The sequence below is a fragment of the Diabrotica undecimpunctata genome, chromosome 1, assembly GCF_040954645.1.
Source record: "Diabrotica undecimpunctata isolate CICGRU chromosome 1, icDiaUnde3, whole genome shotgun sequence".
In the NCBI taxonomy this organism is placed as follows: domain Eukaryota; kingdom Metazoa; phylum Arthropoda; class Insecta; order Coleoptera; family Chrysomelidae; genus Diabrotica; species Diabrotica undecimpunctata.
The window spans coordinates 50754321-50816315 of record NC_092803.1 but is presented as its reverse complement, the minus strand read 5'-3'; the positions used below and the strand labels follow the sequence as shown (position 1 = coordinate 50816315).

The window sequence follows — 61995 nt, the reverse complement described above, 5'->3', positions numbered from 1 at the left end:
ATAATCTAAGTTGGATATTTATTATGAATTTTAATTGTTTCAAAGAATTATACTAAAAAAAGAATATGAAAAGGTATTTCAGCATTCTACAAAAATACTAATGTGATGTTTTTAATTTTTGTATATTGTGTTTATTTATTTTTTATTGTTTTACCCCGCGAATGCCTGAAACTACCTTTATATTCGATCCCTTTATACACACACGCTTTTAGGCATCTGTCTTTTAGTTTTACGTATCATTTGCTAATATAATTCATTTTTAAAACTGGACATCTTGTATGTGTCCTTTAATACACTTTTTTTGAACGTTTCTATCCCTTTTATTGGTCTTTGTTTTATTTGTGTGTGGTTTAAATTGTGAGTTTCGTCATACAGTTTACAACCTGACCTTGAATACAGCAAATGTTCAACAAAGATGTAAAGTAGAATATTATTTTTCAAAAAATCTTTGGTAGATAACGTTTTATGGTAAAAATATCTAGTAAATGGGGAAAATAAAAACTTTATTAACAGAGTGTGGCAATTTGTTTACGAGTTTAGCTAACAAGAGAAGGACCAATCTAAGTTTGCAGACAGAACCATGTGGGTTTGCCATAAATATTCATCGTAGTTAATTTTCCTATCATTCAGTACCATTGTGCAAGTTCATTAGCCAGAAAGTTCTGCTTCAACGTGGGTCCCTTTTACCATCAGTCTTACTCGGTAGAATGAGCTGAAGCAATTGTATTTTATTTGTAAGATATTTTGTATAACAGAATGTGTCAAAGTATTATAATTTTCTTTTTTTTTTATGGTGTGTATGTTTTATGTTTGTTTAGTTAGTTTAATACTTCTGTGCTGAAGACCCTGTCGATCCATGAAGGAGGCAACAAACTCTGGTAGGTCCATACCTCGAAGGCTTGCAGTTTTTTACTTATGGCAGCTGTAAGTGTCTTCATTTTTTATTTATGCTTGTTTCTATTCCGGATCTTATCTCCTTATCTATATGCCATCCCAAGTGTGCTGTCCAAATATTCTGCTGAATGCATTCTGAGTTTTCTGTCACACTCTAGAACACATAATATGTTCATTTATTTGTGTACTACTAGATCTTTGGTCTTGGTGTTCAACTTGACCTCTATGTTTCTACTTTGATCTGCGATGAAGATTAAGAGTTCTTACAATTCATTCAGTGTACTCACTAGAAGTACGGTATTACTGGAGTGTATATTATTGATAACTGTGCCGTTAAGAGTAAGACCTTGTTGTCTTTCATATAACTCTTGCTGCAGATTTCTGCCAAAATAAACAAACGAGGTGACGACACGCAGTAAAGATTATTATTCCCATTTTTTTTGTACTTCTGTAAGTTTATCGGCTCATCTCTAAAGTCCTTATAAGTTCTATACTATAATTGCATCATTCCTTTAATGTTGCTCTTCTCTCCCAAGGATAACTTTCCCTTTTTGATCCAGTAATAATCCAGCAGACTTATTTTTGTAGCATCCGGCATTCGATTTCTTTTAATAGACAACCGCTTCTAATTTGCGTCTCTAATGTCTGTTTATAATTTCGCTTTGCAATTGGGATTACTTTTCTTGGTTTTTGGTTTTTTGAAAAGTCTCATTTGTTCTATAAGGTCCGTATCATCTATCTATATTTCAGACCGTGACAAGATCCTTGAACTGTGTCATATTTGGGACTTTTTGCCTTCGTTGTCACGCTTTCTAGGAATTTTTATCGATGTGGTGTCTAGAATTCCCTTGGTTCTGTTTGTGTTGTATCGTGTTGGTGATGTGCCATTTTTGGCATAATGATTTTACACTTTGTACCAGATCAAATGCCTGGTTTTAATGATCGAATGTTAAAAATACAAACATTTATTAGTGAATTTTGTTAATATTCCAAGGTCAGGTACATTTTTTCACACTTAAACCAGAGTTTAAACCACGAGCGATGTGGACTTTCTCCTTATTTTTATACTTTTTGTCATTACTACTAACAAAACAAGATTTAATTATTGAAAATGAAATATACTTCTGTTTCGATCCAATGCCGATTTTATTTTTCAACATTTCCAGGTCCTAGATTCGTTTTGCTTGTACAAAATTTTGTATCAAATAGAAAATGTATTTATTGCAACTGTGTATATTTCGTCATTTCAATGAAAATACTTGCTTAGATTTTAAAAGTACTGCAATAAAAAATAATGAAAATTATATTTTGAGTTTTCTTGTTAAACATGTGTAAGCAGATTAATAATATAAAATAAAAAGAATTGTATGTTGATTTGCGAGCTTTTAATTCATTTTTTGTTTCGTTATTCTTAACAGAAATTAAGACTGAGAAAGCTTCAGATCTTCGGAAAGGTTCAAAGCTTGATGGAAATTGAAAAAACTGGAGCATTGTGGAGCAATGTTTTCAAAACTAATTCAAATGCTGACATAAGGAAAACAATCCAGACCTAAAACATTAAACAAAATATATAAGATTCCCGAATACGAAGACGAGACAGAATAATTCAATGCTGAAAATCAAAAGATATATAAAACATATGTGTGGTCGAGCCACGCCCTCATTTTCCAAGGTTAGATATATGTTTTGATTATAACCAAACATGACTTCTTGTAAATTTATGTGGAATGTTCTGAAATTAACTAGAGAAAAATGTTTCCATATGTAAAATACTCAATTTTACTAGTAAAGGCTTCTTTGTTTACAACGTATGAACGTGTCCTCAAATGACCTTATCGTTCATTGACAACAAATCTGAAATATTTATGAGTTGATGTGTAAAAAGTTTTTTGTAATAAAGATTATCTTAACACCCAAAGATAAGTGACCAAAAGAATCGGACGAAAAAGGACCAATATACAAAAATTGCATTTAGCAGCTATCGACCCATGTGGACTAATCGGATTCTGCATTCTCATCTAACAAAAACTAATGTCTTAACACATTACAATACTTAATTATTTGAGCTATAAGATGGCTTAAGTTCATTGATCTTTGAAATACTTTTAAAATACTTGATAAACGGCCGATGTTAATTATTCTCGAGACAGAACCTCGAAAAAGTACCCAAAACCAGCTTTAATATACAAATTATATTGTGGACACTGTACCAAAAATAACATAAGATATGAGACGGATTATGAGTAAAGAAAAAAAATGTTTAATGAATCATTTAACTTGCGGTTTCACAGTTCAGCAAATTACACTTGGTTAGTGTGATGGATTGAAACTAGGATTGTAGATTTCCAAGGAGTTGGTATCGAAGACCTTTCCACACTGTGACTTTTAAGATCTTTTGTGTAAATCCTACATATATATTCAGTCCAACAGATCTTGGCTTCTATAGCCCAACAATCAATTGAAGAAGGTGACTCATTGGCAAGAACTAATCTTAAAACTATCAATTATTGCTTACTACCAACTGTCGTTATTTCATTATTTTTTCTTAGGATTGAATTATTTTGTTAAAAGTTTATTCCATCTTGATGTATCTGGTCTTGCCTTGTTATTATAGGAATATAGGCACGTGCGTTCCTACGAACAATGCTTTTCCCTGAATTAACTTCTTAAATCCACACATATCATTGAAAAATGATTCCTGTTATCTAAAAACTGTTATCGACAAGCAAATACGTGCTACGACGTCTGTGAAGATCTTAACAAATGGTGTACACGACATCCACGTCATAGATCCGTCTCACAAGAGGAAGAACAAATTATCTGGTGGTATATGATGGACTAAAAAAACACTACCTTCAACGGAAGCTGTTAGTCGATGTTCTTTTTTAACAGGAGTGTCAGTAGCAACAGTTATACAACTCCGTATACAAATCAACGTGGACGAAACCCTATTAAGTTGGATGAACTCTAAAAAAATGTTCTCCGGAGAATTATACATTCATTTTTCTTTATATCCAATTCTGAAATATTATTTCCATCATTTTCCTAAAATGAGCCGTCAATCATTACGATAAACATTATAAGATCTTAACTTTCGATATACAGATTTGGAATTTATTTTGCGGAACATAGGAATTTTATAAGAATACAATGATTAGCTGATTTGCTATTAACCAATGTACATTTCAATATAACGTCGCGATGTTTTATAATTATTTTATTTGTTCGACTGGACTCCCTCTCCAGTCGATATTTTTCGACCGCTGCGCACGTTACCAAACGCAAACGATCATCGTATAATAAAATCTCGCATCTCGCCAAGCCGCCAGTATAAAAACGGAACACATTTAGGGTACCTACATGTCAATTTGCCAAAAACCTACAATTTTAAGTAGATATGGAATTAAAATATTTTACTAAAAAAAATTGTTATATTTTATTGCCAAAATGGCATGAAAAAAAGTAGATTTCTAAAAATTAAAACAAAAACGAATTCCAAAAATAACAATAATAATATTAAAAAAAAAATCAACGTAATAGAGGTTCAAATATTCCACCTCTTTCTGTAGAGCAAAAACCAAATCTGTTGTACAAAGATACTCTCATATCTCTGAGCAGTTCCGGTCTAATGCTTCCACAAAGATGAATTATTTTGTCCCTCAATTCCGCTAAATTTCGGGCTCTTTTAAAACCACGTCGATAAACACTTGCTTTTACATATCTCCAAAGAAAAAAAAAAACATTTGGAGATCAGTCTGGTGATCTGGGAGGCCACTTGATCGTACCACGAGAAGAAATTAATTTATTTCCAAAACTGGTTTCTAAATATTGAACTGCTCGTGTATTGTGAGCAGGACAGCCGTCTTGCTGAAACAAAATATCGTCAAAGTTGACAGGAAGTAATTGAACTACTGGAATAATTTGATTTTGCATCAATTCTAAATATTTATTTCCTGTTTAATTACCATCAATAAAAAATGGACCGACGATATAGTCCCCCAAAATACATGTCCAAACATTAAGTTTTTGGGGATATTGTGTTCGTACTGGAATAATACTCAAGTGTTTATTATGCCGAGACCAATATCGTACGATAGAAGGGTTATGTTTCCGATGTAACGAAAATGTCGATTTATCGGTAAACAAAATGTTTTTTAAAAAATGTTCATTATCATTTTGTGTATTCATCATCAGTTGAAATTGTCCTCGGCTAATAACTCTTGAGTTGTTGAAACTTTAAAACAACAGTAACCATTCCGTTTCAAAATATTCCTGACAGTTCTATCATTCATGTCAACTTCTTCAGCAATAGTTTTGCTTGAACAAGGATTACTAGTTTCAGCAACACTACAAACATCAATTTCCCTATTTTGCCGAACTTCGTTGATTATTTTCTCTCGTGGTAGATCCGTACATTTTCGACAGTTTTGTACACAACCAAACGATTCAAATTTTTTAATAATACGACTAATAGTTGATTGTGTCGGTGTTGGCCTATCTTCATAGGCACAAGTAAATAAATTTATAATGTCACGGTACGAGTTGCCCCCAAAATACCATTTTAAAATTTGTACCTACTTTTTCTTCGTTTGTATACATGGTTTATGGTTAGAAACACTACTTTAATTTCAGCCTATGGCGTTATAATGAGAAGCAAAGGGCAAAGGTATTTGATTTGCTCGGCCAGTGATGTTCCTTGGGACTGTTGCCAAATCGGTAGATACCTTCGGCAAAAATCTGTAGATTTCGATATATCATATACCTACATCCTTTTAAATTTTAAATTATCAACAATATTTGGAATAATAAATGTATTAAACTATACATTAACCAATTCAAATAATACCTAATGAACACAAACAAAATTGTTATTAATAAAACATTATTATCTGCACAAAAACACAGAAAATCGGTAGACGATGATACAACACTGTCGGTCGACGTACGCCTGCCGAATACGCTACTACAAATCGCGAAAGAGCAGCAATCCAGGGGAACGAACATATTATTTATAAAACATCGCGACGTTTTATTGAAATTTACACTGGGTAATTGCAAATCAGGGGATCTCAGTAATTGTATTAAAAATCCCTATGTTCCGTTGAAAACTTTCCAAATGTGTATATAACAATGCTGGAATTCCATTTTAACAAATAAAGAAGAAATAATATGGCGACGCTCAATTCTGCGGCTTGGGTTAACGCCGGACATACAGTTGGCAAACTTTGGCAAGATAAAACAGTAACCAATGCACGGCAAGCATGTTTTAAAGGTTTATCGGCAGTTAGCGATGGAAAATTATAGAGAATAAAAAAAGTTACGAATATTGGATAATGAAAATTTTCAAGAACGACCTACCAAAAGTACCAAAACTAACGCAAAATTCGTAAGATTTTATTGAATATTAAATAAAATAAAATATAATAATTTATTTTACATCTTCAGCGACAAATAAAAAAAAACAAAATATTCTTATTTTCTCAAAAGAATAAAAAACAAAGATGTTTAGTAGAGATCACTATTTTCATTCTTCGGCCCATTGATACCTGGTCAAATAATTTTAAATTATGATCTATAAAAGTAACCTTATCGACTCACTCAGCTGTCAGTCGGTTTATTTTTGAAGAGTCTGTCAAACCGTATGTATTAAAAGTTCTTTCGGTAATTCACTTAGTTTTGGTTTTAAAACAGGTTACTTTCTACCAAATCTCGGGCCGTATTGATAGACCTCAGAACGTATGGTTTTGCAAAAAACTTCTTACTGATCTGTCATAGACCAATTCTACCATTAAACTTACTGAGTAATTTGGGCATTTTAAATTAAATGAGTCATATCAACCAACAATGGTTTTGCAAAAATCCTTTTATTTCTGCCATAGGTCAATTGTGCCATTAAACTTGCTGAATGATTTGGGTATTTTAAGCTAACTTAGCCATATTATCTATAAACTCAGTACCACGAATTTGCACTCATTGACCAAATGAACATCATTAAAACGCAGATCTAATTATATTAGCTGCCAAATGTATATGGTTTGCTTTTCCTTTCCTATAAATTCCTGGAAATTTTGCTCTTTTTGCTTTGTAAGAAGATTTAAAGGTAACACTGTTTAAAAATATTTTTCCATGCTATAGAAACATTCTACTACTTTACTTTAAGTTGGGTGTATGGACAGTGCATTTTTCATAAATATTATTTCTGGCTTTCACTATTTCACTGGTGTTGTCAGTCACTAAAGCACTAAATTTTTCTAGTTCTATTTCTGTTAGTACACTCATCATTCGTTTGCGACGTTCGCATATTATGACACGAAAATTTACTAATTAACGCCTGTGTAAACGCCCGCAGTCCATTTTGTTTTGTAAAAGTCGGTTTCCACTGGCAACGTGCAACCGGATATAAGCGCGTGTAAACCATACTGCTAAATGCATTTTGAGAAAATTACCGGTGAGAATTTTCTCCCCGAGAATATTCTCCCCTCACATCACTGTCGACAGTATTGCGAGCATCGCCAAGAAAGGGCCAGCGCCTAATTGTCGCTCATATTGGCAGCGATACTGGTTTTCTGCAAAATGGTACCCTTGCTTTTATATCGAAGAAAACCGAGGCTATTATGATGACTGGTGAACATCCAGCGTGTAAATACCATACGATTGGATAATGCACCTTATCACAGCCTTGTTGAACGTATTCCAACGATGACTAATAGAAAGTCCATCATGCAGAGCTGGTTACGAGAAAAATGCATTCCATTTACAGGGGATATGCTCAAAATAGAACTAATGACAATAATCAAGGAGCATCGTAGTAAATATCGTCAATATGCTGCTGATTCGATGACTAGACTTCATGATATTACTGTTTTTGAGACTTTCACCTTACGATTGCGAGTTTAATTCAATTGAATTAATTTGGGTTCAAATAAAAGAATATGTGGCCCGCGAGAACATAACATTTAAAATCGGCGATGTTCAGCGCCTATTACAAACCAAAATAGATTACATACATCCCACAAATTGGGAGAACGCTGTTGCCCATGTCTTTAAAATGAAAGAGAATATTTGAAAGTTTGATGGGATAATGAAAAATGTTATTGGAGTTGTAAGATTTCGACGATTTATAAACTAAGCTGTAAGTAAAAAGTTGAATGTGTGGTAAATATAGATATCTTTATCGTTTTAATATTTTTTATCCAAAATGGTTTCGAATGAACTTATAGCAGTCCACTTTTGTATTCTACTGTGTGTTTTCTTGCTTAATTTTTTATTTAACAAAATCTGAAAAAAATCGAAAATTTTTGCTTTTTGCGTCCACACTTTTGACTAAAACTCGAGATATATTGCGGCTAAAAAAATTATTATAAGGTAAAAGTCTCTTTTTTCAATTTTACATAATAGTTAACTAGCTATAAATTAAAAAAATAATGTTTATTGTTTAAAAAGTAGCAATAATTGGGAAAAAATATGGAGATTTTCCTTTAAATGTTTTCGACTCCTTCACCATAACTTACAGCCTTCTTATTCCGTCTAGAAAAACTTTATAACACGACTGAAACATGTGCTAAATTTTATTAGAATGAGTTTAGTAATTTTACAATCCAGGATCTGCAAAAAATTGCAAATTTGCAAATACACTTTTACACAATTAATAATCATTATAAAATTGCTTAAATAAATTAAGTTTAATATCTAAATTATTTAAAAAAAAAACATATAATCTATGATAGTCATCTCTACCGTCGTTAAATCCCTGAAACAAACATTCATCAACGGAAGTGTTTTGATATAACGTTTGACTTTTGTAAAGGTCCTCAGAACTTCGGAAGATCGGCTATATATAAGTTCTCCGCTAATGCCTAATAGATCTCTTCTTTGTGCGTCATCCAGTCCAATCCAGTGCTTTTTTTACCAAAGCTACATCGAACCTTATTTCGCAACAGAAATATCTGCCTTACTATGCTGGAGGTTCGTTTGCAGGAGTCTGATCGGAGCCATCGAGGCCTCTGATGGTTTTGAAGAATACCTTTTCAAGAATGTAGTAATATGCCTGGAAATGAGCAAATGAGCCCTCAATGCTTTGTACGAGACCTCATCGATCGTTTAGACTAGGATTTGTGCGACCTCCCCGATTTCCGTTTTTTTCAGCAACCCGTCTCCCGTCTTAGGGTCTTGATTTTGTTTGCTTTGACAGGTCCTGATAATTGGTTCATCATCTACTTTATCGGGTACAAAGGGAGAACCATAAGGAGCTTGGGCATGTGATTGAGATGGACTACATAACCATGGCGTGTCCGGTGTTAGTGTGCGATAGAAATGTTTTCGAAAATATCCAGCCTCGGTGCAATAGCATGTCTTTTTGTCGCTCAAGATTTACGCATACATATAGACTAAGTATGGTCAACCTGTTCACAATTGAGAACTCATTTTTACCCAAAACCAGACAATATTTTTTGAGCAATTAGGTGTTCTCGATATGGAATAGCTTTACAGCCGAGGTTATAGATGCTTCATCTGTTAATGTTTCCAAGAAAAGGCTGAATGACCACTTGTTCTATAACTGATCATTTAATTGAACATTAATTTCATGTATAGCTATTGTTTTGTTATATTTTTCGCATACTACCTAATATTGTAGATTAATGGATATATGTATTTTGCAACCCCTGCTTAAGATTAATATATAATACAAATAATAATATTAAAGGAAAACTTACGTTGAGATATATTACTTTTAATAAGAAAAAATTCATTTTTCTTGGCTAGATTGATAACTTGTACATTTCATGTTTGTAAAATTTGTTTAAAAATGGATCGAGTAATACTGAAATGAAATAAACATACACTTATCAACGACAAATATAGTTATAATCGTTTAAAAAAAGTTTCGAACGTAAATATTGATGTCATAGAGAAAGTAGAAAAATATTATTGCTTGTATAGAATATACAATTAAATAAATGATTCTGAATAATAAAGTAATTCCTGATGAATATATGAAAATTTTGAAAGATATGTATCTTAATGTAACAATTAGTATTATGATAAATGTGGGACAGTCTGTAAATTTCATGTGCCATGTGATAATAAGATTTCATCGGGGGTTAATCCTATGTGAATCTTTAATCATATATATATATTATATATATATATATATATATATATATATATATATATATATATATATATATATATATATATATATATATATATATTTATATATATATATATATATATATATATTTATATATATATATATATATATATATATATATATATATATATATATATATATATATATACAGTATAGGTAAAAGTTTATGGTCGGTATCGTAGAATTTAACAGGATATCTAATACAGATATAAAATCATATTTTCAGCGAATAGACAAAGAAAACAATCATATTTCCCCTTGGTCTCCCCTCCATATTCTTTATCCACGCCCATTAGGGAACGCCAGACGATTATTTCCGATCCAGCTTATACGTAAGAAACGGCAGCAAGGTTGCCTTATTACATATTTGAATTAAAACATTGAATTGATTTAAAAAATTGGCGATCAGTGGTGCGGTTATATTGCCATTCAAAACTGGATGATGATATTAAAAATGAAACATTAATTGACACAAATACTGGTACAAAATTTCTTGAATCCATGAAAAATTTACAGATTCATATTTTTATGTGACGAAATTGTAACCCAATTTTAAGTAAAACAAGATAATTTTAGCAACATCGCCATTCGTCTTTTCTCTTGAATGGTAAATTGCATACGAGGCAGGCCGAAAGCTATGCTATGTATTTCTTTTTGGAGGTAACTTTGTAAGTGTGAAGATAAGAATTAAATATGCCGACTGTTTATACAACAGAAGAATGGGTACAAATAATAAAATGGTACTTTGGGGGTAATTCAGTACAAGAAACTATCCATTTATTTATTATGGCTTTTGAAAATAGGCCAATACCTATAGAAAAAACTGTATTAGCCATTATTCATCAATTTGAAAACTTTGGCTGTACTAATGGCAGATGTAAAAAATGCTGCCCATCAGATCAACCTCGCGAAAAGAAAATTTCTCAAGAACGAGAAATTAGAGAAATACAAGTTTGTGCATTGGCTGAAGCGACGCCTTGTTCAAGTAAACAAATTACCGATGAAGTTGATTTGAATGCAAAAACAGTGAGGAATATTTTGAAAAGAAACAACTACCATTGTTATAAAGTGCAGACAACTCAAGAAATATTTCCTGATGATAAATTTAAACGGATGCAATTTTGTGAAATTATGATGGAGAGATGCCATGCAAATAATATTTTTTTTTTAAATATTTTGTCTATAGATGAGTCCTCCTTCACAATTCACAAAAAACATAATCTATCCCTTGTACGTTATTGGTCTCAGGAAAATAAGCATTTGAGTCTGTCTGTGCGTACGCAGTATCCACAAAAATTGAATGTTTGGACTGGAATTTTGGGAGACCATATTATTGGTCCTTTTTTCATCGAAGGCAATTTAAACGCAGTCAAATATCTCCAATTACTGAAAAATCAAATTATTCCTGCACTTCAACGTCTTCAAATTAACTTCAACGAAATTTGGTTTCAACAAGACGGCTGTCCTGCACATAATGGAAAAGCCGTTGGAGACTATTTAGTTAGAGCGTTAATTTTTGCTGAACGTGTCATTAGTACAGACGGTACAATAAAATGGCCCCCTCGGTCACCCGACTTAGCTCCTCAAGATTTTTATTTTTGGAGGATGCTAAAAACAAAATTGTACAGGCATGAGTTCGAGCGAGCCACCAACTTGGAGGAACTGAAGGAAAAGATAATCCAACTTAGCCAAAACATATCGGCAGATGAACTCAACGCCATGAGAAATGCTTTGTATAATAGATTTGGTTACTGTTCGTTGCAATTTGGTGGTCTGTTTGAACATTTAATTGCCTAAGAATTTGGTTTAGAATTTCTAGTTGTTTGGAATTATTTTTAATTTAAACAGTAGTGTTGGAAATATTTGCGCAATGATTGATTATTTTTAATTTGAAATATTAACACATGGGAGTCCCCGATTCATGTTTTGTATTATTCAGCAAACATAATTTTTATTTGGAGTTTGTGTTTTGCCTAACGTAAATGTGAATTTATTCTGTGAGTACTGAATATTTACTTTATTAACTGTTTTAACTGTTTGTGTGTTTAACATATCTGCGAGTATAAATGTTAGTATTTTATGGCATCACTTTGAGAAAGACATTAACAGTGAGAAGGCTGTATGCAATATTTGCAAAGAAAAACTAAGTTATAAATCAACTACAGCAAATTTGAAAAGCCATTTAAAGTATTTCAGTATTTTTTTCTTTGATTCAAGAAAGCATGTTTGTTTATGTACTCGCTTATTTGAAACTACTGTTAAACAATCAACTAGTTAAATAATTTTATTAGTAACGATAAAAACGTCAACGACTCACCTCTACTGTTTTTCTCGTTACTACAGTGTCCTTACTTTGACAACTCGACATTGCCAAATAATTTTGTAAGAAGCTTTTTTCACCCTTTTTTATTGTGGCGTCATAATGCAGTTTTTTATTTTTATTAGGAATAAGGCACAATGTGACTTTAAAATAAGTTTATTTTGATGTTTAGATTTCCAATTCGGAAATCGTACTTAAAATACGAAACATTAATAAATTTTATTTATATAAAACGATTTCCGAAGTGGAAATCAAAATGTTAAATTAAACTTATTGTGAAGGAAAATTGTGGCATATTTAAAATAAAAACAGCAAGCTGCCATTTAAATTAATTCGCCCAAATTTGATTATCTTAGAACATTGTTTATATAAATACCTGGGACATATAAATACCTGGGACATGAAATTATGATTGGCAGGGATAACCAGACTCATGAACTGAAGAGAAGAATCGGCCTTGGGTGGGCAGCATTTGGAAAACTGAGAGAAACTTGTAAAAGTGAGCTGCCCACATGCCTAAAGAGAAAGGTATTTGATCAGTGCGTCCTCCCAGTCTTGACGTACGGAGCAGAAACACTTACCTTAACAAAAGCAGCAGCTACCAAACTGAGAGTCACGCAGAGAAGAATGGAGCGGTCCATGTTAGGAATAACTCTGCGAGACAGAATAACCAACGGAGACATCAGGAGAAGAACCGGAGTGACTGACATCATCGAGAAGATAGCCAGACTAAAATGGAGATGGGCAGGACACATAGCCAGAATGACAGATGGGCGATGGACAAAGAGGTTATTGGAATGGAGGCCAAGGGAAGACAAGAGAAGCGTCGGTCGACCACCTACAAGATGGACTGACGATTTAAGAAGACTCGGAAGATGACTGGATAAAAGCGGCGCAAGATAGACGGGGTTGGAAACATGAGGAAGAGGCCTATGTTCAGCAGTGGACTCTTGAGGCTGGATGATGATGATGAGAACATTGTTAAAATGCTAAAAAGACAACAAATCAAATAAAACCAATAAGTTTAGCAACGTTGAACTTCCCCTCTTTTATTATTTCCACTAATGCATTTTCGACGATATAAAGGCATCGAGCAAAAAGACAAAAGAGGGAATCTAATTGTTATGAAAAGGAGACCAAAATTCATAAAAGTGGCCTCTTAATATGGCGGACATATCCGGAAATGCAAAGGCGCCAAATTTAAGACTATGTTCCAATATTATTATAAGCACTATGTTCCAAACACTTAAAATACTTTTTTTAACAGTAGAGCATAATGTTTTAATTAAATAACGATAATAGTCTAAAATGTGACACAATTGTTAAAAAACTTCGATATAAATAACCTTTCATGTGACAGTTGGGACAAACAATAACATAACCCAACTAAATTTGATTTCTTAAACAAGGAAAGAGACTCTCTTTCTTTGTTTAATGTGGCCTCTCAAAATGGCACTTCCCGTCTAACAACATTTTTGCCCCCACTACCTTTACATTCCCTCTTCTGTCTTTTTGCTCGATGTATAAAGTGCGGACCTAATATACCTCTCTCTTTTTAAACAGGTGTTTCTCACTCCATCTCACGTAAAGTCATCGAGTTAACATACCGACCATAAACTTTTACCTATACCGTATATATATATATATATATATATATATATATATATATATATATATATATATATATAAATATAGGTAAAAGATATCGGTATAATATAAGGTAAAAGATATCGGCATAGCTCGCAATAAAGAAAGAAAATATAATAAAATATGTGTATAAGATGGAAGGCAACCGTATATACGTATTTCTGACTATTGGTCGTCTTCAGTACGGTGCAGCCAAGTTAGAAAAGGGGCATATTAACTTGGGAAAGGATCACTACAGGAGCAATGCGTGGCAATAATGTTAGAAGACTGAGATTTCCAGAGCAACAACCAACACATTCACGGAGGAAGCTAAGCTACCTGAGGAAAGGAATGCCAAACGTTTAGACCGTTTCAAACAACAAGAAAAAGGATAATGCGAGTTAATAGTAAAATAAAGGTAAAAGATATCGGCATAGCTCGCAATAAAGAAAGAAAAATATAATAAAATATGTGTATAGGATGGAAGGCATGTGTATATACGTATTTTTGACTATAGGTCGTCTTCAGTACGGTGCAGCCAAGTTAGAAAAGGAGCATATTAACTTGGGAAAGGATCAATACAGGAGCAATGCGACCAATTTGTGGCAATAATGTTAGAAGACTCTGAGATTTCCAGAGCAACAACCAACACATCCACGGAGGAAGCTATGCTATATATATATATATATATATATATATATATATATATATATATATATATATATATATATATATATATATATATATATATATATAACTGTTTTGAATGAGTTGGAGTCAATAAAAGTATATATATATATATATATATATATATATATATATAATATATATATATATATATATATATATATATATATATATATATATATATATATATATAACTGTTTTGAATGGGTTGGAGTCAATAAAAGTATATATATATATATATATATATATATATATATATATATATATATATATATATATATATATAATATATTGGAAATGTGTTTCATAAAATCTAATACGTCTTGTATAAATAAAAAGTCAGACATAGATAAATTGAGCAACATTTATTGTTACTTACTGACAAAACATCAAAAATAAAATAAATATTTACTTTTACATATACACACCGTAATACACCAGCATACAAAACATGTTGCATACTATCAAGACAGGTTTAAGATACTACTTCCATTAATATAATAGCAGGAACTCCTAATTACTTGTTAATCACACTATTTTTGTTTTTTTTTCTGTTCTCTATGGATCAGTCAAAACACACCATGAAAAGATGTCACTAACAAAATTTTAACTTTCCAACTAAATTTTAAAATGTATATTGTCCATTATTTTAAATGGTATATTTTATATGTGTGTTTTTAATGTTGAGTGTCGTAGCTTTAGAAAAATAATCTCAACGACTAGTAAGTTGTAATGACAATTTGAGATATGTTGTAAATATTTACACTTTCTTCTAATTACAGTGTCTTGAAGAAGGAATAAAAGAATTCCGAAAGCTCGACCAAAAGTCAAACGAGTGTTTCTATAACATCCCGGCCAAACCTACTGACTGCAGCCCTAATAAACTGTGTTGTTTGTTTATATCGACAGTCAATAATATCCAGTATTTTATATATATATATATATATATATATATATATATATATATATATATATATTGTTATGCTATTTAAATTGTATTATATTGCTTACTTAGGAAAAATCCTGTCTATATTTATTAAATGAACTAATCTCCAATTAATCACAATAAATCAGCATTAATTAATTACAATCTCAGGCTATTTAAATTGTACGATTTACCTTTGATCGTGGATTCAAAATATTTTCCAATTGGCGTCCTAATCGGGATAGGTAATATGACCTGAATAAAATACATAGAATTTCAACTGAACTATATGTGAGATGTCCTTTATTTTAATGAAATTTTATATAACAATCAATCCTGTAATATTTGCAATATACTAACTTTAAATATATGAGAAGTTGTTTTCTATCATGGACCCAAATGTTATTTTACATTGATTTTTAATATGTGTTATAACTAAGCTCTTTTTATAATTCCTTTTTTTTTTAAGTGATCGCAAAATTAACTGTCTCTATTATTTATTCAATTTATTTAATTAATAAATGAAAATTACACTCCGGCTCTAATGAAATTTGACTGACCTTTCCTTCTCTGCCGTTGCAATTCTATGGCCACGCCACAACAAAAAAATCCTTTCTCTGCTTCTGCTCCTATTGTGGTCCAGATGACGTACACCTTTCTCCTATCTGTCCTTGTATCTCCAAATGTTTCCGGCTTCGTCTGCTATTAATATTCTTATGCCCTTTGGTTTTCTATCTCTCTGTACCCCGTTCCTCACACTGGTCAGCTTTTACACCGCAAATAAACACACCCGGTAAATTACGTCTTCGGGACTTCAAACAAACACAAATCACAAAGCTCCTTCCTTCTTGGACGACGAAAACTGACTAACTAACCTTTTTTTCTCTCTCCTATCTCATAGCCAAAACCAACCTCCTTGCATTCAAAAATTGACCAATAAAAATCATCCACCTCTTGTGACGTATATCGTTACCACCCAACTCTCTCTATAAAACGTCATTCGGGTTATTCCAGAAAACAACCTTCTTTAATTATTCTAACTAAATCTATCTGCTTTACAAATATTTCTTACTAATAGCTACAAACGATACCTGTTTCTCAATTCAATGTCTTTTGTTAATAAACTTTTACCGATATAATCTTTCGGGGAGAAAACCACCGCAAATCCCGGTCTATTGTTCAACACTTTCTATATACACTTTTATTCCGGGTAAAACCATTCCACAATAACCGACTTATTTAAATTTCTTATCGATAATATTTGAAAGTCTTGTCTCTGAGGCCTAATGAACAATTCTTCGAACAACTTAAAATACATATTTTGTCTTATACAGGATGTTTGAAAATTCATATGCCCGTGTCTTTATGAAATATCAATAATTTTAATTTTTATTTAAGTAATAAAATTTGTATATCGGTTTTTTATTGCTTATGGACATTCAAAAGTACAACAATATATATATATATATATATATATATATATATATATATATATATATATATATATATATATATATATATATATATATATATCAACGGTATATTTATAGTGTTTTATTCCGTAAACCGGTTCAAATTTTTATCAGAGAACCTACTAGTTATTATGGCAACAGCCATAACTAAATATAACAAGGCTAGTTAGATAATTTATCAGTATATCTCCATATTAGTTCTATTTTTGGTATTTATAATTATATGTTGCATACATATCAATTTTAAAGCAAAAAACTAAATTTAGATATCAGTATTTGTCAAAACCTGATAATTATTTAAAAGAAAAGAGAATAAGCGTGAAATAACAGACTTACTCTATATAATAATGATAAGAGAACCAGAAAATACTCATTACTATGAAAATGTTTCGTAATTATTTTTTATCTTTATCATGATCTTAACAGTTCCAGAGAAGTTAGAACCACAATTTTTTACAACTTTTGCAATAAGGATTTACTGTTACATTTATCTTTTAATAAATTTGATATAAAGGGGATTTTTGAACGATAACTGTTCTTTATAACAGCTACAGCTGAAAATCCAGCTTCACTGGATGAAAATGTAGTGAAATAAAAATTCTTCCAGCTACGGAACGGGAAACAAATTCTTCTTACTATTCTCTGTAGGCAAATATGTCTGTGCATCTTTAGTGTTATTCCTCGGTTTCAGAAATTATCTGACCATCGTCTTCTTGGCCTCCCCGTCGATCTCCGTATATCTGGCGATTTATCTCTTGTTATTTTTTTACTCTATTCTGAGTAATTTAATTTATGTGCTGGTTCCAAACTGCTGCAGTTTTTTGTTCTTGATCCGCGCTTGTTTATTTCTTCGATTCTTCATATGCGTCTTATATCTTCGTTCTGTACTCTGCCTCTTAATGTTTTGTTATTCGATGAAGTCCTTCCATTTACGTTGTTTCTAATGTCTTTGTGTTAGATTCGTATCAGCAGTGTAGGCCATTACTGGTTTAACTACAGCTTTATATATTTTGGTCTTTAATTCGGTTCAAGAGAACTGATTTGTCCATATAGAATTTTTCAGACATCCAGACTTACTATTCACTCTAGTTATTTGGCCTCTTCTAGTTTTTGGTCGAATGAAATTATGAAATTATCGATCGAGTTGGATCAAAGATTGATACCAAAAAATTAGAGGCATTTGAACTGTGGATGTATCGCAGAATCCTGAGAATATCATGGACCGAGAGAGTCACAAATGTCGAGGTCTTGAGAAGAATGAATAAAGAAAAGGAAGTCATACTTACGATCAAAAAACGAAAACTGCAATACTTGGGACACATTACAAGAGGCGAAAGATATGAACTGCTTCGAATAATTACGCAAGGGAAAATAGCAGGAAAAAGGTCCATAGGAAGAAGACGAAACTCCTGGCTAAAGAATCTACGAGAATGGTATAGCTGTAGCAGCAACGAATTGTTTCGGTCAGCAGTTTCGAAAATACGTATAGCCCTGATGATCGCCAACCTTCGGAACGAAGATGGCACTTGAAGAAGAAGTTTTTGGTCGCTAGATAATTTAATGCCTAGATTATCTTGTATAATGATCTGCATTCATTTTTAAGTTGTTTAATAATAATATTTCCTCTATATTTGAGTAAGTAGTTCATATAGTATTTACTAACGTATTTTACTCCTTATTGCGGTTCTTTTGGTATAGAAATTTTTGATTTTTAATATTATTAGGCACTTAGTTTAACACAATTTAAGATTTTAAATTTTTATTATTTAAAAAACAGATAAAACAAACGTTTATTTGTGTTTATAATATTAGTTAACCTAATCATAATCGATCTCATTTACCAAAGCAGAAGAAATTCTGATAACAGTTACCCAATACAGCACACCCTCGATACTCCGACGTTTTGCAATCGCTTTCGTCGAGTTCGCCACCGTATCTGCTTGTACTGAAACCTGTCACGACAATCGCGACATGAATCTCATTCTTACCGGATGCTTCATTTCGTGTGTTTTCCGTGTGCAGTTCGGTTGGATAGGGTTTTTAGATACAGTAATACGTAGTGCCAAACTTTTATTTAATTCTTTTAGAAAGTTCAGTTCAATGGCGAGTACAAGTTCAAAACGAAAGCACAAGCACAAAACGCTGACTCTAAAAGATAAATGGAATATTATTAAGAGATGCGAGTGTGGTGAAACTCCGACTGCGATATATAGATTCTACGATATTGGACGAGCTACAGTGTACGACATTATGAAAAACAAAGACAAAATCGAAAAATTTATGAAATCTGTAGAGAATGATTCTAAGGACAGAAAAACCATTAAAATTAGTGAATTTCCTGATGTTGAAGAAGCTCTGCACATCTGGTTTAAGCAACAACGAAGCAGTAAAGCGCCTATTTCAGGTGACATTTTAAAAAAAAGCTGTTTTTTTTTATCAGGAATTAACAAAGAAAACTGATATTGGTGCTAGTCAAGGTTGGTTCGAAAACTTCAAAAAACGGTACGGAATACGATTTTTTCAGATGAGTGGAGAGAAGTTGAGTGCAGATGAGTCTAAGATTGAATTTATTCAGAATCTGAGTAAAAAGATCACCGAATTAGACCTAATTCCTGAACAACTTTATAACGCTGATGAAACCGGTCTAAATTGGCGGCAACTGTAAATAAAGACATTTGTCACTTCAGACGAAAAAAAAGTTTTTAGTAGAAAACTTCAGAAAGAACGTCTCACTCTCATGGTATGCACGAATGCATCAGGATCCCACAAATTGAAATTGCTAATCGTGGGTGAGTCCAAAAAATCTCGTGCCTTCAAATATGTTAAAATTGAAAAGCTACCAATTACGTACATGTGGCAAAGCCTTGCCTGGGTGACAAAAGAAGTTTTTCTGGATTGGTACAAGAACAGCTTTGTCCCACAAGCTAAAGATTAGCTAAGAAAAAAGAAACTGCCAGTGAAAGCCCTCCTCTTGATAGACAATGCTCCAGGACATCCTGATAAGGACGAATTAAAAATCGAAACTGCCGATGGATATATCGAGGCAATGTACTTACCGAAAAATACTACTGCATTGATTCAGCCCATGGATCAAAACGTTATTAAAACTCTCCAGGCACAATACAAGAATCAACTTGTAGATATTGTAAGGTAATCTAATGCTGACATCACTTCAATTTTGAAAAACTTTAACATCAAAGATGCGATTATCAATGCTGCGTTTGCTTGGCAGCAAGTCAAGCTTACTACAATGATTAAAACGTGAAACAATATTTATCCCAACAGCCCACTCCTTCCAATAGAAGTTAAGAAAGAATCCAATGACCAACCTGTGCAAGTTGTATTAGATGCTGCCCTTCAAATTTGCAACGATATGACTCATTCATCAGAATCAAGAGACGCTTTACAAGAGTGGATTTTAGATAACAATCTTAATGCTCACTTAATAGATGAAGAAATAATTAAAGAAATAACAGAAGCTGATGAACACGTGACCCAGGAAGCACAGAATGAAAAATCTTTCACCGTCAACTGTGATGATGGTATATTGGCTGCAAACACTTTGATGCGTTGATGCGAGGAGACAGCATATAACTTAAAAATTTTGATATTAAAGAAGATACAAGAACAAGCAATGACAGACTGTCTAAACAAGAAAAAGCAAAAGACAATCAAAGATTTTTTCAAAGTGTGAGCACAGTATGTATTTACATACGTCCATAATTAATCTACCTTAGTTGTGGCATTTAGTTATTAGTACGTAGGTATAATGTTTATAAGTTATTATTTAAACACGGTATGTACATTAAATTTATTAGCTTCTATATTTCTTTTAATAAACATGTTTTAGTTAATCCAAATGGGTGTTTCATTTGCATGTTAATCTGGGTAGCATTTTACTCATATATTTTAAGAATATTGTAGGCTGCTGCTACCAAAAGAATGCCAAATATATATTCACTTTCGGTAATCTGGAGACTTTTGGTAATCCGACACCCCTCTGGTCCCATACCTGTCGGATTAAGGGACAACTGTATACACAAATCCAATGAATATAAGGCGGTGGTGTTCAATAAAGGAAGTACTCCGCGTGCAGCGTTACGCCATGCGTCGCTTCTCTATGCTTTATATAATAAATAATGGATGCGGTCTCTTATTGTACGCTGAACACAGCATGCAACTACTGTACAAGCATACAGACTCGACATATGGCGTAACGCTGTACGCGGTATATGGTATTAATTGGAGACCACTGCCTTAATTCCATCACAATCGGTCGCACACAGGTACAAAATACAAGCCACGTTTGGTCATTAGCTTAGGTATATCAAACTTCATCACGTCGTACAGGCCAGGGATGAGCAACACGCAGGCCGCTTGCGGCCCGTTAAACATGTTTATCCTCATCCTCAATAGTTCCTCCTTCGTAAGAATGTAGTAACGACTGGGCTTGAAGATTAATATAGAAAAGACGAAGGTAATGGTGGTTAGCAGAACACGAAATATGCAATTAAATATAAGAGTAAACTTGGGGACCAAAAGGTCCCCAAGTTCAGATATCTCGGTAGTTGGATAACTGAAGATCTAGATCCAGACATAGAGATACGTAGCAGGATTGAGCAAGCCAGAACAGCATTTACTAATATGATAGCCTTGCTAAGCAACAGTAGCCTTAAATTAACGCTTCGATATCGCTTTGTAAAATGTTACATTTACTCCATACTGCTATATGGTGTAGAAACCTGGACCATAAAGGCCAATGTGATGAACCGATTGGAGGCCTTTGAAATGTGGATATTTAGAAGACTACTTAAAATTCCCTGGACAGATCACACAACAAATGTCGAAGTATTAAATCGAATGGGCAGAGAACGAGAATTGCTGCCAATAATAAAAAGAAGAAAAACTGCTTATCTGGGTCATATATTTCGAAATTCCAAATACCAGTTCTTAAAGCTTATTATGGAAGGGGATATAAGGAAAACGGGACATCGGAAGAAAGAAATACTCATGGCTTAAAAACATAAGGGATTGGACAAACCTCGATGCCCATGCACTCTTTAGAGCCACACAAGACCGAGAGGAGTATGCCAGAATTGCCGCCAACATCCACTAATTGGATAGGGCATCATAAGAAGAAGAAGAAAGATGTAGTGGCGTCATGTAATTTGTTTGACTATTTCTGTCCAATTATCTCTCTCCTGTGGGTGTTGTTTTGTTTCGAAGAATGAGTAACCAGTCATCTCCTTTATTTGTTCCGACCATCGTACTGGAGATCTTCCTCTGGATCTTTTACCCGCTACGTTACCTTCAACTATCATTCGCTCCATGTCTTTTCTTCTTCTAGTTATATGTCCAAAATATCTATGCTAAGTTCTGCTAGAATTGAGTTATTTGTGCGATGCGCAACACTCTACGGTATACCCACATTTAAAATGCCATTATACGCTTTGAATCGACTTTTTTTATTGTCCAAGTTTCTGAAGCATAGGTGGCGATAGGAAATATCAATGCTCGAAGAAGACTTAATTTTGTGTTTATTGTGATGTCAGTGTTCTTCAAAATTTTTGTGAGTTTGGCTGTTGAAGATCTGGTCATTGTGATGCGTCGACGGATCTCGTCTTCGCATCCTTCACTGTTAGTAATAACGGAACCTAAGTAATTAAATTGCTTGATCACTTCGTAACCTGTCATGATTCTTATCTCTGACTGGTTGTTTCTGATTCTATAGATGATCATCACTTTGGTTTTCTGCATATTTATTTTCAAACCATACTCCGTACTCACCGTGCCTAGCCTATTCATAAGTTGTTCCAGTTCTTCTGGTGATGCCGCCAATATAACAGTGTCATCAGCATAACGTAGGTTTTTGATTTTTCTTCCTCCTATCGTTGCTCCACCTTGTCAATCCTCAAAAACTTGACGCATAATATTTTCACTATATATATATACAGTAGACTCCCTCTATAACGAGGACTGAAATGGCAGACTAATTACCTCGTTATAAGCGGATCTCGTTATATCCAACAACAATAATATTGTGCATACATATGAATATGTAGTTTTCTAAAACATTAACTTTCTATAGTGAAGCCAGTCGGAGCAATATAAGATTTTGCAATATAAGATAACAAAAGTTGTTTACTTTTATTTCCAATGAAATGCATTAAAACAAAAAAGAGTTGTTTACTTTTACTGTCAATGATATATGTTAAAACAAAAAATCTGTATTCTGTAAATATGTATAAAGCGTATAAAGTTATTTTGTCATTTTTGACTGCTTTAAATTGTCCAGTATTCTATCTATCATATTTTCTAAAGATGTGAAACAGTTTTATGCTTCTTCATTTGCGTTTTGTCCTTGGATAAAGTTTCTGACAACCTTTAAAACACTTTCCACATCTTGTCTATTAGGACCATTATTATTAGGTGTGAATGGTCAACCCAATACAATGACACTTGTGAATCATAAATTTTACATTTCCGACTAAGAATCATAAATTCTAAGAAGTTTATTGCGGGCGGCCCGCAGTTAAAAAGGGTATTTATTTATAGCTACGGCCGGGCCAAAACGTAAAAAACACGTTTTGCAATCTTATTTTCTCTCGTTATAAGCAAATTTACCTCGCTATAAAGGGTTATAGTTCAATAGAAATTTCACGGGACATCTAATGTACCTCGTTATAAGCGAAACCTCGTAATAACCGTGTTCGTTATAAAGGGAGTATACTATATATATATATATATATATATATATATATATATATATATATATATATATATATATATATATATATATATATATATATATATATATATATATATATATATATATATATATATATATATATATATATATATATATATATATATATATATATATATTAAATAGAATAGGGGATATTACGACATCGAAGGCCTTGGAATAGTCAACAAAGCATAAATATGTTTCTATGTTAAACTCTCGACAGTTTATGCTGTACTATAAAACGCATATTTTATGGGACAAATATAAATACTGAATATAAAATAAAAACACATATACATACTAATATTATAAATGAATATAATATAATAAATTATATCAAAAATTAATAAATTAATGTAATTTTTATATTTTTATCTATGTAGTTTGTCATAATTTATATTTTTATGACTTGTCTAGAAATGTAAACTTGACTAGTGAAAACAGACGCCCTGCCTGGATGGAAAATCCGCACTCGCAGTCCCGAGATGCAAGATGCAAGTCTGTCATACAATCAGACTGGTATGCTGCTAACTAGCAATTTTAGAAATTCTTGTGTTTCTTGAAAGACGTGAATACAATATTATTGCCAAAAAGGTAATACATATTAGAGTTTTTTTATTCAAAATTAATTAAATTTTTAATCCATATCGGAAAAGTAAACGTAAACTGAAGGTTGCAGATGAGCACAGACATTTCCAAGACAAATGGAAATTTTATTATTTTTTTACTTTCGTCAAAGATAAAAATGTATGCTTAATATGCTCAGAGACTGTGTCGACATTAAAAGAATATAACATAAAACGACATTACGGTACAAAAAATGTACAACAATATAAAAAATTAACAGGGCAACTCCGGATAGATAAGTTTAATCAAACGGAGAAAAACTTGGGCAAACAGGCTATTTTTAAAAATCAAGCTATTGTATTAAATACGGCGGTAAAGGCTACTTTTGTTGTCAATCAAATACTTGCAAAACAATGAAATTCTTTGCGGATGAAGAGATGATAAAAGAATGTCTGATTGCTCTTGCAGAAATAACATTTCCTGATAATATAAATATTATTTCAAACATTAATTTATTGAAATTCACAATTGCAAGGAGAATTGAAGACTTATCCGAGAACACAGCAACAACGCTTGTTAGTGCAATGTTAAAAAAGTATACAACTTAAAAAAGCGAAATACAATTATTGTTCTTGGATATGAAGGAATATGCCTTTCCCATTTTGGTAATAAAGAAAGGATGTGCGATTTTGGATTTCTTATCGACATGATTCAGCATCTCAATAATCTTAATGTGGAACTTCAAGGCAAATGATAGTTTATTCACAATTTGTACGATAAATAATTAACTTCTCAAAAATATGCACATTATAGACATTTTAATCAACGAATTTTAATTACGTTTCCGAATGTTCAAGGCTGAGAAGACAGCGGTTTCCATGAAAATGTTTTCGTCTCCATTTAATATCGATGTGGATACAGTTCCCGAAGACTTTCAATTGAAAGTGATTGACATACAGAATAATACCGATTTAAAAAATGTATTTTTTCAGTAAACATTAAGGTCCTTAAAAATTTCCGCTTTTAACGAAACATGCAAAGCTAATGATGTCTCTGTTTGGAAGTACGTATCAATTATTTTCAACTATGAAATTAATCAAAAATGACCACCGATCAGGACAAAGTGATGCACGATTAGAAGGCTGCGTATGTGCAGCTACCTATTCAATTCCGACTGATATGGTTCAGCTTGTATCGAAAAAACAATGCCAAGTTTCTCATTAAAAATTTCAAGTGAATTCGTTTTCTCTTCTTTTCTTGTTTGTTTTTATTTTGCATTAAAATTTATGTATGAAATCTTTACATTTTTTTTTAAATTGTATATTTTTTTATTCTAATATTTATTATAAATAAAGGATTTGTAAATTTTTAATAAGTGTTACTTTATATGCAGCTCGTCAAAAAATTTTAAAATTTAAATTGGCCCGTTGATTAAAAAGGTTGTTCATTCCTAGTATAGGCTATTTCCAGCACTAGTGGCTACCTTAACTTTATCTTAACCATTTCACCCTCAAGACTCCAGGATCAGGATTGTTGCCATACAAGATCGTATTCACCTATAATCGTCTGTCTTCTACAAAATGTCTATTGGAACCAATTCTTAAATTTTTTCAACTGCAGATTTGCCAAAATAACCAGAGTCAAGTTTTTTATTAAATTTAGAGTCTTCCTCCATATCTTGTATTTCATAAATTTCATCATCTTAATTTTAAGGTATAAAAACTTATCTGATTACTCTCTATCCCTCTCTTTCTTTCTGTCTCTGAAGTGTCATTCGGTCTTTGTTTTTTGTTAATTGTCTGGATATTGGCGATCTAGCTAGTCCTGAATTTCTAGCTAAATCAATAAAACCGATTGTACTGTGAGTAATGCTTCCTCCACCTAAAACTGTTATTTTTCCCCCAGACTTGAAACTGAGTAGGTACATTGATTCCTCTTATTTTTCAAAGATTCAAGAAACGAACTTTTTATATTTTCTTGACTAACCTTATATTGTTATGATTGTTATGTAATCGTTTTAACAAGGGACTTACATCACAAGATACGATCTCACATTTCGTAAATTCCGTTATTAAATTTTAACCACTGTTTTGCATACGTTTCTCTGTTAATAATCTTGAGAGTATCGGAAAATTTTCTTTTTCGAGAACACTCGATCTGCTTCCAACAGCAATTCTTTATACTTTAACAAAATTTCACGCCATGCGTTTTTTAATTGGGTAAGGAATGCCACATCTAGGGACTGGATTACATGCGTGATATTATCAGGCAATAATACAAATTGGACATCATGTTCCCTACAGGCTGCTAATACTTCGAGACATAAATAGGAAAAGAACACTGGGACACTGAAATAGGTCTGACACAAAACATCCAGCAAGTACGAGGTGTACGATTCTTTGCCCACATCATTCAAGAAGTACAAGTTTATGATGAATTAACTATCCTTTCTGGATATTTCATGCCCAAACTTCTTTTTGACCTGGATTGTATATCAAATTTCATATCAAATCCATTGTAGTATATATTACATATGGTGAAATTCCCTTCAAGGTCTGCTGTAAGGTTTCAGTCAGTATTGTTGGAACCTAACTATCAAGTCCTTATATCGTTTTAAAAAAGCTTTAACCCAGTCTTTGCCAGAAAGGTTATCTTTAAAACTCTTTCTCTCATACCTGTTAAAGAGAAATAAAATGTACAATCTACTCGCAGCAAAAAAATAAAGTAAAACCAGAAATCAACAATGCCTAAGTACTTACCTTAGGCATTGAATGGCGAGAATTAGGAGAGGCCTATATTCGGCAATCCGAATAGAGAGAAGGGCTTAAACAAAAAAAGTACTTACCTTTCCTATTAAAAGTATCCTGATTATTGGACGAAGTTGCATATCATTCACGGGGAACCCAAATTCGCCCATTTGATGAATGCAAGAAACAAAGATCCTTTATTTGTAAACGTAACAGTTTTTTTGTTTGTTTAGTGTTCAATTAATTCATAATGGTTCTTCGTGATATAATATAAGCTTACGCAACTATTCTGGTACTCATTCCAGGCATGCTTCCAAAATTGTTTGCGTGTAATCGCCATACCTCCGAGAGCATGGGACCATCTTATATACTGTTGAAATCCTTTAAAACAATAAAACAAGGAAAAAATACTATACGGAATACTGTACACAACTTTCGTTAGGCATACTTTGCACCGTGGTCCTGGAGCAAAGTTTCCCCATGTCAACATAGAATGTGCGCCTATAAATAAGAAAATTGTTTTCAATAATTTTACTCTTATTAGTTTGTTGAAGTTTGTACTAAGTTAATTACATTTGACATTGGTACATTTGACCAAAATATTTATTGTGACAGCCGAGCTACATTATAAGATTACAACTTTTGAGTCTGTAACTACTTGGAAGTTCAAACAGTTCTTTAAGCAACTGGGTAAGCACAACAAAGTAATGTCATGGTAGCCAGGTCATAAAGAAATGGCTGACAAAGTGGACGGAGCAAAATTCAGATTCTGTAAAAATGTAGAGGAAAATGCCGAACATATCTGAAATTGAGTGGTAATTGTTAGCCTATGACAAAAATACCTGGAACATGTATTTTTGAGAATTTGATCAGATAATGAACATACCTACACATAAAACGACAAATAGGCTTTCTTATAAGTCTATGTTCTTTGAAGAGTTGTTACTGACTCACAGGACCTGTTGTTAATTACGCGTCCTATGTGTCGGGAAGCATTTTTAGGGAACCTCTACGATAAAATCAATTGGTGAAATCACTGTTATAGAAGCTTCTATAGTAGAAAACAAATCATGTATACCTACAGTAAAATTCTCAATAAATAAATAAATTATTAAATAAAATTGTTTCACACGATACTTATTATGAGTTACTGATAACCTATTATAAATATTCGTTATTCCCATATACAAACATATCTTAAACCGGTCCTTGTAAACGAGCGTATTTTATACCACCAGCAAATTTCAATGTTTTATTTGTCTTAAACAACTACCAGAAGGTTATATAATGAAGGACAAATAGTTACGAAAACTGATTAGTTAATTTATTTTTCAATATTTTAAGATATCTCCAAGCAACAATACAAATTTTTAAATCTACCATGATTTCCCGCCGCGCATTCGCATTGTTCAAAATCAACAACCTGTTGCTTTATCACGTTCCTCAGGTAAGCGAAAGAATGTAGATAATTCTAGTAATTAAATAAGTTTTTTTATTAAACGATTAATGGGAGACAACTTTTTCTTTCTCCTTTCAAGCTTGTGTTAACATTTTAGATATTGTTGACCTCTTTCTTCATTAATTTGACCGGTCGTTTGTTTGCGTATTAGGGTTATCGCATGGATTCTTATAGACGTGTTTTTACAATTGATTAATACAATCAATGTTAGTATTGAGATATAAATAAAACGAATTTTGGTAGTAAATAATTTATAATCACTGTTTATAAAGCAAGTTAAACGTTTGTCGCTATTTATTTGAGGTTAGTATACCATAACCTTTAGTTTGTAGATTACTTTTTCATTGCTAAAGTCTCTCATATTTTATTTTAATTAATAGAATTTATTAGGGAATAATTTACTAGAATTAATTTATATTGTTGACAATGAAAAGTGTTAAAATCTTTTTTCAACCACAGGTCCAAAAAGTGTTATTTACCCAATTAGTTTCAAGAAGTTTGAGTACAACTACTAACAGAATGGCTAATGCTGATATCTCCAAAACTTTGAATGCTAACCTTTGGGACTCAGACCCTGAGTTGTGGGATATCATCAAGAAAGAGAAAAGGAGGCAAATTACAGGAATAGAGTTGATTGCATCAGAAAATTTTACCACATTATCAGTATTACAATGCCTAAGTACTTGTCTACATAATAAGTATTCAGAGGGATTGCCAGGGGAGAGGTGAGTTTTATTTACAAAAAATTACTTATTACTTAAAATTAATTAAATGCTGTGGAAAATAAATAATTAAAAACATTTAGACGCATAATTCCTCTTTGGTTAGAGCATTCAAAGATATCTCCTTTTTTGTGTATAGTGCAAAGTATGTCAATATTCCAATCATTTGGGGAGGGATTACTGTGTTCATATTTCTTTTATGAGCTGCTGTAATGCCATTATGGTATTGTGGCCACCTTCTTTATATAGTTCAGCTGGGAGATTATCTATTCTGGGTGATTTGTTTCTGGCTAGTTTTTTAACTCAATCTTTAATTTCAAGAATCATTAGTGGTTCGTCTTCCCTCTCGTCTGTTCCCCTTACTTCAATATACAATAGTTCAATATTTCATATACAAAATAATAATGTGTTAAAAATACTTATCCCCTTTTAATTATAGATATTATGGTGGAAATGAATACATTGATGAGATTGAAAGATTGGCTCAAAAGAGATCTTTAGAAGCCTTTAACTTAGATCCTGAACAGTGGGGAGTAAATGTCCAACCTTACTCTGGATCACCTACCAATTTTGCAGTCTACACAGGTAATTTCATAATTTTATAGTTAATAGTGGTATAGTAGTTCAAAAAATGTAAAGAGTACTAAGGCTGTAATAACATTTGGTACCAATAAACAATAATTTCTATTGGATGTAGTGAAACAAGAAGTAACAATGGTTATTTACATAATGCCATTACAATATTAATAGTATGCCAGCGAAACTGGGAAATGCGATAAAAAAATCATATAAGGACTTATTGATATATCTTGATATACAATTTTATTAGGAAAAGTTAACAAGAAATTTTTTATATATTGGATGATCATCATATGAGGCGTTCAGAACAATAGTGGATCAAGTCCATAATACATAAGTCAGAGATATTTAGAGTTAAAGTTAACAAGCTCTTCAGTATTACATAATACACCAACGAACCTAATCTAAGTGAAAACCTCTTATGTAATATGTAGTTTAAATAATTAAACTATGTGTAATAGTAAATAAATAACCTTTTTGGAAATAATTGGAGATTCTTGAATAAAATTGGACTTGATCCATTATTACTCTGAAATGTTTGGTGGAAAAAAATGGATTAAAAAGCGAAGTATGACAAAACTGGAATTTTAGTTACAAAAAATAATAACAAATAAAAAACTTATTACAACAATGTTCAATAATACTCTCACAGCTTAAGTGGCATTAGTTTTAATCATCATAGACCAGTTCATGATCGTCTGTCATCTTCTTCACCCTGTTGCTGGATTCGTGAACAGCTTCCTGTGTTGATGCAGAGATTTTTAAAATGATAGTGTGTGACTGGTGGCAGATACGGGAGGAGAGACAGCATGTCCTTTTTCTTTGCTTCTGTCACGAGTCTAGGTGTGGAGTACAGATGACTTTGATTACCAATGCATTTTGAGACATTTGTTTTGGCCATCGAGACAGTAAAAATCGGAAACTCTTCATTCAGCGTAGGTTTGTACTTCAAAACCCAAGGATCTTCTCTCTCATACCTCATCCATCTCATTTCTAACCACTTCACAGGTGCTCCATCACTATCTTTTTTTCTATTTACAAGCACATCTTCTATGTTCTTTGTCGACACAATGTCGCTCCTTTTTATGTTGGTTACTTCAAAAGGCACTGTCAATTTTGAAGTTTTTATTACATCAATCCAGTCGTCTGGCCCAAAGATGTGAGAAGATTTTCTGGCAGCCTTTTCAATAACCCTAAAATCTCGGTCGTTTGGCAAAAAAGAGTGGCCAGATACAAGAAACTTGTGATCTATCATTCTTATGTTTATGTAAGAATCTTGAACAAGATTTAGTAACGTGGCAGCCACTTTAAAATTTCTGTTTTGTCCTGTACATGAATCTGAATAAAGAGTTACGTGGTTATGATTTTTGGCATGTTTTCTCAGATGCATGGTCAATATTGAAGATATTTCCTGAGATCCTCTACCACCATCTGTTTCGTCCCACACATACATAAAGCCATTGTTTTTGTTGAAGGAATGAATTCCTAGGTTATAGACATACATATTTCTTTTGTAATATGCAATGGATGTAGACAATTTCGGGTATGGCAGTGCTTTTTGGAGGTCAAAAGTAGCAACATAGTGTTCATCTGATGCGTCATCACTGTCCGATTTTAGTACATCTCGAGCTTGTTTTGCTTTTGCTAGGTGAACATTTTTCTCAACAATAAGGGAATTTGATGTCTCAGGTTCAATTGCTGCAGCTATTTTTAAGGACAGTTGATCACATTTGGCGCACGTATCTTTGGATGGTATGTAAATTAAACTTAGTTGTAAACACATGATAGTATTGTTTTTTTTTTCTGAGGTACTTTGCCTTCGTTGTTGGATTTTGTTACATACAGGTCATAAATTTTTTTGATGTTTAAATCAGGATTAAGATACTTTCTTTCAGGATTCTTTGTCCTATTATAATGACTTTGATGCGCTGGGAAAGATTTTATATGTTCAACGATATCAGAGTCGTCGATCTTATTGGTTGAGTGTCTACCACAGAGATCTGTCACAGCACTTATAATATCAGGCTTTGAAATACACCGATAAACTCTACCGTGTGTAAGGTAGAACGTGTCTAGGAAGTACTTTTTACAAACCTTTTCAGATTTGCTACCATCTCGTAAGATGTATTCGTATGACATTGTTTTTGCATTACCGGTTCCATCCCTTTTTCGTTTACGTTTCACATTCACAGCCAACACAGAGCTCCGAATATAAATATTCTGTTTAGTGTAGTCGCCCAAATTCCAGAAAGATTGAAATATACGTTTCCTTTCCTCTTCCTCAAATTTTTGATAGCACTTCTTTTTGCAACCACAGTTTATGTTATTGAAAATTTTTTTCGGTAAATTTTTGCCTGTAACTGAACGATACGCTTCGCCTTTATTCCTCAGACGTTTTCTAGTATTCTTTATCCAACTGTCTTGATTCTTAGCACGTTTTCTTCCGCGATTTTCGCTTGGTTCTGGTTGTGGTATTATAGGGGTAGCTGCAGATTGTTCTTGTGGGGTGTCCACTGTAAACAATAAACAGAATTAGGGTCCGGTGTCGAAAGCGCCACACGAATTTTAAGATAAAAACGTATGCAAACAACCTACTTCACATTCACTCAATGATTTATATCAATATATAAATACCTAAATATAAATATTATAAATAGATCTGGCAACAACGCCTTGATACCAATGTAAAGTAACCCCTAATTACGTCGTAAAAAATAATAAACAATCTTATATTAGCACACTATTAAAAATTAGGTTAAAATAAATAAATTTATTAAATTCATAACTACTTAAACTTACCTTCTAATTCCGATTCTGCAGACGAGTGTTGTTCTGGAGGTAGATAATTATCAGATGATGATGCAGATAAATTACTAATGTCGTCATTTGAATCCATTTTTAATCATAAACGATCACGGTAAATACACTGAGCACAATCTGACTAGTCAACTGGACTTGATCCACTCTGTCCCGAAATAATATGACACATTTTTCAGAGACATAGGAAACTAACGTCATCTGTTTATTATTGCGCTAACTTTGGACGTGGTTTGTTATAGCACCGAAAAGATTTCTATTTGTAGAACATAGATACACCGCTAACTTAATTTTCGTAAAAAGTGGACTTAATCCACTATGGTTCTGAATGCCTCATATCATTCTAGGCATAGAAGGAAATTTATGTTTCCTATTTGTATATATTGTTTGATAGTTGTATTACTTTCACAATGTCAGTTTGGTTATTCATTTTTGCTCAAAATATTTTTAAATAATGAATACTGTGTTAAAGCCGTAACTTTTTATGAAGTGTGATGGAATAATCAATATATCACAAGAAGATTAAATGTCATTTGGTCCACTATGTATATAATTGAGCAGCTATTTAAGAAAATAACAGCTATGAAAAAAGGTGTGAATGTGGCCAAAAATGTATACTTAACATCTAATGTAAATACAAAGTTCAATTTTATCCAGGAACATTTAATAGTGCAGACCAAAAATCAACTAATATCACAATCACAATAGACAACTATACCATTGCACATGTGGATGCCTTCACATATATGGGTACAGAAATCAATCAAAAGAATTCCGTAAGTAGCTAAATGAATGCACATATTTTCAGTAAGAATAATACATACAAAGCTAATAAAAGATTGATGACATTGAAATTATTAGACAAAAGAACCAAAATGACTATCTACAGAACATTAATTAGTAACCTATGGTTGTGCGAACTGGGTAATGACAAAAAAACATGAAGCACAACTCAGATGACCTAGAACTGGAAGGTGTTGACACCTTCATATACTTAGGGTCGCTGCTAACCAAAGATAACAACGTCAGTGAAGAAATAAAAAGAAGAATAGTGCTCGCCAATAAGTGTTACTATGGCTTAAGAATACAGATGGCCTCAAAAATGCCTAGAAAAATTAAACTGACTGTATACAAAACACTAATAAGACCAGTGCTAACATATGGTTCAGAAACTTGCAAACTAACACAGAATGACCAAGAATTGCTCAAACGTTTTGAGCGAAAAATACTAAGACGAATATATGGAGGCATAAAAGAACAAGGTTTGTGGCGCAGGTGTTACAATTTTGAGTTGTATAGAAGATTTGGAGAACCTGACGTTGTAAAATTCATTAAGGTAGCACGCCTCAGATGGATAGGTCACGTAATCAGACGAGAGGAAGATGCCATAGTCAGAAAAGTTTTTGACTGAAGAGGGCCGATCGGACAACGAAGAAGAGGAAGACCGAGACTTACGTACCAAGACAACCTAGAAAATGATTTGAAGTCTATCGGAATTAGAGCATGGAGAAGAGTTGCCAGAGACAGGGGCGAATGGAGGATTCTTCTGAGGAAGGCTTTGGCTCATAAGGAGCTGTAACGCCACTGATGAGGATGACAACTCAGAGAGGAAGATTCTGAAAAGTAGGTGTAAGAATAAGATGGCACATGCAGAATCAGGAGAAATGACAAGATTAACGAATTGAATTAAGGGCACGATATTGTAAGATTTGTTAAAAGTCAGAGTCTGTGACATGTCCAGAGAGAAGAAGATATAAAATCAACAAAGAAAAAGAAAATATTACAATGAAGATGACCTGAAAACTATTTTATTTGAATGAAAAATATTTTTACTATAAGACAATCAAGGAGAAGGGCACAAGAGAGGTCTGAATGAAAGGACATAGCCAAGCATACAAAGAATTCGTGAATTTGGGGGAATAGAATAAGTTAGTAGTATGTGGCCAGCTAAATGAAGTTGGGTCAAAGACTTAAGTTGTTTAGGTATTAGTGGGTGGCAAGATTAGAATTTGCTCTTCAACATCTTATAATTGGAATCATACATAGTGACAAAATGTTATATTTACAGATGAATTAAGATTTTGTGGGCATTTTCTGGATAGTAGGCAAAACATTTGAAGGAAATAGATGAAATACTTATGGGGTGTACTTTTAGGTCATATCTTAATAATGAAGGAATGGGAGGCCTTACAGCTCTACTCGTTGTTAAAGATGACATAGTAACATCACCAACATATACTAACCATATTTTAAATGAACATGTGGATCTTGTTGACCATATTTTTTATTCTCATGGAAGACAATGTGAGACCATATTCCCCCATAATATAGAATACTTAATTAAAGTTGGAATAAAGAAATTAAATTGGCCAGCATAATCCCTTTTATTAACATCAGTGGAGCTATCTATGTAGATGTATGATCACTTATGAAGAAAGATGCACTTTGTGTTGCGCCTACAGTGGAATGGAATAATGTGTCACAAATGTATATTCAAACACTAATTCATGGAATTCATTGTTTCATGCAGACAGTTATTATATAAATTGGATGGCCTTTGACAGATATATTTATTTACTTTTGGGTTTTAGTTTTTTCTTGTTCTAAATTGTAGTAATACTTATCTACATTTTATACATATGTCTCAGTTTCTTAAGGTGATCTCTAATTGTTATATTATTTTTTATTTCCTCTTATTATATTTCCATCATTCTCTCTTCTTCAGTATTAAAGATTACCTTTTCTGTACCACTTTTAGGCCACACTGTATTTTTTAACAGTAATATTAAAAATTTACAGCATTTATTTTTACAAGATATTAAAAAGTCATCATTCAATTGAAACATGTTATACAATTTAAAATTCCCTATAAAGATATCTATAAAAAGATATCTATTTTAAGTGCAATGAGAAATATTTGAGATAGGGGATTTATCTACTAATATTATGCTCTTATCTAATATAAACAAAAAAGTATTATTTAAATTCCTATCTATGAATGTTTATAACCATGGGGAACTTGATAAAAAAATATTACTGAATATTTAACCATAGTTTGTAAAAATAAATATTGTTAATTTTGTGTTTCATTTTATTATTGAGATTTTTTTATTCTACCTTCTTTGTGATTTAGATGTTTTACTCTATTGGATCCAATCATTTTTTCCCATGCCTCCCTTTGTTTCCTTTTGATATAGATGACCCCAAATAGTTTTATTATTATTATAGTCGATTTTCGTAATAAATAACATATCCATTCAAATTGTATTAACTTTGTCATGTGATTTTTTCAAGGGCATTTTCTCAAATGAATTATTTTTTCATATTTTGTACTATATGTAGATTTAAAGAAAAAAAAGTTATACTTGTTATAAGTTTTTAGTTAGGAAATCTGTTCTTTTTATTTTTTTTTAATCCGTTGTTTTCTACGAAATCTTTCCATCCATTACTGTCTGTAGCCATTCTCCTCCACAATCAATTGCCAAGGAGATTTCTTGTGTCCTCATCCACATCATCCTCCCATCCCTATCTCAGTTTTCCAATAGTTCTCATCCTAAATGCCCATTCATGCCGTATCACTCTTGATAATGGCTCCAAAATGGGTGCCGAAACGTCGAGTAATAAATTCTCAACGCGGTTCTTCCCGAGAACTAAGTAATTTTCATTCATCTGACCGCGGAAATTTATCCGAACATATATATTTATATATATATATATATATATATATATATATATATATATATATATATATATATTATATACATAATTGTATCTGATTCGCCACCTGTTGATCTCATTTATAGGGCCTAGTATTCGTCTCAGTACCTTTCTTTCAAAGATGTGTATGCAGTTTACAGATTTTTGGGTCAACACCCAAGTTTCACATCCGTAGCTCACTATCGGTTAGATTGTGGTATGCCATATTGGCTAGGATGATTTTTCTGCTAAGTTCTACATTGTCAATGTTGTCTTTTGTGATGTTGACTCCTAAATAGATAAAGCTATCTACATTTTCTAAGTTGTCAGCTGTCAGGTAGAGTCGTGTTGCTCTCTCTGATCAACTTTGTACTAGGATTTTAGTCTTCTTTTCGTTTATCGACAGGCTTATTTGTTTAGCATGTGATTTAAGTTCCGTATATGTATTCTCACGTGTTGCTTTGGTTCTACTTATGATATTTATGTAATCTGCATATGCTGCCAGTTGGACTGATTTATTAATAAGTTTCTATCTTCTGATGTTTTTCTGACTACATATTCCAATGCTAAATTAAACAATGTTGGTGTCAGCCCAGAGTGTGCTTTAGATAATTTTTAAAAGGACTAATACAGAAAACAGTCAAATATAACAGGCTCATGGTGCTTTTTTGGACATTAATAAGGCATTTGAAACAGTCGAAATGTGGCTAGTTTTATCAGTTTTATATGTGACCATTGATACACCAGTATTATCTACAACATTTACAGGTATGCAATAACCAAGGTAAAAATTCATAACACCATTGAAAACAAGACTTTATGTCACCAAAGATATTTACCACTGCTTTGGATCAAGCTGTCAAGATGTCAGCCAATGACTTAATAACCTTCGATTTGCTGATGATCTAATGATAGTGTGAACTATAGACAACCTAGTTGAAGCCATTGAAATGTTAAAATAACTCCAAGGGGCTACACAAAAGTGAGCCTAGTGAAAGTTCAAACAAAACAAAGATATTAAATTTGGTCCTCAGTGAAGCATTCATATTAATGAAACAAAAATAGAATTGGTTGAAAAATATTAACATATAATCCAGAAATAAGATTAGAAACATATTTACACAACAAACTGATTATATTTCATAACTCATAACTAATGTTTTTTTTTTATATTCTGTAGCTGTTGCTGAACCACACGGCAGAATAATGGGTTTGGATTTGCCAGATGGTGGTCACTTAACACATGGTTTCTACACTCTATCTAAGAAAGTTTCAGCTACTTCCTTGTTCTTTGAATCCCTGCCATACAAGGTATTGTTTTTATATTTCTTATGAAAATTACAAATAATTTTCGGCAATACTCAGAATTACTTCCTTTTGAGATGTCAAACTATACAAGTAAATCAACACCAACTACAAATTTTAAAAAATTTTGGTTTGAATTCGTTATATTTTAATATTTTGTGTATAAGGAATGCTATACAAAATTTAAAATAAAATCCACAAGGAAAATAATTCCTGTAGCTGGCTGTATACCACGTATAACAAAAGAGGTTAGTCTTTGTATGTGGGTATATTTTATTTTATAAAAACCCTTAAAAGGGCAACATTACAAGCACAAACGTTTTCGGAACAACTGTTCCATCATCAGGTTAAAAAACACAGGTTACCATGCCTGAGCCACCAAAATATTTGGGTAAAAACCCTTTAAAATGAAATATGTTACCAAAGATTGTACATGATGTTGATAATATGATGAAGTAAAATCTAATTAAAATATTAAACATCATATAATATTATCAACATCATGTACAATCTTTGGTAACATATTTCATTTTAAAGGGTTTTTACCCAAATATTTTGGTGGCTCAGGCATGGTAACCTGTGTTTTTTAACCTGATGATGGAACAGTTGTTCCGAAAACGTTTGTGCTTGTAATGTTGCCCTTTTAAGGGTTTTTATAAAATAAAATATACCCACATACAAAGACTAAAATTTAAAATGTCTAAAACTACTTTCTTGAGAGGATATGATCATATAATGTTCTATTTAAAGAAACTAAATTTTAGGCGTGACGTTTGTGCCGCCGTCTATTCGCGAGGAACCGCAAATAGTTTTTTTAAACATCCAAAGTTGTACTAATTTGTTGTTGTTAGAAGATTCACTCTTTCAACATTAAGCTGTCTTATTATACAGGGTTGGCCATTCACAAAAATTCACCCTGATATTTGGCAATATTCATGGGAATTTGTGAAAATGACAACAGGTCGATTTTTATTCCAAAGGGGATATTTTTAACAATATAGATATCTGTCATTTGTCAACCCCCTCCCTTCCAGTACCACAAACCTTTATAGGGAGTATATCATGTGGTACACATGATTCTAAATCATCTTTTACATTTTAAATTATCTTTTGATCCATTGTACTTTCGTTGTTTAAGGGACCCTTTCCAATTTCGTGATATATGGCTCAGATCATTGTTTGTCGAAATTTGCATTGGTATGTGTTGCTCATTATTTTGTGTCGTGTATCCGGCTGATTATTTGAATATCAACATGATGCAAAATTCTATTTACTTACGATAAAAACAAGCACATACGTATTGTCGATTGTGTCATTCAATTATTGTGGATACTACGAAATTGGGTAATCACAAAGATATCGTTAATTGTTATGAAATACATGATGTTGTTAACCCTTGTTTGTTATCTTTGATGATGAAATAGTAGAAGATAGAAACTCTAGTTTTTTAAAATAAATTCTAAAAATAATTATTGATATAAATATTAAAACATACATGGATTTCTTTATGAAAAGATATCTAACATATATAGAATATATGGCCGGTTGGTTTATTATTCAGAATTTAATATAAAATAAAAGCCTGTTTACCTATTAAATTTTTTTTTATAGGAAAGAGGTGGTAAATCTTCTAAAGACCGTACCAAGCGATGTCCCGTTAAGGATCACCTAGTGTGTGTTGGATTCAGGGTGGAAGGATCCATCTGCACGCAGTCTCCCAGAACTACTCATGCGGTAGTACCTCTAGAGACCGATACCCGTCTTCTCTCTCTCTCTCTCTCTTTCTCTCCTCTCTCCTTATCTGTCTTATTTTTGTGGGTCATTCCTTTCTAATATTTCCTCCTTTCTGACAATTCAAGTTACTGCCTCCTGTCCTAGTCAAACGAAGGTAGGCCCTGAAGGAGGCGTGTCCTGTTAGGAACTGGGTGAAAAAGTAATTAGTGTCTGTCACCACACTTCATCCAGTCTGCGATATTTACTCTCGTCCAGGTCGCCCTATGCTCATTTTTCCATTCTTCCTGCCACTCTGATCTGCTGCACTTGCTCCATCAGGAAAGAAAGCCACCATCTATCGGCATCTACAAATCTCCCTCTTGATCCTGCTTATGGCTTCTACCGCAGATTTTCCTTTTCTGAACTCATACTAGCGATCGGATGTGCCACCTTTCTCCGTTATCTCGGCCTTTCTGCAGTCTTTCTGATTACTCTTTTTCGTTCTATTTCCTTTACCAGACTCTTGTACTCTCCTAGTGTGATATTAGGGGAGATATATATCGCCACTATTGTGACGGTTCCAAGATCAGAAATCCCGCTTTCCTCTGGCAAGTTTTCACCCCCAGCTCTCTCTGCTTCTACAGACTGCTAAATTTTGCCTCTTGTCCGTGATTCAACCCCCTGGGCTTATTAAATATTTGTACTGACGCAAAGATGTAGAAACAAAAATATTTACTGGCTTCATTGGTATTAGAAAGCCTTTAATTGTGTGTCACATGGAAAGCTGATTGAGATTGAAATAGTTTGAAAATAAATTAATCAACATCGTCTTACCGGTTATAAACCGGTCTTACAACCGGTACAACCTTATTGTACATCTTCCATTTATTAATGATACCAGAATTCTCGAATTCTGTACCGGCCTTTCCAGGTCTAGTGGATCTAATTGCAGTCATTTGCTCATTTGCCCAAACTAGTAGGGACCATCATTTTCGTATTAAAATCTTTTAGCATTCGTAGATCGTATGATTGGGATTTCCTTTTCTGTACTCTTTTGAGTTTGACTCGAAATACGTGAGTGGAACGTGATCCGTCTCCAAATCTGCTCTAGGATAAGTCTTGACAGATGTAAAGCTGGTTTAGAATCTTTTGATTTGATTTCTAATGTCTCTTCCGGGTATGTCTTGAGAGGATTTCCACGTGTACAGGTGGTAATTGGAAGAATGTGTTGGACAACTAGTTCTGAGTCTTCTGTGAATTTTTCTAGGTCTCCACCTAGATGTACTGTGTCGTATCTGCAGCTCTAAGCTTGGCATTAAAATCTCCCATAATGATGAGAATTTTCATTACCTGATCTTTCACTTGTATTTCTCCAGAATCTGGCCATCCAATTTCTGCTTTTCCCATGATTTCAATATGCATTCTCTTCATTGTATTTCTCCTGTATTGCATTGTATATTTTTCCTGCTTTATTTAAGGTTTTGACATTCCATGCGCATTATTATTTTGGTACTTACATCAACGTAGTTCGTTATGTTGAATTTGTCTGGTGCGTTCTCTGTGGGTATAAAAAAAAACGCTGGGCATACGCTCCATGGGGTGATTTATCAGAGTCCATATCATTTTGGAAATTTTGGACTCATACATGCTTACCTTAAATGACGAATATGTATCTGGATGTTTCGAACTAAGAGACTCACAGGTTACTTCTGGGAAGTGTGGTTGTAGCATATTTAGTAAGTCATTTGGGTTCACCTGTGGATTAACCCGTGATACGTGAAGATTTGCCATGTTTGGAACTCCTTTAAATTCCTTGCCGTTTATTTTAATGGATTCATTCTTGTCTACTATAATTTGCCTTCTTTGTTTGTTTTCTTTCACTTCTTTCCATTCATTGTTGTTACGAGGTGAAGTATCCTCAAATAATCTTATAATACATCATATACATAATACATCATATACAGCATTCAGTATAGCACATGAAACATCATTTCTTGACACTTCTTTCATTTTATCGAAGAGCTGGCAACAGGCTCAGTTAGCTTTTTATTTTTATCTGTATGGGTATTAAGCTTGTCACCGTAAGTTTTGTTGTTAATTACAATTTTAGAGGATTCCCTACCCGTTTTTGTCTTATTTTTATTTTTATCACATTTTAATACGGCAATAAGATCATTTAAAATATTTATTTTGTCTCTTAATTCAATAATTATTACATCTTTTTGTCTTAGAATATATGAAAATACCTATGAGTCAACTAGCTTACTTCCTTGGCTTTCCATAGCTTCGTGAAATGCCTGATCTAGGTCGGAAGTTACCGCTGTCGGAGTACAACATGTAATTACATCGCCAGCAATAAACGTAACTGCACTTTGATTTTTTGCACAGCCAGCATGGAAACAGCTCTCACAAATACTGCACTTTACACCATTTAAAACCTTCTTTTTACACTTTTTACACGGTTTTGACTTAGAAGCACTTTCCAACATGCCTACACCATTCGACGCCATGTTGCCAAATCAATATAATATACCCCATTAACTCAAATACAGTTAAAAGGACTCCTCCAACACTCGGGGTGTGGGAAAGATGTTTTCTATGCTAGTTAATTGGGTAAGGTTAAGATAGAATGTCGGGTAAGGACAGCGGTGAGCTGCTGTAATTAGTCACCTTTTACGACAAGTAGGAGATCCTGTGGGTGTATTCTTCTTAAGTGGCCTGCATACCGCGCGGGGTCAAATTGAAGAGTAGTCTGCTTAATATATCTGTCGGATTTCCGAGTTAATATCTACCTCCGATGTTAGTTCCGCAGCGTAGGATGTAAAAGGAATAAAAATTATAATAGTCCATAAATTAAGTTGCTAGAAAGAATAATTTGATATACAAGAAGATGGCTTAGAAAACTTAGAATGAAATGTGAATGCTTTCGGAAGCTGTTCATTCAGGAAAATGATAATTTCATTTCCCACCTTTATATTTACTAACTCTTACAGTTTTTGATCTTAAGTTACACGTTACACAGGTTACTAATTAATTTTTGTTTGTCCTCGTTTTTTACGTGTTTCAACCATCGGGTCGTTTTTGTTCTTATAATTTCTATAATCGGATCTTTTTTGAAAAATGGTTGGGATTGGATTACCATACAATTCTATATCTTTATTAGTCCTTTAGAACGCACCAACTTTTACATTTCTTATCCACATATTTATCTTGAACTTCCCTTTTCTACATTTCCAGCTTATTACTGTTGTGTTGTTTAAAAGACAAACAATTTATTTTTTACAAAACTAAAACGAAAACTTAATTTTTGTCTTTTAGGTGAACCCAGCAACCGGTCTTATAGACTACGACAAACTCCAAGAATCCGCAAGACTGTTTAAACCAAAGATAATAGTAGCTGGTACAAGTTGCTATTCGAGACCATTAGACTATAAACGCTTCAGAGAAATCTGTGATGAAGTTGGCGCATATCTAATGTCAGATATGGCGCATATTTCTGGTTTAGTCGCAGCAGGTAATAAAATATTATGTATTGTTTATCTAAAAAAGGCTTTTGATAAAGTGATGTATATTAAACTAGTATGTTATCTATAAATGACTATTATGTGTTGTTGCAGGTGTAACTCCAAGTCCTTTTGAATACAGTGATATAGTCACCACGACGACACACAAGAGTCTTCGAGGACCTAGGGCTGGTGTTATATTTTTCCGTAAAGGAGTACGGAAAGTCACTCCCAAAGGAGAGAAGATACTGTACGACTTGGAAAACAAAATTAATCAAGCAGTATTTCCAGGATTACAAGGTAACGCTGTAGTAATATTTATTGAGGAGTAATAATAAATTCTAAGTTTTTTGGTTGATTATTTTTTTTTTAAAGCAAGCAGTAAAACCACATGTGAAAAGTAGTTACTGTTTAGCATCGTATACCGTTACATACTGAGACCTGAAAGATCTTTTGTGTGTACCCTACATACTGATGTCGAGGTTCTTTCGGATCGAGGTCTTGATTTAACGAATATGTACTTAAAACTGTTTCCTCACTACGCTCATCACGCTCGCTTGCTGGATTTGTTCAAACTTTAGCTTTATCGCTGTTTTCCTGACCATTTTTCAATAGTTCCTTTTCATATTCGGAAATATGGTATTTAGTGGGATCCAGTTCCATTCTGTTCGGGATGAATATGGGCTACATTGATACTCTTGCATGTTTGCTTGGTTTGTTCCTGGTCCATTCTTTTTTCACGAGAAGTTGAGAATGTATGGTAGCTTCTGGCAGAGCTCCGCTGTCGGGAGGGGGTTAATGAAACCTGATATCAGGATTTGAGCAGATTCCACTTGTTCGTGCTCATTTCACCGAATTAGCAACCACAATGGAGCATTAAGCGCTCATCCATCACGATAACATCTCACGGTTTTTGGAAGGGCTAGTAACACAGTATTTTTCTTCAATTGCCATCTCCGCGGCGGAGGTCGGCAATCATCATAGCTATTCGGACTTTCGAGAAGGCTGCTCTGAAAAGTTGATTTGATGTACATCCGTACCACTCTCTCACATGACATTCTACGCCTCCCTATGCTTCTCTTTCCTTGGATCTTTCCCTACATTATGAGTTGGAGCAAGGTGTATTTCTCTCCACGTGTAATATGTCCGAGATATTCCAATTTTCTTGTTTTAATTGTATTTAAAATTTCTATTTCTTTATTTATCCTTCTCAGAACCTCTTTGTTTGTGACGTGTTCTGTCCACGATATTTTCAGAATTCTTCTATACACCCACAGCTCGAATGATTCTAGTTTTTTCATTGATGTCGCATTCAAGGTCCAAGATTCCATTCTATAAAACAAAGTCGAAAAAACATAGCACCTCGCCAACCTAACTCTTAGTTCCAATTTTAAATTCCTTGTACATAGCACTCTTCTCATTTTGTTGAAATTTGTTCTCTAGCGTTTTCTATTTTGATTTTGATCTCCTGAATGTTCTCATTTGTGGAATTAATCATTGTTCCCAGATATGCATATTTGTCCACTTGTTCGACGTTGTTTCCGTTTATTAGATTATTCTCATAAATTTCGCCTTCTTGACGTTCATTGTTAGACCGTACTCTTTTCCATACTCCGCTATTGTGGTCACCAGTCTCTGAAGATCTTCAATATTTTCGGCTAAGATCACAGTGTCGTCCGCATATCTAATGTTGTTCATGGTAACTCCATTTACCTTTATTCCAGCTGTTGGAGACCATCCTCAAGAGCTTTTTTCAAGTAACACAGTAACTTATGAATATTGCTATAAAAAAATGAGGTATGAGGTAAAATGAATATTCCTATATAGCTCCACATGAGTTTTCGATTGAAAGTTTTCAAAAACAATTTACAAAACAGTACTGAACGTCTTCGCTTGTGATCTCTACTATGGGCCAATAAAAAAATGTTATTAACTTAGTTTTAGTTGATAGTGAGAATTGAAAAATATGTTTTTGTGTATTTTATTTCCCTTGACGTCATGTCTCATGTTTATGATGCTCGTTTATTACTTTGTCAAAATTTATGCAATTTTAATGGGCAACAAAACATATTAGTATACTATTTAGGCAAGTAGTGATAGTGGAATAAAATAAAAATAATTAGCCAGTTATCTCTACAATGAGTTTATTCTATAAATTCTATGACCTCGACGTCACTGTACAACGTAAGTAGCGAAGAAATAATCGTTTACGTTAACATTATCGCTAAAATTGATATGGAAAAATACCAATGAGTGATGCAATGCAAACATACATGAATCGAAATTGAAGTGATTGTTTTGTATTCATTTAAGAACCAGGGATAATATATAAAAAATATAAAGAATATTCGTGTTCCATATATTTTTATATCTTTGTTCTTCTTTTTAAACAGACATGACTGTTTTTCGATGTGCCTCCAGTAAATTGTCGTTCCATCGTTTTTGTGGTCTTTCTACTGATCGTCTTCCTATTGTGGAACCATCTCTTGCCGTCTTTACTACTCTATTTGTTGTCATTCTGCTTATATGATCGTTCTATTTTAATCTTATATTTCTTACTCAGTCCTTGTTCTCCACCTTGCATCTACGTCGTATATCTGTGCTTCTAGCTCTGTACCATACTGTTTTACCATCAATTTTTTTAAGTGTTTTCTTCTCTGTCGTTTCTAACATCCTTTTTGTCCTTTCTGTGTCTCGTCGTGTTTCTGCCGCGTATTGGTCTGATGACTGTTTTGTAAATTCTGCCATTCACTTCTTTCCCGATATTTTTATTTCTCCGTATTGTTTCATTCAACAACCTGTGGCTCTGTTTGCTCTATTCACTTGATCGTCCACTTCTTTTTCGAGCTTTCCGTAGCTAGATAATGTGATGCCTAGATATTTAAACTCCATCACTTGTTCTATTATCTGACCTTCCAGCTCCAATTTACATCTAAGTAAATTTGTTGTTGTAACCATTCATTTTGTCTTTTTTTAGGAAATTAACATGTTAATTTTTTTTCTGGCGGTTATATTGAATTGGTACAGTATGTGTTGTAAATCATTTTCACTTTGAGATAGTAGTATTGTGTCTGCATAGCAGAATATTTTAAGTTGTTTTTCTCCCATTTATCCTTTTTTAGTTCTTCCTTTTTTTATTATTTCATCCATAATCAGTTTGAACAATAGAGGACTCAGGGAATCTCTCTGTCTTATCTCATGACCAGCTTCAATATGGTCAGTTAGTTCTTCTTCTACTTTTACTTTTATTGTGTTGTTTTGGTAGATATTTTCGATCGTTTTGAATATTCCTAGAGGTATCTCTCTTGCTTCTGAATTAGAGCTCCTCTTGAAGATGTCTCGGAAGATGCCAGAGCCAATGGAATCATTATTAACAATATAACATATGCCAATGACACCGTAGTATTAGCAGAAACAGAAGACCAACTAAAAATATTGATGAACATATTATCAGAAGAAAGTCACAGGCTGGGCTTCCAAAACCAAAATTCTGGTATTCCAGAAAAACCCCCATGAATAAGTTACACCTAACATACAAATAAATGGTATCACCCTTCAGAGTTCCCAAAGCTTCATATACCTGGGCAGAGAACTAAATAGTCAACTAGACCAATCAAAAGAAATTAGAAGCCGCTTTGAAATAGCAAGATCTGGTTTCATGAATATGCGTAAAATGCTCTATAACCCCAAGCTATCAGTCTCAATAAGATTGAGAACACTAAAGTGTTATGTGTCGTCTCTATTACTATATGGCTGTGAGACCTGGACATTAAAACAGTATGACATTCATTTGAAATGTGGATGTACCGCCGAATGCTAAGAATAAGCTGGACCAGCAGAACTACGAATGAAGAAGTACTGAGAGCAATGAACACAAGCCCTCATCTGGTCAATACTATCAAAATTAGAAAGACGTCATATCTAGGACACATAATGTGCGATAGGGAATTTGAGCAGCTCCAGGTAATATTAGAAGGCAAGATTGAAGGTAAAAGGGGCATAGGACGAAAGAAAAAATCTTAGCATCAGAGATTGGACAAACACAAGAGGAAATAAATTAATTCATCAAGCCCAGAACAGAGAGACATTTGCCATATTGATCGCCAACCTCAACAGAGAAGGCACTTAGGAGGAGGAGGATTTCTCTTGCGTACAATAATTGGATAACGTCCTTGAATTTGACCCGGTCAAATGCCTTCTTAAGGTCCACGAAACATAGATATGCCGGTTTCTAGTATTCTAATGACCTCTCTTGCACTTGCCTCATTATAAATATAGTGTCGGTGCAGGATCTTCCCGACCTAAAACCTTGTTGTTCGTCTGCTAGTGTTATTCACTAGTGCATTCAGTTTATTTGTTATCATTTTGGTTATTAATTTTAGTGTTGTGTCAAAATTTTGGTTAAGTATTTGCATTTCCTGTATTACGTTATACATTATGAATCTTACCTGCGCCATATATTGATTTGACGTTCCGTGTTCCATTTAAGAACTACCGAGGACTGAGGGACATATATTTATGTTTGTCTCAGCCATGATAGTTTGTACTATCTATACTAGTGGTTTTCTGCCTGTGAATTTCACTTTAAAGCCAAGGCGAATTCTATCTTCTCAGCCTCTAAAGCATACTGACTTAGCTGCTTCTCTAATCGCAGCATAGAAGCCAGTAAAATTGCTTCAGTCCTGCCTCCTTGTATTCAATATTGCACCCGTTCAGGATCGACCTTCCGATCTTCGTTAACAGGGATACTTCGTGGACGATGTGGTTCTTCACCACGCATTACGATCTTGACTCGAGAGAGGCTGAGACTCCTCTTGAAAGAGCTATACTAACTTCATCTAGTCCTGAGGGCTTATAAGAACCAGTGTTCAGTCAAACGGATACAAAGTTACTACCTCTCCAAGCCCACTTCATCTCTAACGGTTAAACTAGAGCTGTGCTACTGCTAATTATGATAACATAATGACTTAAAATTTTGAAATAGGTTTTCAATATTGATATAAATAATAATCTTCATTTTCAGGTGGTCCACACAACAACAGTATTGCAGGCATCGCAACATCTATGAAAATGACCCAAACTCCAGAATTCGTTGCGTACGCAAAACAAATCGTAGCCAATGCCAAACGACTGAGCGACGGTCTTCAATCCAAAGGTTACAAGGTGGTTACCGGTGGCACTGATCTTCATGTATTGTTAGTCGATCTGAGATCCGCAGGCTTGACAGGATCCAAAGGAGAGTACGTGCTGGAAGAGGTCAATATTGCTTGCAACAAAAATACCGTACCTGGAGATAAGAGTGCATTTAATCCATCTGGAATTAGATTAGGTTGGTAGTGGTTTTAGTTGTTTGTGGTAATTTAAAATTGATGATCTTTGATTAAGTTCTGAAAACTTGATTTATAAAATTATTAAATAATAGATGAGCTTTAGAAATCAGCCAAAAAAACTCTAATCGTCTTATATCTGGACGTGACGAAAAATTGATCGAAGTGTCCGCAAATCTGCAGACTCTTCAAATACCTGGTTATTACGAAGTATGCCTATTTCCCTGTAGTATTAAGAAGTGGTAAAATTCGGGACATTTGAAGTATGACTTGTTTGAATATTACGTTGGTTCTGCAAATGAACATTACTCTGAACTTAAAAAAAATGGTGACTGGAAAACAGTTGGTCAATTAAAGAGATAGCAACAGTAAGGAATATTTTGATGTCCTAAAACTTCAAGACACTTCATTTATTGCAGCCGAGATGGACAAACTATATTGAACTAAAACAAGCCTAGTTTAAGAATTAATACATTTTAAAATAAACTAATTTTTTCACTCATTTTTATTTTAAATTCGTAATTCTGTAAAAACGTGAATTAATTTGTAATGTATGTTTGTATTTTTAGGAACTCCTGCTATAACAACTCGTAACATGAAAGAAAAGGATATCGATGAGGTTGTAGACTTCATTGACAGAGCTTTAAAAATAGCCAAAGAAGCAACTGCCCTTTCCGGACCGAAGCTTGCCGATTTCAAAAAAGTGATTCATGAAAATGCTGACATCAGCAAAAAAGTAGCAACTTTAAAAGATGAAGTAAACAGATACAGCGAAAAGTTCCCTCTTCCGGGATATCCTGAATATTGAGAATCTCCGTTCAACTTTTATTTATTGTGGTCATATCCTAATTTTAATTTTTAAGATTTAGCAATAAAACATTTTAAAAACAAGATAATATGTTTTCGATTCTATATTATGTGAGATATGGAGAACAAAAGTATGCCTTTTCTACTATACTAGTTTGTAGTCGAATGTGGAATTTTGGTATCCTACATTTTAATTTGTTTTATTTAACTCTCTAATACATGGCCTGTTTTTTGTTTTGCATACTGGAACATAGAGTAAATAAAAAAATAAAACCAGACTATGACAAGCAGATAGAAGAAAATATGCAGTGGTTCACCACTACAATAAAATCTCAAGAATCCCGATATGGGTTGGCTCGTACTCTACAAGTAATGTATAGCCTTATCTATCTATTGAATTTGACGGAGGCCTCATTAGAAAAAGAAAAGGAACACAGTTTTATAGTGGTCTGAGAAAATGCTTAAAAAACTATAAAAAGAAAACTGCTATAAAAGAAACTATTATATTAACAGGTGACATAATAATCATAGATGAGGTTACAGGGCCACTGTAACCGATAATTTTAAATGGGACCTTAAGCCAAGTAATATCTCGTTTGAAAGGTATTGGAAATACCTATTCTATCATACTAATTTTGTTTGGGTTTAAGCTGATCAATTTTATAAAATAAATTTTCATGAATCATATTGTTACAAATATACGCTACGTATTTAGCAGTAAACAGAACGATTGGGGTGGGTGCTTATGCTTAGGATCAGGAATAGCTTCACCCCCGATCTTTTGCTTCTTCGTTAGGTCGTGGACTGTATATTAATTTCTTCTGGAAGGTTAGTTGAAGGTAACTGCAGATTCAATCGTTTAATTGGCTTACCTTTAAGGATTGCTAAGTATTGTTTGTTTTATAAAACTCGCCGCATCCCAAAGACCATATATTGACACTACAATACGTTCAAAGTTAGTTACTAGTACATGATTTATTTAGAAACTATCTTTCTCAACATTCCGCTGCTAAATTTATGTCTTACCTTTTGAGGTCATCCTCCGAGCGTTAATATGTATTGTAACGCTAATATCTAAACACTTTCGTGTCTTATAGTAGGCCAAACTAGGACAAACATTATATTATTATAAAAAAAATATACCACTAAAGATACGAGTCCCTTTACAAATATCTGGTAAATATTTTGATTAAATTAAACACTCCCACAGAACCTCTCTAGGAACTTTATCATATTGTAGTATTTTTATTATTCTAATTTATTGTCTTTATTGATTATCAAAGGTTCTACATTTATAACACTTACAAGTTTATTAAAGTCTTTATTACAATATTCACTAATTTATTTTTACATTTATATTCGAACTAAAAACTCGACTTCAAAACTAGAACTAACTGTAACTTAAATAAAAGGTTCCTCCATATTTTTACTAAACAACCGTTATTCTCGAAGCGGCGTTGACCTTCCAGAACTTACTCGATCGTCGTGGAGCCAAACAGGTCTTTTAGCGTAGGGGACCCGTGGATCTTCTTACTAGAAATTTCTGCCGGCAGGTATATAATCTGGAAAATACTTGAATGAGAAAGAATATTTACAGTTTAGATACTATGAGTCATTATTTATCGTAACAATATGGTTTCTCAAGATCAATGAATACTATTTGAGCGTTTGTTTTTTAATTCTTGTATTTTCCATCAGCGGTTATATATGAAAGTTGTCTGTTTTTGACCTGCCTTACATAAATCCAAACTGATTTTTGAATATTTTGGTTTATTTACGTATTTTCGGTTTATTCTCGTATCCGTCTATCATTTACTCTCTCCCATATTTTCATGGTGTGACTAAGTAGTTTTATGGCGCTGTAATTTGTGCATTGTTATATATCTCTTTCATTGGAGTAGACAGGTACTAACATACTGCGTCTCCATTCGTCTGGCATTTGTCCCAGCTCCACCCACAATTCTATTAAACAAACCTGTTAACCATCTTGTTCCTGTCTCCCCTAAATCTCTCATACTTGCTCAAGGATATCATCTGGTCTAACTGTTCTATCTTTCTTTATTTTTTGAAGTGCTTAAGTAACTTCCTGGAAAGTATCCGATAGGGCAGAATGGAAGAACATTGTTAAGCAGGCCAAGACTCACAAAGGGTTGTAGCGCCATTAGAAGAAGAAGAAGAAGTAACTTCCTCGTTTGTTAATTTGGTGATAATTACTGTTACTGTCTCCGTTAGCTCAACTGGTTTTCTATCAATTCTATTTTATTCAATTCTTCATTTAATAAACCGTCAAAGTTCTTTTTCTATCACTTTTTGACATCCTTTTCGTGAACTCATATTTTATTATTTTCACCTAGAATACAATCTAGGATTAAAATCGTTTGCTTTCTTTGGTCTATGACTTTTATATATCTTTGCTTCACCCTCCCGGTATTTTGAAAATCTGATTCCGACCTTTCTTGAACTTCCTTTGACCACCAAGTATGTTTATTCTGTTCTTCTTCTTTGAGCACCGTGGCCAAATTAGGCGTGGGTAGCTTCCATGACTATTAGCTGATATTGTTCTCGATCTTGCGCGGCATGTAACAATTCATCTGCTGATAAACCAGTCCATTGACGAAGGTTTCGGACTCATCAATATTTCTTCCTACCAATTCCTCTTTCCGTTAACCATCCAGTATCTGCTACTTCTCATTATATGCCCCAGATATTCAAGTTTTCTCCTTTTTATCATCTTCGTCAAGTCACCTTCGCCTTGACCTATTCTGTTTAGAACTTCTATTTTTCAGATGCATTGAACCCATGTTTATTTCCAAACTTTGTTATTTTCTATGTGTCTTTTAAATTTCTTTAAAGTGAAACACATATGAAACATACATATCATTTTTATTTTTCTTACATTTAATTTGAACTAGATTACTTTCCTCTTCTTTTTGTTGGAAGAATTCTTACTATTTCAACTTGTTCCCTTTTATCATCTATTCCATGTACACTTTCTTCTTTATGCCAAAGTTTCGAAAAACTTCCATATTTTTCCATTTTCTTGGTTCGCTAATCAATTTCTCATTTCTGTTCTTTATAAACACACTTTGTGTAGGTCTCCTTTTTTACGTTTTTTATTCTTCTTTTTTTTATGTGCCTCATCCTGTATCATTTTCATTTCACCCTGTATATAATAAAACACCGAAAAATATTTTTAATCTAAATACTTTTAATCTATTACATATTATTTGAGATCTATCAAATTCTCTATTTTTAATATAAGATCGTTATATTAAAAATAGAGAATTTGATAGATCTCAAATACGTAAACACGCATGGGATAATGAATATAGGGTTCAATGGAATGATTCAAATATAGTCCCAAAAGAAACGGATGGTAAAAAGAGAAAAATCAAAGAAGCGGCTCTAATTATGCTAAATTAGATCAATTGTGTCGCAAATTCCGCAAAGTTATTAAAAGGAAAATACCAGTATTAGTAAGTCGGTAATATATGTATAGAGGATACATCATTTATGTTTTTTTAAATAACAAACATATAAAATCAGAATTTGGTGTTTATTGAAAGTAAACTAAATGCACGACCAAATACTTACCATGTCGGGATAGTATTATGAGGTTTTTTTCCTGTTTTTTCCCTCATAATTTACTATGGAATCACTAACAGGAGATTTTTACTGTCATCATGGCATGTGTTTGTCTTTTTAAAGACGAATTATATGCTATGATTTTTTCTGACGGATATTCTAAGTTAAAGTTGATTTCATGTGATCGAATGAACTATCTTATAAGTCGTGCCAGGAACGCAACTCAACAATATTGGCAATATCATTTTAAAGTCGTCTATTTAAAAATGTATAATGTATGTCTGAATTGTCAATATAAATGAATCAGATAAAATTAAATTATTAGAAGAATTTTTTACCAAGTAACGAAAAAACAAAATTTGTTTAATTTACTAATGTTTGTATTTTGACAACGATCTCCGAGGTGGAAACTGAAACGTCAATAAACTTACTTTAACCTTTAATTGTGGCTTATTCTCATTTAAATAGTAATTACTTTAATATGCCACAAGAAAATAGCTTCAGAACAATGCTTTTAATCTTAGATAATATACATTTTTAGTCTGTTTATAATAACTTATATTGCTTTTTCTTTTGATATTGGTTCCGCCTAGATATTTAAGCTGGAAATGAATGAATCTTTCCTCTTAGATTGGTGGGAAAATGTATGCTGACAAGAGAATGATTTTGGGTGATGAGATCACTACTCGGTGAACTGGCTGCGAAAGCAGTCGGTTTCGTTGTTGAAGTAATGAAAAATTTTGTCGTTTAGTGTAGCAGTCAGAGAACGAATTTGGGCCTGAACGAGAAAACATCCTTTTCGGTTATAGTTTCAAAAACCGGCAAATTTTGGATTAATTCGAATGAGTTTTGGTTAAAAGGAAGATGATTAGACTCAAATGCTATGCGGAAGTCTTTGTGAAGTGAGATAAACACCGGTTTGTTGCTGTACTCTGTGTCACGGCATTTCATAACAACGTGTCTGAGGGCTAAGTGAAGCCCACATGAATTTTAAGTGAAAATTAAGCAGCCCAGTTTTGAAGAATCATATAGTTATCATCCAGGATAACCTGAAGCTCAGTTTTGGTGTTTAATTTCTCCCAAGATGTGTTCAGCTTCCATTTTGTGTCTCCCATGGGTCGAATCCAGATCTTTGAAGTTTGTGTGGGACAGTGTTTTTTGTATCCAATTCCAAGGTAACAAACTTATAATAATTTAAAAGGAAATAATTAGCCAACAAAGAAGGTAGTTTTGTTAAATTTTTCTAAATAAACATTTTTTGTTAATATATTAAAATTTGATTTTGTGACAAATTAAAAAGTTTATAAATGAATATAAGTTTTATGGATCAGCTTATTGTCATATTCTAGTTTTATTTTAAATAACGTTAACCTTGATAATTAATTAATAATTCAGAAAAGTTTGATATTTCATTTCGGCATATGGCAATTAGTATATTCTTTTCTGTCCTTTGGTACATAACCAAAATTTTAAAGTCTGCTTTGTTAGAAGGTTCAACTCAATGTAAGTTTTGTTGATAAATTTGGATATTTCTATTTGTAATAGCTGTTTATGTGAAATAAAAATAAATATGTAATCTTTCTTTTTAAATCAGGAGTTTAAAATTATTTCTTTTAAATAGATATTCGACCTTAAATTATTTTAGAAAAGTAAAACCTTTCTAAGTATCAAGAGGATTCTTTTAAACGGCGTCCTATTTTAAATAGTTTAGGAATCTTCTTGTCTAGTGTTGCCGAGGACATCTCTGTAAGTATTTTTTTTTATTTCTTTTTTGTAGTTAGTCCTCCCCAAATAAAGGAATCTTTATCCACGACTCAGCTCTCCAACCAAAACACGAGTAGCCGTTCGCAAAGGTTTCAATTTATTTGCTTACCCTATCTCCAAGCCCAGTAATTGTTCAGTCCCTCCTTTCAACTCCTTATAAGCAAATTATAAATTGTTACAATACTTTAAGGACATTAGCGATCATCAACGGCCCATTTTACTTTGCAGCAGTTCTGAAGAGTTCTATTGTAGTTTTTCTACACGACTACTTTAAATTTTACAACCAGGATGTGCGTCGTCTCCCCGGTTCTCTTTTTCCTTCCACTTTCCCTTGTATAACCAATCGCATCAACTCAGATTTTTCATTTCTTAGTATGTGACCAAAGTAGCTCATTTTTCTTTCCTTTATAGTGTTGAGTATTTCTTTTTCTTTTTTCATCCTTCCTAATGTTTCCATGTTTGTAATGTGTTGCATCCATGATATTTTCCACATTCTTCGATAACACCACTTCTCAAATGCGTCCATAATTGTTCAGGTATTTTTTTGTTACTTTACACAATTAAAGGTATTGTTAGTCAATAAAATATAAAATTTGACACATAAATAACACTATTCCACGCAATAATAGCATAAAATATTTATTTGTGCCAAAAACTTTTTGAACAGAGAACAATCTTACATTATTTATCCTTAAAGATACTACTGCTTTATTAACTCATCTCTCATTACTGACTCTTTTCTTGACTTTATTTTCTGTACTATTTATTTCCTCCTCATGTAGAAGACGGTGCGAAGAACTAGAAAGAAAATAAGTTGTTAAATAAGCTACGCATCAACATTTCTTACGGGATATCTAATCTAAATCTATTAAACTTGACTAAAGTTGTGGTGTAAAAAATTAATATGTTTTAAGAACTTATACCTGGTCCGATACTAACTTTTTTAACAAACAAGTTATGCGAGTAAATTCAATAAATTTATTTAATATAAAAATATCTCATAAAGGCTATTACAAATGTTTACCTAGAGGAAATATACAACAATGACAAGAGTTAGATCCCACTGAGTCACAGATGATCTCAAAACAGTTCTCACCAAAAAAATTTCGACAGTGTTAACCTATTTAAAAGACAATTCTATTTACTGTAATATTTCTTGTGTTTGTTATAACAACTAATAATCCTGCGCGGTTATTATTAAGAACCATTACCAATCTGCTCCAGCTGCTCTGATCCACTGAACGTAAAACATATCCTGCTTGATTGTCCGCAATTTATGGAAGAAGATCCCACGGAATCACAAATGATAATCTCAAAATAGTTCTCACCAAAAAATCTCAACAGTATTAACCTATTGAAAAGACATCAAGTTATTCAATTCTATTTAATGTAATATTTATTGTGTTTTTTATATCCACTAATAACCCTGCACGGTTGATGTGGTTTTGTGTTTAAATAAAAAAAAATGACAAGAGTTTATTTTTAACTTAATAACGTATGTGCCGTCCTTCAACATTATTAATTGTTTTAAACTTCTGTGAGTTACTGAACGGCCTGTGTTGAAGCTGGATGATCGTGAATATGTGGATCAAACATATCACATAAGTGCTCAATGAAGTCTAGAACCGAACACTTACCATTTCATAACTTCAATTTGGCCTGTTGTAGAAATCACAGTATAATAAAAGTAAAAAAGCAGTTATGACAACAACTAAATAAAAAAAGAAACAATGGATAACAGATTAAATCTTATATTTAATGAAAGAAAAACGTCAACTCAAACTCACTTTGTTTTTTTACCTTTATCTCTTACTACTTCTAGAAACTCGAATCAGTTATTATTCGTATTAGCTGTTATCATTTCAGCATTGAATGTGCTAATGTACCCTAACCATCGTATTACATTGTAACGAACAAGCTAATTTCGACGTACCCCATATAACGATTGCATCCCTTAGAATAATGAAGCGTAGAGGACGAGAATCTCCAGAACATACAACGCGGCCAGTGAGGCGTTCATAATAGCGACGATAGAGATGGGCTATTTTAGAAGTTCTGGAACCCTCTATTTATATTTATATAAGCCGCGCTGATGTTAGTTAGCTTTAGTTGGTAAGATATTATCGTATTGTGAGCTTAAAAATAAATAGATTTACACGGTTCCAAGTTCCTTAAATCTTCAATTTCGTTTTATTGGTATTTATTATTCGGCTACTTTTAGTACTACATACTCCCGTCGTATGCAGTTTTCTGTTCTCCACACAATATCAATATCATCATGAATTTGAGCGTGAGGTTTATGACGTACACATAAATTTTTCTAGTGCTAGATTGAACAGTTGTTTGTTTTAAAAGGTTTAGACAAGTCTTTTTGTGTGTTAAATTACCGACTGATTTTGAATTCTTAGGTCTCTCATTACCCTTAACATATCTTCTCTATTTACAGTGTCGTATGTTACTTTGTAGTCCATATATAGTGGGTATCTATGCCATATTTTGAGCGTTTTTTATAAATTTTTTCTCAGGGTAGAAATCTGATAAATTGTCGATTTACAACCTATAAACCAGTCTAGTATTTTCCATTACTCTTTGTGCATATGGCATCATACGGTGGCAGAGTATTTTTTATGCTGTATTAAAAAGCCTAATTTCTTTTTCAATAGAGCATTCCAAGATATCTTCTTTCTTGTCTATAGGGTCTGCAGAGTATTTCAATCACTAGGGAGCGACTATTATCTCCATATTTATTTTAAAACTTGCTGCAGCACCGTTATTGCATCTTGTATTAGTATTTTTTTCTGCTAATCTATCTTCAAAAATTTTGGTGGTTCCGCTTCACTCATCTAGGTTTTCTTCCTCCTCCTCTATATTAAGTGCCGAACTAAAATGTTTCACCCATCGAGTTAGTTTTCATCCAGCATTTTACTATAGAGAAAAAAAGTAATACAACGCCAGTATAGGAGCTTCGCTTTAAAAACGCAATAATAATTAAATCTGAACACTGAACATTCTTTCTCACTTTTACGGATTTAAGTGGGTTCGTTTCTTTTTTTGTACATACTCTTTTCTTCTCTACACTGGTTCTTGTTCGTTAAGTATTTTTCAATAGATTTCTTTTCTCTGTAGCTTTGTACTTTGTCTTTGTTGGCGTTTGGAATCCTAGCACTCAATATTGAGATCACTAATAGGTGAGTATATATTGGGGTGTCTGTAACTGTTTCAGTTTATTACCTAAGTTCCTTGTCTTGATTCTATAAAGATGTAATCAATTTGACTTGTTCCTTCATAAATGGAGGTCCTTAATGGAGATCTTGAGTATGTTCAAAATAGGTGCGATTCTCACGTTTAATGCTGCTAAGTTTGTCCTCTGTAGTCCTATGTAGCTACTGTCGTTGTGTAGGCTATTTTCTGCTGTAGTGGGGACGAAAGGCCGCTCCACCTCCATCTTCAGTCTTGACCCATTGAAGGGAGCGTAGTGGTATTCGTGATATCGTGTATGGTGAGTCTTCATATATTTCTGTCTCTGGTCATTTCTATTACATCATCCAAAGTCCTTTTGCAACTTCTTTGCTTTAGTCTGTTACCGATCCTTAATTCTTTTAGAACAAAATTATTTGTTCTATGGTCGGTCCATGGAATTTGCAGCAATCTTCCCCAGCAGAACTTTTTAAAAACGTCTATCTTTCTCTTTTTTTTTGTAATGGAAATATATATTAATGAGTTTACCAATCTCATTTGTAAAATTTGGTTTTTGAAATATTGGGGTCTTTCCATATTTTGGTCATCTTCCCCATAGCGATCTTATCTATTTATCAATGATTACAGATGCAAGAATGAGTTTACATTAAACCGGTCAATTTTGCTTATAGGTAGATGATTGTTGTGTTGCCTAACCACTATCATGATTTTTTTCTTTGGTATATTTAATTCCAGATCAAACCTTTTACTCCCATTTTCAATCAGCGCTAAAGACCAATCAGGTCTTCTTGGTATCATCAGCAAAGATTATATTGCTTATTTTTCGGCCATTTATTGAGATACATTTTTTTCTTCATCGTTTAAGCGCTTTCCTCATAGTATGTTCTCCGTAGATATTAAACAGTTGTGGAGATAGTATACATCCTTACCGAACACCTTGTTTTGGGTGAAATTCATTTAATGTCTGTCAAGAACTTTTATTGATCCTCGGTATGCTTGCATAACTCAGTTATAAGGGAAGTCAGATATACTCAGCTTAAAACGGTCTCCAACGTCTTCTGATTTCCAGTTTCTATATCTCTCTGCCTTCCCCCAAGTTGACATCTATTTCTCTGATCTCTCTATCAATGCATTATGTCCAACATAGTACAAGTCTTCCTCTCTTCCATTTACCTTGTGGTGTCCAATGTAGTATCTGTTTAGGTAAACGATCTTTCCTCATTCTTTGCACGTGGCTATCCATCTTAGTTGGTTTACTCTAATATCTTCGGTTATTGTATGCATGACATTCATAATTTCTCGAATTCTGTTATTCCTAACCCTATCTAACCTTGATTTATCAGCAGCAAGTCTAGAAAAATCAATTTCGGTTGCCTCTAAGGTTTTAAGGTTGCCTCTTTCGTCATATACATGCCCAGATATTTGTATTTCGTACATTGTTTTATTTCTTGTTGGTATTCCTCAAATACCATGCTTTGTTGTTCTTCGTCTATATACTCCGTTTTGTCGATGTTTACCGCTAAGCCCCACTTTTTGTATTCTATTAATTTTTTTCTTCATATATTGAGCATCCTCATAATCCTGTGCAAGTACTATCTGGTCATCTGCAAAGCATAATGTGATTATTGAGAGGTATACTATATTTTTACATTTTCCAATTTACAGTTTCCAAATTTCTAAAGATTTTTACTCTTCTTCTACGGCACTACAGCCCAAATTGAGCCTTGGCCTCCTTTATTTTTTGCCTCCACCCTTGCTTGTCTGTGACTGATCTTCTCCATACACGGACTCCTAAAAGGGCTTGTGCGTCGCTGTTTACTGTGTCTTCCCTGCTTTCTGGGCTCTCCAACCGGTCTCTTTCCCTGCAGACTAGCATTCAATGATCTTTTTGGTAGCCTATCCTCTCCCATTCTTATCACATGTCCGGCCCATTGCAATCTTTGTATTCTAATGAAGTCTGACAGTGGTGCTTCCTTATAAAGTTGAGAAAGCTCGTTGTTGTATCGACTTCTGAAGATTCCGTTTTCTTTCACAGGTCCTAGTATTCTCCTTAGTACTTTCCTTTCGAATGTGTCGAGTTTGCTTTTGGATTTTTCTTTCAGGACCCATGCTTCACTGGCATAGCATGCTATTGGTCGAATTAAGGTTTTATAAATTCTCATCTTTGTATTTCGGTGGACATTTTTAGAATGAAATATATGGGAGAGGGCAAAATAAGCTTTGTTTGTCTGCGTTATTCTCTTCCGTATTTCTTCATCTTCTGCTCCGTCGGCATATATTTCTACTCCCAGGTATGTAAACTTTCCAACCGTTTTAATGTCATTTTTACGTATGTTTTGTGATACTATATTTCTTGTTGTCTGTACCATTATTTTTGTTTTTTCTGTGTTAATTTCCAGACCTAGCCTTTTTGATTGCCTGTGCTCCTATTGATGTTTTACTGATAATATTAATATCATCAGCATAAGCGGCCAGTTGAACCGTTCGGTTAGTCAGTAGGTTTCCTCGTCCAGTTTGCATTTGCCTAACCGCATATTCTAGTGCCAGGTTAAACAAAGTTAGGGCCAGCCCATCTCCCTGCTTTAGTCCCTGCGAAATTTTGAAGAAGTCTGTCCGGTGGTTTTGTATTCGTACGTATGCCTTAGTTTCATCCATTGTGACTTTAATGAGTCTAATTAGCTTGTGTGGTATTACCAATTCAGTCAATATATTATAGAGTTTGTTCCTTTTGACTTAGTCGTATGCCTGTTTGAAGTTTACAAACACGTTGTGAACATCAATGTCATGTTCCCATGATTTACTCAAGATCTGTTTGACTGTAAATATTTGATCCAGGGTCCCCGTCGAAATCCCATCTGATAATGGTGTAATGAAAATGGACAAATAGAAAAAATGGAAGAAAATTTCAAAAACAACGAAATTAGAGGGGCTTACGAATACCTAAAAAAGATAAAAAGTGGGTATAAACCTCAAACAAGTCTATGTAAAGATAAAAGTGAGCAAATAATCAGTGACCACCAGAAAGTCACAGAAACATGGAAGCATTATTTTCAGACCCTACTTGGTACACAAGTAGACATGGAAGATGAAATGGGTACGAACTACGTAGAGGAGAATGGAGTAGAAGCTCCAACCATAAAGGAAGTTCTCGAAGCTATTAAATCCCAGAAAAACAATAAAGCCCCGGGAGTTGACAAAATACCAGCAGAATTGTATAAGCTAGGTGGCGACCACCTAGCAAGTCACATCCACGCGTTCATCAAAGACATAATGGCAAGAAGAGAAAATACCCGACGACTGGAAGAAAAGTATAGTATGCCCGATCTATAAAAACGGAGACAAACTCCAGTGCAAAAACTACCGTGGAATTTCTCTACTATGTACAGCATATAAAGTCCTCTAGTATATCCTCTATTAACATCTTTATCAACGTCTGCTTTGCCTTGCAATTTTTAGAAGGCTCAGATTAAGGCAGAAATCTGAATTGTGTTTCGAAACTATTTTACGGATTTAATATCAGATGTCGCTACTGCGTCCGTTTCGAAGCCATTTTATTGTTGCTTCTTAAAGACAGGAAAGAATTATTTTTCACGTTGAGAACACCTATGAATATCTGTTCTGATGAGCTTTATTAAAGCGAAATACGTATAAACAGATACATAGACGCTTTGTACGTGAAATCAAATCTTGACTGTCTTTTTCATTTTATTCGGATCTACTCTGTACGAGTACAAGAAACCAATTCGCTAATGATTTCTGCTTAGTTGAGGAGACATGTCGTGGAATGCAAATTTTAGATTCCCCATGTCTCTATTAACATCTTTATCAACGTCTGCTTTGTCTTGCAATTTGTAGAAGGCTCAGATTAAGGCAGAAATCTGAATTGTGTTTCGAAACTATTTTACGGATTTAATATCAGATGTCGCTATTGCGTCCGTTTCGAAGCCATTTTATTGTTGCTTCTTAAAGACAGGAAAGATTTATTTTTCACGTTGAGAACGCCTATGAATAGCTGTTCTGATGAGCTTTATTAAAGCGAAATACGTATAAACAGATACATAGACGCTTTGTACGTGAAATCAAATCTTGACTGTCTTTTTCATCCTCTAGTATATTATAAACTAGCGGCTGAAACCACTAGCAGCAAATTTTATTAGAGAGTATCAGACGGGCTTCCGATGGGGAAGATCGACACTGGATTAAATATTTACAGTCAAACAAATCTTGAATAAATCATGGGAACATGACATTGATGTTCACAACGTGTTTGTAGACTTCAAACAGGCATACGACTCGATCAAAAGCTTTTTCTAGATAGATTTTAAAGAGCGTCGGTGACCAACAGCATCCTTGCTTTGTTGATCTTGAAACCTTTGAAAAGGC

The 61995-nt window shown here is 33.3% G+C and overlaps 3 protein-coding genes and 1 long non-coding RNA gene across 5 annotated transcripts in view; 1 reads left to right on the top strand and 3 right to left on the bottom strand.

The window, feature by feature from the left end:
* Positions 1 to 1682: 1682 nt before the first annotated feature.
* Positions 1683 to 35711, bottom strand: LOC140449155 (uncharacterized). The gene is made up of 2 exons (XR_011951751.1): positions 35453 to 35711; positions 1683 to 2443 (listed from the first exon to the last, which is right to left on the bottom strand). It is a non-coding gene; the product is annotated as an uncharacterized lncRNA (long non-coding RNA).
* On the top strand, positions 28429 to 49154 carry Shmt (serine hydroxymethyl transferase). Of its 2 annotated transcripts, none has more exons than XM_072542295.1 (8): positions 28429 to 28584; positions 29056 to 29321; positions 29758 to 29903; positions 37591 to 37721; positions 42747 to 42942; positions 43046 to 43231; positions 47955 to 48260; positions 48828 to 49154. In XM_072542295.1, exons 1-8 carry the CDS (start codon positions 28519 to 28521, stop codon positions 49064 to 49066), a joined length of 1536 nt encoding a protein of 511 aa, XP_072398396.1. In that variant the 5' UTR covers positions 28429 to 28518; the 3' UTR covers positions 49067 to 49154. The 2 variants fall into 2 exon arrangements, with proteins under 2 accessions (XP_072398396.1, XP_072398397.1); XM_072542296.1 differs by lacking the exon at positions 28429 to 28584 and adding an exon at positions 28704 to 28899.
* Positions 30865 to 32883, bottom strand: LOC140449151 (uncharacterized). Its single transcript, XM_072542302.1, has 2 exons — positions 32697 to 32883; positions 30865 to 32410 (listed from the first exon to the last, which is right to left on the bottom strand). The coding sequence occupies exons 1-2, from the start codon at positions 32791 to 32793 to the stop codon at positions 31665 to 31667; spliced, it is 843 nt and encodes a 280-aa protein (XP_072398403.1). The 5' UTR covers positions 32794 to 32883; the 3' UTR covers positions 30865 to 31664.
* A 5942-nt stretch (positions 49155 to 55096) lies between the features above and the next one.
* zip (myosin heavy chain 10) overlaps positions 55097 to 61995 on the bottom strand; it is a 152520-nt gene continuing 145621 nt past the window's right edge. Inside the window, exon 14 of the mRNA XM_072542260.1 lies at positions 55097 to 55212. Coding sequence (XP_072398361.1) covers positions 55131 to 55212 — 82 coding nt within the window. The 3' untranslated portion in view covers positions 55097 to 55130. The remainder of the gene's footprint in view (positions 55213 to 61995) is intronic.

What these genes read in the sequence shown, in the direction of transcription:
- LOC140449151 (XM_072542302.1), bottom strand. Translation starts at nt 32,793, where the DNA reads ATGGATTCAAATGACGACATTAGTAATTTATCTGCATCATCATCTGAT. An exon ending in TGCAGAATCGGAATTAGAAG is followed by an intron (nt 32,411 to 32,696) that starts GTAAGTTTAAGT and finishes TATTGTTTACAG; the next exon opens with TGGACACCCCACAAGAACAA.
- Shmt (XM_072542295.1), top strand. Translation starts at nt 28,519, where the DNA reads ATGATTTCCCGCCGCGCATTCGCATTGTTCAAAATCAACAACCTGTTG. An exon ending in TGCTTTATCACGTTCCTCAG is followed by an intron (nt 28,585 to 29,055) that starts GTAAGCGAAAGA and finishes TTTCAACCACAG; the next exon opens with GTCCAAAAAGTGTTATTTAC. An exon ending in AGTATTTCCAGGATTACAAG is followed by an intron (nt 43,232 to 47,954) that starts GTAACGCTGTAG and finishes CTTCATTTTCAG; the next exon opens with GTGGTCCACACAACAACAGT.